Source organism: Bidens hawaiensis, unplaced genomic scaffold (genome assembly GCF_021521415.1).
Source record: "Bidens hawaiensis isolate Kalapana, Puna unplaced genomic scaffold, B.hawaiensis_p1.1 tig00018419_1, whole genome shotgun sequence".
Lineage (NCBI taxonomy): Eukaryota > Viridiplantae > Streptophyta > Magnoliopsida > Asterales > Asteraceae > Bidens > Bidens hawaiensis.
In genome coordinates this window covers 189,298-250,245 of record NW_027492780.1, presented here as the reverse complement: position 1 = coordinate 250,245, position 60,948 = coordinate 189,298, and the positions used below count along the sequence as shown (strand labels likewise).

Genomic DNA, 60,948 nt, shown 5'->3' with positions numbered 1-60,948 from the left:
TTGAAGAAGTTTTGTGTTGCTTGAATTTGTTGTTTAAATTTTTTATGTTTGTTGACATGTTTTTCCACCCGTGTGTAACACGGGCCTACACCCTAGTTATAGCAAATAAACTAACCAAATAGAAGTTTTAATTAAATGCATGGTTTCATCCAAATGCTAAAAAAACAAACATATAATAGTAGTTACCAAAACATATCATTGAGTAGTCAAAAGAGAGAGTTTTGACAAATAAACCCGTAAACAGTGTTGAGGGATAGCGATGACAGGTACCAATAGAACTGATGGCAAATAAGCATATTAGAAACCTGCACAATACACCCACAAAACAGATATCATTTCGGATTCAAATATCCTTTCGTATCAACACCGGCATTAATTCAAGCGAAACTAACCATGCTACACATCAGTTACTTACAATTTGGCACACAACTAACTTATGAAAGCTTATTCGAAATAGACTAATGTAATTACCATATATTCAACATATAGCTAGGTTGTGCATACTTTTAAGAAAAATTGCCTCGTCTTGATTGACTTCAACAAATAATGTTACATAGTTTGAAACACTATAAAAGGTTGAAGTGTTAACTTATCCATTGAACATTTGAACGAATCAACTGAATATTTTTAAGGGCTCAATCATATTGTCACACCCTGACCAAAGGCGGCGGAACATGCTGAGGTGTAACGATTGCCCATAAGCACATGACGCTAATTAAAGCGACAATATTTAACAAACTCATTTCATATCACAACATCGAAAATGTCACATAACAATATTCATAAGACAAATGCAACAAAATATAGCAAATCAAATATTGTTCATTTTTGCTAATATCCTAGAGGTATTTGTGATGTTTTCTTCTCCAACTACATAATCAACCTTTATAAAATATTGTTCATTTTATAAAATAAAGTTTATCAACACAAAGGTTGGTGAGCAATTCATAGATTTTGAACAATATGTATATAATAAAAAAAATCCACAATCTTGTATACAAAACAACAAATATATAGCAATAATTTGGATAATACGAGGTCGCTAATAAGAATACATTAGCGGCACCGTCTATAAGAGAATACCAAATAGATTCGGATTTCATGATGTCGTTAATAAGAATACATTAACCGCACCGTGCTATAAGAGAATACCATATAGTTCACGGATTTATGATTCAACCCTCCAAAAGCGGTAAACACATAAGCATATAACCATGTAAGCATAGAACACCAAATCGAGCATTTATTTAAGTAAAGTATACAATAACGTATGTGGTTTAATACTCGAATATAAAGCATTTAATTTGAAAAAGTATGAAAAGTCACCCCCAAAAACAAAAGATGGAAAACAGGTTATGAAAGTACTCACATTCAAGTAATAAACTTGAAAAGTTGTTAATTTGGAGATTTTCCGGAACGACGGGTTTAACGTATGAAATCTAAATAAAAGAAAGTCTTGGATTTAGAAAGGTTGTCTTGAAGATCTTTAAATAAAATAATTGTTGCAAAAAATAAACAATTAAAGTTCAAGGTTTTTAATGTAACTATTTAAGAATTTATATTAATAACCCTTTAAAATGTAAGTTTGCTCGAAACCGGGTTAAAGTATCTAACCTTAATATATACTTAACCTATGTTAAGTAATAAGGTGGGAAAAATGCTAAAGTGCAAGTTCCTTTGGGATAAAGATACTAACACGGGTCTTTAATGAGTGTTCGGGTTGTTGGTTCGGGTCTTGACAAATGGTCAAACCCAAAGTCAACTTTCCAAAATAATGACTGTTATGAGACAACTCAATAAAACTTAATAAGACTTAACCAAGCATGTAGATCTATTGTTTTAGAACTAACAACGTACGTTAAGTGAGTGTTCGGTTTTGTCGGTCCAAACTTTGTTATGAGATCAAGTTGGATCCGACATTTCCAAGTACTTAAGAAAATAATTAAAATCAGTTTGTAAACTATTTTTAAAGAAATATACAAGTCTTGATAACTAAAAACACACTTGTGTGTCTTAAGCGAGTAAAAATCGGATAAGTTCGGTTTCCATCTCACAACAAGTTCATAGATGGTTTCCACATACCCAAATATCATAGATCTTGTATAATAATGTATAAATGAAAATATTTAAGTTCTATAACTAAAAAGTCAACAACAAGTCTTTTAATCAAAAGTTCGGTTTGGTTCGGTTTTCATCTCCCAACAAGTTCATAGATGGTTTCCACATACCCAAGACTTGTAAATGTGACTAACAAACTAAAATGAGCAGAAGTTAAGCAAGATTAATATGTGCAAACAAGTTATATAAGTGTATATATATCAAGAACACGAAGCCCTCCATGAAGCCTTGCCTTACGAGGTCCGAAACTTAACCAACCGGAGTCTACCAAAGGTAACAAGGTGTGTGTATTATATATATGTTGTACCACCATATTCAAGTATTAATAAGATTATATAAGCTAATTAGAATGAAAGATTAAACTCGGTTTGACATTTGGAAGTCAAACCTTCAAGAACACTAAGAAAATAACAACCTTGAATCTATGGAGTTTGAGAGAGAATTTAGAGATGTAGCAAGAGTAAAATGAAGAAGATGGGTGTGTATATATAGAGTAAGGGTCAAAGCTTCTTTGCAAGGTTCTCTTTTATGTTTACATGCAAATAGGTTGGTTAAACAAACAAGCAAAGCACAAAACAACAAACAAAAAACGAAATGTGTGCAGACACCCGGAGGCGCCGCGCGAGCTCACTTTAGCCCCCGTCCGGGCGGGGCGGCGTGTTCAGGGGGGGTTGGCCCAGCTCGTCTTTTATTGTTCGTTACGCGTCCTGAAGTTCGTTTTTTATGTATTTTAGTCGTTTTAAAGCCGTTTTCGAATCCGTAAAAGGGGTTTTTCAAATTGAACAAATAGGATGATTTGGTAACATAAAAATCCAATATTTTATATATCATGAGTTTCGGTTTACAAAACGGGTCGGTTTACAACATAAAACAGTACAAATACGAATACAATCGAGACCCGAATTTGACGAATGTCACACATATACTTGCTAAATACGAAGTTTGTCCAAGTCTAATTATATAATCTTATTAGGGGTGTTATTGTGTTAATCGTGTTATGTTGGTGGGTTGGCGGGTTGAAACGTGTATCTTTATGTTAAGTGTTCGTTTAAGTTTTAAACGAATGGCCAACAAATGAACAGTGGAGTTAGTGATGTATACCGAATTTTTGCATAACAGTTCATTCATAAATACAAAGATAACATAAAAGTAACTCTTAAATGTAACGTCTCAGCTTAGGTGTAATTGAAATAAATGCTATGTTGGATAAAAGAAAGATTTATTTAACAATTATATATTACTTACAATTACATTTCATCCGATCATCCCACTCCAATAAATGGTACAATTGCAGCCTAAAGAGAGATATATTTAACTATTATGTTACTAACAAAAATATAATTAAGAAACATTTGAGCTAATTGTGATATCTTGATACGGTTTATCGGAGACAACCGTCAATCTCCCAAAAATACAAGAGAAGAAGAGAAAATAGACCTAAAACAATAATTCTTTCTTATTCATTATGAAAACATCGAACATTAAATATGAACGAAGTAAGACTTCAATTCCAAATTAAACTCAATTAAAAATAAACAGATTATGATATTTAAATATAAAACTTATCCTGCAAGATTTTAGATAACCACTGTTAATCCAAATAGATGTTTACATGGTCAAATCAACTCCCGACCCTTAAAAATGTCCTTTTACTCAAGGGCAGAATGTCGTTGCCATGGCATGATAAATCTCAATGAAAGAACCAAATTGATAAAAACCAGTTCGAGATGGTCAATCTCCCAATAGACCCTTAGAGTGGGTTAGGCTCCAAGAACAAGATTAAAGAGAAACCGAAGTTGGAATAGCTTTATGATATTTTTATCTTATTCTTTTTTTTAAACAAAGATTACAATATATAGGAATACCAAAGACATAATAATAGAAAAAGATAAACGATAAGGAAACACAATTAAAGTATAATAAAAACTAGATAATAGATAAACTTAAATAATATATTAAATATTAATTAATATTAATTTTCGTATCATCTCTCCTAATACATGTCGAGTGTCGAGTAGCCTATGATGATCTAAAGCTACCTCTTCTGCATAAGGTATTGTTGGTTATCAGAAAATCACAATTCATCAATTGAATATGGAATTAAGATGCAAATTGAATATATATTATTGAATATGTAATTTGTCTAATAGAATTGTAAGTGATCGATGGAGAGGTATATAAACCCTACTAAGCGACGACTTTGACCGACACAACTTTAGTCACAACCGTTTTAACCTAATTACATACTGACCCATAACCTATTTACAATAATACCTTTGATCAAGGTTGCAAAAGTCGCTAGGAGGCCGACTGGGGAATTGGCTGTGCTCGGAGTTCTCGGGAAGTACTCGGAGATTACTCGCACATGGCAAATATAAATAAAACTAAGTTTTGGATACTATATATATGTAAAATATCATTAGTTTACTAATATTTAAAAAAAATATGTGAATATCAATATAAATAAGAGAATCATTTTTAAATTGTTAATCGCTAATTAAAAAAATGGCATTTGTTCTTAAATATTAAAGAATACGAATTATGTTTTATTTTTTAAGTCAAGATCGACTCAAGTCCACCGACTAATTTAGTAACTAGCCGGAGTTAAAGAAACTCTCTCGGCGGCATACCTTGTAGCGAGAACTCGGGGAGTACCCGGCCTTATAAACACCCTTTTACAACATTGCCTTTGACCATAAACATACTTTACATAAATAACAAACAGACCCTTAAATTTTATAACTAATAGAGAAAATTACTGTTTAAGTCAATTTGGTCTTTTAGTGGAGACACATTTAGTTCCTGAAAAAAATGACCTGCTTGAATCCTTAAGGTTTAAAAACTGAACTGATTGAGTCCCGCAATCTAACAAACGTTCACCAAGTCATTTAGTTTAAGAATGTTTGTTGGGCCTATATTAGTTTGGTTTGTACTTAAGTTTTGGGCTTGTTTATACTATGTTTTGGGTTTATATGTAAACCGAGATCCTAGTTATCACGGTGGGCTTTAGGATTATGTTGGGCTAGGGTGTAGTACCTATATAGACACATTGTATCTAGGTTTTGGTTGGCCGTTCATAGCATTGTTGAACGAGTTATTTATGTAACAAAGTGCTTAAGCACCAGACGTAATATACTTGTGTTTTAAAGCATTCCTTGTGTATTCTTTACGTGTTTTACTGTTTTCTATTGAATCATCTCTTGTTAATTTCCGCTTAACAATGAGATCGTTGATATCACATTGAAAGATTTGTTTCAAGGACTTAAAATGTTTTGTCAATTCCCTTGTGTTATCAAATATACCATATCTAGAAAACATTACCCTAACATCAAATAACAGCTGTCATTTTCTTCAAACCGTGAAATTGAAACTAAGACAAGGGTTCTTCTTCATCCTCGCTGATCTTCTACGTCATTCTTCATATTATTTATTCTCCATCTTCGATGACCCGTGGAGTGTGGAGGATACGTCTTCATGACGAGGAGCTTTCTATCGACACTTACAGTAAGTTCGAACTAGGGTTTTCTTTCAATAAATTTGTTTTTAAGAAAATTTTTGATATTGTAAGAAGTGGAATTAAGGTGGTTGATATATATGTGAAACATGGGCATTCAAATTTATTAAACAATGTATCGTCTTCTTCCCATTTTGACTTTGCAAATGAAAATAAGCATGAGGTAAATTGAGTTGATGTTGATATAATGTACACATCAAAAAGGTTGAATGAGGAAGAGGGTAATGAAAGCGATTCACATGAATCGGGTTCATATGAAACAGAGGATGATTCAGATTACACTACTGAAGGAATTGGATATGAGTATTTGGAAAATGTAGAAGTAGACATGATCAGTGGCGAAGCCTGAGCTTAGTCGTGTGGGTGATCGAAGCCACAGACTCAAAAATTTTCAGGTCGACGATTCGGTCGGGTCGGATCAAACAATATGACATCTATATATCTAATTGTTCTTCATTTATTCAAACAATTGTTCTCAAAATTAAAAAAAAAAACAAATAATTTTTTAACCAAGAAAAACCTAAAATATTCATGATAATGTGAGAGGAAGGGTAAGTAGGGATAAATAAATTCGGTATTGGTACTAGTACCGAAATCGATACAGATTTGGTACCGTCAGTACCGAATGAGTACCAAAGTTTTGAGTTTCTGTACTGGTTTAACTCAAATTTTACCTTCAATACCGGTGCCAAACCGAATATTTTGGTATCGGTGCCGGTACGGTACCGATCTCATCCCTAATGGTGAATACCTAAAAGAAGAATTGCAAAGACCTAAAATATTTACAAAAACAAATCTTTTACTATTCGACTACTATTTTGTAACTTTTGTTTATAAATACTGTGAGGTTTTAGAAAAAAAAACGATGGGGTATTATATTTAAAAAAAATCAGTGGTGACCGGTAGCATTTTGGAAAAATACATCGGGGGTGACCGCGCTTAATACCTATAAAAATTTTGAAAAAAAAAACACTAAATTTACTCTACTAACAGAGAAAACGGCAGTGACCGGGGCCACCCCCGGTCCTCAAAGAGCTTCGCCCCTGGACATGATAGTCTTCAAAAATAATGTTGATGTCGATGCCATTGATGTTAATGCCACAGATAACGCACTAGATGATTATGAAGGTGGCGGACATGAGAAAAGTCTCGAGTTTGACCTTGTGTATAGTGATGAAGATAGTTCCACTGTGTTGGACACAATGAAACAGATGATAAGAAGAAAAGCAATTAGTGTTGGGCCTTGGAGTGATGCATGCCCATTCTATGTTGGTAAGTTAATTGAAGATAAACATACGATGAACCAAATGTTTAAACATATGTAGTGGCATCAGGAAAAGAGCTTTGCATTAAGAAAAATGACAATATAGGGTATGGAGTAGTGTGTTTGGGTAAGAATCCTACTTTGATGAGAGGTGAGGGTTCAAACTTGCCAACTGAGGAAAACCTTAAGGCTCAAAGTGAAAAAAAAAAAAAAAAACTAAACTCACTTGCTCCTGGCCAATGCAAATCTCAAGACCATCCATTTCAGATTAATGGTGTGTGAAGACAATCTCCCACCAACATTAGTGTCTCCAAACTAGGGTTATTGGGCTAATACACTATGGGCACCATAGCGAAGAAGATAAGAGTCGAAAATTGAAACAAATCCTACAATCCCTGTGAAATCTCTTCAAGACAAAATCCAGAAGAAGCATCATATCCATGTTTCCGAAGTGAAAGTGAGACGAGCAAAGAAGCTTGATAATGATAAAAATAATAAAAAATGGTGATTTTATACAACAATACGGTGTGCTTAGAGCCTACTTTGAACAAATGGTAAAAGCCAACCCAGATAGCTGTCAAAATAGATGTGGAACCATGTCATGACCCTAGCAATCTTATTATGTTTTGACGCCACAAAGAAAGGTATTCAATTGTTGGGAAGAGAATTTTTAGGGCTAGATGGATGTTTTATGAAAGGCTCATTTCCAGGTCAAATATGAACTTTCAGTATGTATTGATGATAGTATTTATCCGGTTGCTTTTGCACTTGTGGAAGACGAAACTCTACATTCATGGACATGGTTCTTGAGTGCCTTAGAGATACTCTTGATTTGCCTATCGATGCTAACTTCACCTTCTGTAACATCCCAAAATTTCGAATAATAATATTTTATATATTATTTCTTATAAATGACAAGTCTACGTAAGTTGTTAAAGAAATAATAAAGATATTAAAGGGAAGATAAGTAGGCTAAGTAAAGGGAATTAATCATTGACTAAAAGGGAAAGATGGGTTTTAAGTCCATGGGCTTAAGGGAATATAAATACCCCTTAAACCCTAAATCTTTCCATTTTCATCCATCTTATCTATCTTATTCTCTCTATACACCATAAACACACACAAACCCTTCCATTTTCGGCCGCAAGGGAGAAAGATGAGATCCAAGATCAAACGAGCATAGGCCTTTGATTTATCTTCATTACTCAAGCTAGATATACGATCCAAGTTCATAATCAAGCCAGCTGTGACCTTGCAAACGTCTAAAGGTATGTTCTTTACGTTTAAAGGTTACGTTTTTGTGAACGGTTTGTCATGAAACTTAACCCTAGAGTAGATCGGGTCTAGATGTTTTATAAAAATGCAAACTTGATGATCAAAATGGACTTAATGGACATACGGTTAGTTACCGTTCACGAAGGAAACCCTAGGTCTAGCCTAAAGAACGCTTTTATGATAAAGGTTCAAGCTTTATGCTAGAAACGGGTAAACCTTGATAATGGGATGACATTGGGCGAGTAAATGGTTATGAAGAGTGGTCTTGGGGGTTAAAATTCATTATATGGACCAACAGTAACCTACTAGGCTAATGGCAAAAACAAAAAGATAGAAAAAATGAGCTGATAGCATCTGACCTAAGGGTTCTCGGTTAAGGCTGAGAGTTCTCGGTCAAAGTTGGGGGTTCTCGGTCAAAGCTGGGAGTTCTCGGCCACCTTGGGTTTTCGGCCAGACCTGAGTTCTCGGTCAAACCACAGGTTCTCGGTCACGAGTTCTCTGCCAAAGGGTTCTCAGCTGATTAGTTCTCTGTTGGGTCTTGGGCCTGAGTCCAGTTGGGCCCAGATAGAGGACAGTTAGGCCTGACTTAACTAAGTCCACAAGAATGCTAAGCCCATAACCCATCTAAACAAACAAGCCCAACTTAGAAACATGTTGGTTAACTAAAATACCAACTTAATCAAGTAAAAGGTTAATTAACAAAAATATATATATTTAACAGTTAGCCGTGCTCAATTAAAGAAGGGGATAACAATTAACGACGAACACAACAGGATCCAGGTAAGTTTCTAGCCCCATTCCTTGATATGTTTTCGGGGCTATGTGCATACTCGATGTGTTGTTAATACACTTATCCTAGGTGATAAGTTTATGCCTTATGTGATGATGTGAAATGTATGAATGATTGCTTACCGGTGTGTGAACGATCTTCGGATATTGCACGTACTGTCAGGTTGTGATGCTATGTATAATGTAAGTATGATATGTATCCTATATGCATGGAAGTTATTAAGTTAATAAAAGAAGGTTAATGTATGGTTGTATGGTAACGAAGAAGGAACCGAACCCTAACAATATTCGAGGAAAGGTATGGTTGTATGGTAACGAAGAGGGAATCGAACCCTACTAATATTCGAGAACTAGGGAACCGAGCCCTACTAATATTCGAGGAAAGAGGGTACCGAGCCCTAATAATACTCGAGGAAAGAGGGTAACGAGCCCTAATAATACTCGAGGAATGAGGGTACAGAGCCCTAATAATATTTGAGGGATGTAGGGCGTAATGCTCTTTATAACGTAAGATATGAATGTAAGTAAGTATGAATGAAAGTATGAAAGTATGAATGAAAGTATGTAAGGATGAATGTATTGTGTAATGTATGTTTAACTAGAACTCACTCAGCGTAGCTGACTTTTAGTATGCACGCAGGTGAGTAGGATGATGCAGCTCGCTTGAGGGGACGCGTGGCATTGAATAAGAGGCTGGCATCGGGAGGCTCGAGACGTTTATGTTTAATATTATGATATTTTGAAAGACAAGATGTTTATTTAAAGACAAGTTATGGTTAATGTAATATTTTATGAAAGTTTTTATATTCCGCGTATGTTTTTATTAACTCTGATATTTAGAACTATGTTGATGAGTAAATCCAACGTCCAAATGTGAGGAACCGATAACGGGGCCTTACACCTTTATTGATGACTGTCAAAAGGTAATGACATGCATGTCAATTCTGTTTTTTAAGTTCCTTTGTTGTTGTTGATAATGTTGTTTTTTTATGCTGTTAATTGTTGTTTTTTTAAGGCTGTTATTGCTGTTTTTTAGGCTGTTAATGCTATTTTTTAAGTTGTTTTGTTGTTAATTGCTTTTTTTAAAGCTGTTAATGCTATTATTGTTGTTTGTTGCTGTTGATGCTGATAATTATTTTTTTTATGTTGTTATTCTTTCTGTTAATGCTGTTAATTGGTGTTTTTTAGCTGTTTTGTTGCTGTTAATTGCTGTTTTTTTATGTTTTTGTTTGCTGTTTTTGTTAATTGCCTTTCTATTTGCTGTAAACTTTGTTTGCTGTTTTAGGGCGTAATTCCAGCATTAGAATATGTGTTTCCTAGGGCTGAGCATCAATTTTATGTTAAGACACATCCACGAGAACATGAAGAAACAATGACAAGGAGATGTGTTCAAACACATGTTCTTGAAAGCAGCTAGTGCCACTTCCATCCTTTTACTAATTGAATTGAAAGCTATGGAGAAAATAAAGAAAGCATATGCTACTTTATATGATTGGCTTAACCAGATTTCAGCTAAAACATGATCAAAAACCCATTATTCGGGTAGGACAAAATCTGGTATTCAACTAAACAATATGTGTGAGAGTTTAACAAGCAATTGGTTGGAGCAAGGGACGAGCATGCGATCACGTGCTTTAAAGTATATCAGAAAGTACATGACAAGGAGGATTATTAATGTGAGAAAGACGATGTCAAAAGGCTGGAGGTTTTTTAACACCAAATGCTACAAAACACCAAATGCTACAAAAGTGTTTGAAGATATAAAGTCTAGGCATTACAATTGACTATTATTATGGTTAATGCTCATATATACAAGGTAAATACTATTACGTGAATTACAGAACACCAAATTTAACATGTATGTTGTGTAAACATCCTATTTATATATTTTATTTTATTATTTATTGGAACATATAAATATTATTATACACTATGAGAATTAAACCATTCCATTGATCACCAAATTTACACCCAAACCCCTTTTACTACCCCATAAAAATATATTTTATTATTTTATGCATTAAATACATGTATATATAATAATATTTATTATATATAAAGTTATGATAAAAATAACTAAATGAAATTATATTATATTAAAAATGATAATTCAAAAATGTAAAAACAAAATTAAAACATATATAAACTAATCAATAATAATAAACAAATCGAGCCAAGTCAAGCTCAAGCTTTAAAAAAACGACTCAAAACCTAAGCACGTGCACGTGCACGTGCACGTGCAAGCTCAAGCTTTTGAAATGAGCCAAGTGCAAGTGCAAGCCCGAGCCCAAGCTCTCATAAGGGATTTAAGTAAGGCGAGACTAACACGAGCCAAGCTCGCTTGGTCTCGCCTTACTTAAATCCCTAGTCTTGTAAAGCTTCAGCTCAGCCTGAGCTTGGTTTTACACACATTATTATCACATTGTAAAATCAGATTATAGAAATACAACTCCATTAATTACATAACTAACAATCCTTCAACATGATAAAGTAAAGTAAATCCACTTAGAAACAGAAATATAACCCGAAAACAAACAGCCTGTTTGACACAAGCGACGTGAAGCATCTGGTCTAGCCACCGCTCTGTCCGTGACACCAAAATTGGCTGTCAAATCTGCATGCCCAATCCAAAAAACCCGATTGACGGTTCGGTGTACAAGATTGAAAACAAAAAACAAATGTGGAAATAACAAACAAAATACCTTGTGGCAACATTGTCATTTTCACAGCTGTTGAATATTGGGACAAATTTTGTCAAGGTTTCCATTAAACCTATAATGTTTTCCATTTTGAGTTGAGATATATCATCATTCAGTTGGTGGTAAATAACCAAGCCCATTAATAAATTGGATTTTGTTTGACCCACTAGAGTGGGGTTAGAAGATCATTTAGCTCAAGGAAGTCTCCTTCAAAAGCCATAAGATTCACCTGCACAAATGAATAATAACTCGAGATAATTATTACGCTACTCCCTTTAAAAAATGAGCTTTGTAAGTGAATACAGTTAAAAGAATTCGGGTCATAAACAGGTTGACACGTTAACGACAGTATGTATGACACAGTAACATACGTGTCTAAATGAATTGAAATCCCCTAACTTGTTTATGGCACGCCTAATCCGTTTAAGTAATGTGTTAAATGAGTTAAAAGGCCAACATCACAAGTTTAAGATCCGGTTATCAAAACGACATAGTTTTCAATATTCACAATTTACAAATAGTTAAATATAATTTCTAAATTTCTAACCCTAGCTGCATCTACTTACTAATAACAAAGTCAGGAATTCAATGTTGGAAGAAAAATAAAATATGAGCTAAATAATTTAAAAAAAATTACCATATACATTCCAGAACTAAAATTAAACATAAAAGAAAAGATTTAAGGAAGAATTATATAACCAAAAGACAAATTTTAATACATAAGGAAACATAAAAGAAAAGATTTAAGGAAGAATTATATAACCAAAAGACAAATTTTAATACATAAGGAAACATAAAAGAAAAGATTTAAGGAAGAATTATATAACCAAAAGACAAATTTTAATACATAAGGTATAATGATCTTAAAAGTTATAACTTACCATAACATCACATTGAGTATCAACGTTACACACTGTTTTAACAGGCTCGTTAAAAGGCTTCGGTTTATCTTTATCGTTTGTGGTGTTGCACTTGTGGTGAGATTTGGCAAACACTCGGCAAAGAACACAAGAAGCCTTGGCCTGATCCACAAAAAAGTAAAAGTTACCAAAAATAAAATATATATTATAGTAAATTTGTTGATAAATATAAAGAGAACTAAAGGATTAGTAAATGTAAAATGTAAGTAAGAAATAAGAAAAAAAACAGCCAACGTGACATCCTGCCCTTCATTTTCTTAGTCTTGAAGCATGCTTTGATTGTTAAATGAAACCAGAATTTTCTTATCTATCATCAAACATTCAATTTGATTTACCCTCACTATATGAATCATTTGTAAGACAATTAACTATTCAATGACCTTTAAGCTTGTTAATCTAGTCAAGATTTTGTGTGAAAGAGAACTTTTGATTGTTGGTTCGATGAAGTATTGAAGTATGCCATGTTTCTTTACCAATCTAATCATATAATCCGCCTACAAGTCTACATCAGTTGAGTAAACTTATGTAAACACCATTTGATTAAGCACTGTTTTAGTTAAATTCAATTCTTAAACACACAAACACCACAAAAAATTAACACTTAGTACCAAAGAGTTAACAGAATTAAGAATTCATAAAACAGATTTAACACACACCAACTAATATGTTTAAAATAGATTATGCCATTGTTCTTCTTCTAAACTGTTGCGTATTGATGAACATCAAACACTTAATCACAAATTTACAGATTATTTCAATTCTTCAACACATAAACAACACATACAATTAGCAATTCATAAAAAAATTCCCAAAATTAAAACTTCATGAAACAGATTGATACATTAAAGCTAATATTTCTAAAATAGAACATAAAATAAGCAATTTATACATTTACTTACAAATTTACAAACTAATTCAACTAATAAGTCATTGTTCTACTACTAAACCTTTGTATATGAACGAACAAGGGCTGTTCACGCATCGAACCCAAGTCGACCCAAGGTGGGTTTGAGCTCAAAATTAAACGAGGCAGCTCGATCTTGAAGTTAAAACGAGCCTTAGATCGAGCAACGTGCCAAGCCATGACCTGAGCCAAACATGATTCGAGCTCGGCTCGATTACAAAAATGAGCCAGCTCGGCTCAAGTAGTTTCAAATCAAGTTTAATTCAAGCTTTTATCAAGCAAACTACGAGCCACGAGCTTTTTGAACAGCCCAATACTCAAACATTAACTACAATTTTACAAATTAATTCTATTCTTCACCAAATGAACATAATAAACATTATTCTGCTACTAAACTTTCGTATATGAAAAATAATCAAACATTTAATCACAAATTTACAGATAAATTCAATTCTTCAACACATTAACGTCACATAAAACAAGCAATTCACACCAAAATCAACAAAAACTAAGACTTCATAAAACAAATTAATACACTCCAATTAAAACTTTCTAAACAAATATCAACAAAATTAAAAACCAAGTTTTTTAGCTAGTTTTATTCGAGGCAAGCTCGAGTCACGAACTTTTTGAACATTCCAAATACTCAAAACATTAACTAAAAGTTTACAAATTAATTCAATTCTTCAACAAATAAACACCATACACAATTAATAATATTTCTAAAATAGAACAGCTTATATAAACAAAATACCATTTTTTGATCAACCAATGCATACTCATACATGATCCACTTAGTCCTGACAGCCGTCTTAGCCGAATCGCCCAAATAAAGACAAGCGTCTTCCTAGTCCCCAAGACAACCCCCTGCACACCCGCACCCACAATATCCTTAACCGAGCCACTCCACCGGCTGGTCTCTTCTCGCCTCGCCCTCGCTTAACCCTCGGCATCGGAGCGAAACAGTACCAGTGCTTGCGTTTACCTTCACGGCCGAAGACGAAGCGGTAGAGATCGAGGTCTTAGATTAAGTCGGACGGTAGATGGTCGCCGTTGTTTTTGGTGGGTGATGAGTTGGTGTTCTGATGGGAAGAATTGGCAGCCATTGTGGTGGTAGAATATGGTGTGTGTGTGTGTGTGTGTGTGTGTGTGTGTGGTTGGAGTAAGAATTTAGGAATATGTTGAATGTGAATGAAAGAAGCTTGGTTGACAAGCTACTTGTTACGGAAAACTACTACTTTTTTTTTAAGTAAAACAAAGGGTTGGTCGAGGGTAACGAGTTAAAATGCTAATGTCTTCGACCAAAGGTTCATGCTTCGAGTTTTATTTAACTGAAGAAAGATAAGGAAATAAAAAGTAGAGATTGACAAATATATTGTGTTCCCGAGTTTCATTTAAGAAAGGAAAATAAAGAAAAAGTTAAAAGAGGTGTTCACGAGTTTTATTAAAAGAAAGAAAAGGAAGGGAGAGAAGAGAAAATGATAAGTAAAATAAAAGAATTTGTATCTTTTCAAATTAGAAAGATTTGGAAGGAAAATAAGTTGAAGAAAAAGAGAAGATACCAAAAGAAAAGATAAGGAGAGAAAACTTTCTTTTCCTTGCCTTTTTTTTCCATAAATGAACTCGGGAACACAGCGTTAGGGGCTTGATTTGCCTATTTAATTGTGGTTAAGTCTTCAAAGCTGGTTTGAATGAAAGACTTACTTTAAGTAGAAGATTCAATATTACACATTTAAACAATTTTATTTAAATATATTTTTATAAACGTATCCTATGTTTATAAAAACTAACAACCAAACTTGACTAAGTTGTTAATTAATCTCCGAGTTAAGTGTCATTTAGCACCTGTGGTTTACTAAACTACGCAACTTTAGTACATTTTTTCTATTTTGTGCAAGTGGATATCTTAGTTTCAAAAAAATTGCATTTTAGTACCTTTTTTTAACCCCGTCAATTTTCATCCGTTGAGTCCCGGGTATTTACGTACTTTCATTATTTAAATGAGTATTTGGGTGATTTCACTATTATAGTTTTGTTTTCCTTTTCCTTTTCTCCTTTTCTCTCTCCCTGTCTATAAACCCATTTCCCCTAATTCATTATCTTATAAACCCTACTTCCTCAAAATCCCAGAAACCTTAATTTCTCAAATCGATCATGGTTATGTGCTATTGTGGTTCGCCAACCATCATTCGAACATCCTGGACATCATATAACCCTGGTTGACGATTCTATTGCTGCACCAGACTGATATATTTTTTTATTTTTTACTTAATTCATCTTTGTTGCTCCAGTTTCTAATTGAATTCATAATGTTTTATTGGAAGGGATGAAACCGCTGGTTTGTTCTTTGCCTTGAACCCCCCCCCCCCCCCCCCATGTGTCTGAGAGCAGCTGCTATTTTATTGGGGCTTTTGAAGTCAATTAACAAGCATAAAGAAAATGTAAGAAAGTTGTGTAAGTTGAACTCAAAACTTGAATAAATTGGAAGAGAAATAAGAAATGAGAACAAAAGGCTGAAAGAAATGCTATACATTTCATGGGTGTTTTTCATTTGCTATTATCTATTTCAATGACTTTGACTTTAGTACTCTTATGTTTGACTTTAGTACTTTTATGTAATAGTATTGTTTGTGGCCTAATGCAAGTACTCTAATGTATCAATGTAATGCATGTAATTGTGTTTGTGTTAATGATGGATATTTAGCTCTTTATGTTTTGTTGTTTATTGAGTTTGTGTGTGTGTTGAACTCTTTCTTAGTTAATTTTGCATTCATGAAATGCATATGCATTATGCACTTTTGTCATGCAACATAAAAGTGGCACTTTTTGTTCAATATAATCATCAATGAAATGGCCTTTTTTGGTTTTTTTTGGTATCAATGAAATGACACGTTTTGGCATCTAATGAAATCCGTAAATGAACTTCACGTCTCATTACATGTTATGTCATGCAACAATCTATATGTTTCATAAACAAACTGCAAGGACAACCACTTAAAAATAAACTTAACAGTTATACATAATAGCATTACACATACATTTGTCAAGAGTTTACAAACACAAGTTTCATAACAAGTTTCAAAACACAAAATTCAAAGACATAATAACATAAGTTTCATTACATAAACCTAACACTGGTTTCATAACTAAATTGCAGCCCCACCTTTTGTTCCGGCCCTTTCCCTTTTTACCAGCAACATTAGCACCCACAACTTGTTTTCCAGCCCTTGTTCTTTTAGCAGCAACCTTACCAGACTCAGATGGTTTTGCAGCAACTTTTCCAACAGCTTTACCAGCCTTAGCAGACCCACCTTGTGCCCTCTTGCCACATGACCTCTTGTTATGTCCCACCTGATTGAAAATGTCACATGTTACAGACCCACCTTCCCTTGTCAATTTACCACCTTTTGAAAGTTTTTGGCTTAACTCAATAATCTCCTCAGTAGACTTCTTTATCTTCTTCTTTGGTCTACATATTTGCTTGTGATACTTTGGGGCTGTTAAGGTAGTTGGGCATGGAGAGATTGGCCATAACTCCATACTATTAATTGGTTCTAATGTTTTTGCATAAACCTTTTTCCAAGTCACTAACCAATAGGCCTCATCCACCCATCTCTCTGCTATCCCATCACATTTTCCATTCATGACCATATTATAAATACAAGGCATGCCCATAAGTTCCTATCTTCTGCATGAGCAAGTCCTTGGTTCCATATCTACAGCTCTTTTCTCATTGGTAGGACCAGTAACTTGATATTTGGTATTTTCATTCCAAATAACAGTGTATAGATTTACTTCAGTCTTGATTTTCTCAAATAAGGTTGTGGCAACAGGTGTTAATGGCCCTTGACGCTTAGCAATGGTCTTATGCACCACAACCATCATTTTCATCATATATTCCCTAATGTACTCAATGCAAGTTATAAATGGTTTGTCCTTTGCAAGAAGTAGTTGCCTATTGAAGACCTCACAAAGATTGTTCAACAAAACATCACATTTTGGCCTAAGTGCAATAAATTCAAGGAAATATAACATCAAACAAGTTATATCTACATGTTAATGAAACAACTTATATCAAACAACTTATGCTAGTGAAATGTACATACCACTGAAATAAGCTCTTGACCAGTGTCTCGGTTGGATCTTTTTCAACCAATCATGGAGTGCCTTATCTTTATCTAGTATTGCTTGCATACTTCTTTCAAATTCATGTTGTGTGGTTGCAAAGGCACATGTCTGAATAATGTTTTTGTACATAACACCTCACCACCTTGGCTTCATGTTCTCACGTATATGCCTTAAGCAATACCTGTGTTCAACACTTAGAAACACCTTTTGTATAGCTGGTATTATGTCATAAACAAAATAATTAAATGTATGTAAAATAAGAAAACAATCATATGTATGTAAAATAAGAAAACAATTAAATTCGTGTAAACAAACCTTCTGCCCGTCACTTATGAAGGTGAAGTTACTATTGTAATATAGATTCAGATCTTTGCTCAAACACTCCAAAAACCAGGTACAACTAGCAGTTGTCTCAACCTCCACCAATTAGAATGCTACTGGATAAATTCCATTATTTGCATCAATTCCAACAGCTGTCAAAGTCTGTCATGGAAAGGGCCCTTTCATAAAACACCCACCAAGACCAAGTATATCTCTACCACATAGCTTAAACCTTTCCTTTAGTGCACCAAGGCATATATATATTCTCCTGAATGCCTTGTGGGACTACTAGAGTTGCAACAAGGTTTAACATCTAGTTTCACTTATGTACCTATATTAGATCTAATAAGCTCTTTAGTTTAATCCATTAGATAACCATATTGAGCTTGAAAATCTCCAAGTACCTTCCTCTCAGCCATGGTCTTAGCCCTGCTCATATGATATGGGGTAATCTGCACATGATATTTCTTTGTTAAGTCTTCTGCCAGATCTCTTGGCTTAGTGCTTGAATTGTTGCTTTTAATGGTTGGTTCAATTCCCTATCCAACCAATTTATGGTGCACAAGCTCAAATCTCTTGTTTGCAAATATGTGTGCTCCTTAAAGTATGTTTTAACAGTCCAACTTATATCAGACATGTGTACCTATCAACTGTTGTAAAGACAAATAAAGTCTGGATATCGATGTAAGGCCCCGTTACTGGTGCGTCATTTTTGACGTTGGATTTACTCATAAACACAGTTCTAAATATCAGAGTTAATTAAAACTTTCGCGGAATAATATAAAACATCAACCATTCGTTACAAATATCCATAATTTGTTTTTGAAAACATAACATAAATATAACATTCAAAACATCACGACAATCTTCAGATGTTAGCCTCTTCAATCCTGCCATGTGTCCATCTCAAACCAGCTGTTTCAATCTGTTAACCTGCGTGCATACTAAAAGTCAGCTACGCTGAGTGAGTTCTAGTTAATCACAAACTTGCTTTACATACACATATGCGTGCCCGAAGGTACGCATCACATACATATCATATTCATCATTCGTCCATACACATTCATAGTGAACCATACATTATAAAGGGCATTTCACCTACATACCTCGGATATTAGTAGGGTTCGGTACCCTCCATCCTCGGATATTATTAGGGTCCGGTCTCCCTTCATCCATGGATATTATTAGGGTCTGGTACCCTCCATCCTTGGATACTATTAGGGTCCGGTCACCCTTTCATCCATATATCCATACCATACTTTTCTATATACATAATTGTAAGTTTCATACGTACATACATCAAACCATTACCTGGTAGTACATGCAATATCCGAAGATCGTTCACGTACCAACAAGAATCATTCATACATTTCACATAATACACATACGGCATACACTTATCACTTAGGATAAGTGTATTAACTAATCACATCGAGTATGCACATAGCCCCGAAAACACAATAAGGAATGGGGCTAGAAACTCGCCTGAACTCGATTACGTTCACCGTTAATTGTTATTCCTTTCCTTAGCTGTGCTTGACTAACTGTATAACAATTACACATATCAATTAACTATCACTACTCACATCGCGTTTCTAATCTAGCTATAACCTTCAACGAACGGGCGTCCGGGGGCAGCGCCCCTGGCAGCTGGGTTCTAGGGGCGGCAGCCCCTAGCGGGGTCCAAGGGGCAGAGCCCCTGGCTGGGGTTAAGCTGCCAGGTCAGCTTGGAAAAATTTTATTTTCATTAACTGTCTTAACACATTTTCCATTAGGATTTTGAATCATTAATTAATTTGCTAACTTAAAAGTCTAAGGGCTTCTTTGTAATTAAATCATTCTTTTTCTAAGTCCAGGGACCATTCTGTCATTTTGTTAAACTTCTAGTTCGTTACACTACTCTTAACAAATTGGGTTATCATAACGAACTGGTCCTTGTAACGAATTGAACCTTATAACAAATTGGTCCCTTGACGAATCAGTCCACATAACGAACCAGTCCATATAACGAATCAGTCCAGGTAACGAATTGGACTTTCTAATTCGTTATCTCTTTAACGAAAGGTCATAGCGAATCAGGGGTAATTCGTTATCCTTTTCCATAGCGAAATGGGACATGAACTAAAGCTAGTTCGTTAAGATTCCATTAACGAATCACTTGACGAATCACCCCTAGTTCGTTAACTTTCCGTTAACGAATTAGGGTTAGGTCAGAGAATGTCATAAATATTCCCTGACATTCCCTTACCTCATACATACTTTCCGGCACCGCCTTTCCGGCGCCGTCGCCGGAAAAACGCGGTTTCGCCGGAAAAATGAGTTTTGACTCGTTTTTCACCGTTTTTTCGCCTCATTCGATCCAGATCTGAGCTAGGGTGACCCTTAAGCTCATCTTAGGTTCGGTTTATACCCGATTCCACCCGGATCTCATGACTTAAACGGTTAAACGGTGTTGCTCGTCGTTTCGTGACCATAACTAATGGGTTTAAGCTCATACAACATCATACTTTCATTACCTTAGGTCAGGATCGGTTCTTCTTCTATGTTTCGGCTAAAGAGAATTAGAGAGAGAGAGAGAGAGCTAGCTTAAGTGTGTGTTTTGGTGGTGTATGGAATATGTGTAAAATGAATTAAATTGGTGATTTAAGGTTTATATAATTATGGATCATGGGCTTAAGCCCATGGTATTTCCCTCTTTCCTTCATAACCCAAGTCCATAACCCATATCCAATTAACCAAACACTAGCCTGACTCATAATAACTCGTATTTTCATATTTTAACCGATACTAGAAAACGGGATGTTACAATTGAACCCAAAGGACACTAGAGACACCTAAACTAGACTATAGCTAATAACTTATATACATAGATTTAATTGATTTTTTGTGTTTTTTAGTTATTAATTATAAACTAAATAATACTTAAAGTAAAACTGACATAGACACTAAACACGAATGTCACACCCTCAATTTCCACCTGCGGGGTTTTACCGCGAGGCGCGTGACAAACCAGGATCTCAATCATTAGTTACAACAAACAACGTCTAAATATTTTAAATAAACTTTATTATCCCACATTTGGGAAAACCATTCAGAGTTAATGTCTTAATGTTTTAATATGCGAAAGCGTAACATAACGGGAAAACATCCCTAAGCAAAACCAAATAGTCTAAGGCGCCCAAAACATGCGCAAGCCATAACATTATTAAGTAAAAAGGTTCCAACTTATGATGCAATGTCTATTAGTGATCATGAATGCAACTCCTATCCTTGCACTATCAACGACCTGAGAAAGACATGCTAAAACGGGTCAACACGACGGTTGGTGAGTTCACAGTTTGAGTTTAAAAACAAGTTTGATAAACAAACCATGTAGTAAGTAAACGTTGTAATTAGTAAAGCATGAATAATGTATGCATTAGTAATACCGCTAGTTAATTAGGCTAGCAATCATGTTACATTAGTGTGTTCCATTGTGACCGAGGCTGACTTGTTAGTTTGTTTGCCACCCACGAAGTCTAATATAAGACTAGTGTGTTTCTAGTAAATGAGACGCCCGGCGACTCCCTCAACCGAGAGCCCCGAGGGGGTTCGTCAAACCCAGTAGTACTACCTTTCATTACCGAGCCAATGTACAATTGTTAACGGTCCAATGTGCATGGGGGACTTCAGTATAAGTTCACAATGTACACATGAGGTATTAAAAAGTTTACAATTATCCAAAAAGTTTGTATGTTGCATGCTTTCTCCCCAAAAGGAGTAAGTAAAAAGTGGGGTAGTGAAACTCACCTCGAATGCGGTTCAAATTGAAAGTCAACTTCCTAAGTCAAGTTGTTCTAGTGCCTAAATCATACAAGCACTATAAGTATTGGCTAAGCGATCCATAGAATCCTTAGTATCAAAACAATTCCCTTGTTTATTTGAAGTTTGACCAAAGTTCGACTTTTTGTTAACTTTTGACCAAAAGGTCCAAGTTGTTGACCGTTGACTAAAAAGTCCAAGTCTCGATGACCGAAGACTAAAAATTGAGTTTTGTTGACCGTTGACCAAAATGTTGACCGACGGCCCGTTGATGACTTTTGACCAATTCGTTAGACTTAGAATGTTTACATTATGTTCCTAGTCACAACTTTAACAACAATCAAGTAAAGTGCACTTAGCCACTTTTCATGCAATTCTATGACTAAGTCCAACTCCTATTACTTTCAACGTTTCACAAGTAAGACTAGCCACTTAGTCAAATAGTTCCAAGTTGACTCACAAAGTCAAAATTCAAATTAGCATAGTTAATATATTACAATTTACAACTATTTTAACTAATCAATATATTGATCATCCTTAACCAAATTTCAATCATCCAAACCGATTTTTCTCAACAACCTAAACTTGAAATTAAATTACCAAATAATTCACACATATTCCCACAAGTGTTAGGTACAACATTTATTTTTCACATAATTTTATAATTCACCAAAACATGCAGATTATTCACACACTACATCAACCTAATTTTCATCTCTATTTTGACATGGCAGTAGACAAATATTTGTCAAAAATTCTATATTTGTCCAATTAATGCAAGACCAATTGGATTAGATTCCTATTTCAATTTAAAACATTCCAGAAGTGAAATTATATCCATTTCTATTATCAACATCAAGTTATGCAATTTATAACACAACTCGGAAACTTTACCTCTAAATCAGATTTGCCACCCGATTTTATAAATTAATAAAAAGTCTTCAAACAAAGTCCAAAAATTAATATTCTCAACTTTATGAAAACTAGATTCAAAATACTTGTTCATAGAATCAAAAATCGACCAGAAACACAAACGTATCATCAATTTATTCACCATACAATCCAAGACACAAATTATGTCAGCAAGCAGATTCAAACCACAATTCACAAAAGTCATGATTTCTACATCTTTATGACTCTATATTATCAAAGATCATTATTACACAATCAAATTTCATGTCTTTCTATTATCCATTTGATTTCATAAGAAAAGTAAAAACAATTATATTTATAAAAGATTCAAACTTCTAGACTAAAACTCATACAAATTCTTTTGACTCATCAAAATTTGATCATCCCTTTTTATGATCCAAATCATTTGGATACAAGGTTCATATGTATACAACAAAACATAAATACCTACCCTCTTGATTGATCCAAATGTTTACTCCCCTTGCTTCCCAATAATCACCCAACCTTATGTGTATGAGAATGAGATTGAAAGAGAGTGTTTGCAAAACAAAGTGAGAGTATGGGTGTGTGTGTGTGGTTCACAGCCAAGGAAGAGAGAAAAGGGAAAGAGAAAGGCTTTGGAAAATCAATAGTTCATAACCTCTTTTGTATTAATAAACCTTTATTATTGATTTAATGAAAATAATACCTTAGGTTAGTTTTATTAATCCATATGTGACATGTTACTTATTTTATAAAACATATCCTACGTAGTATAATCTAAGGTTCCATATAATAACCAACATGTAACATGAAATATAATATAACTTGTTTAATCACCTAGCTTACTTACAAATCACATAATTATGTAACAACTATAATATAACATATTGATCACATAACACATTATACTTATCATATACAGTACATGCTACATAACACGTTTATTATAACATGCATGACGAGTTTATTATTCTAGTTATAATTATCCACTTATTCTTGTTTAAGTCATCAACGACACATTAACTTAAGTGTACGCATACATGACACTACATGTATAAGAGTTCATTAACATAGTTCACAGAACTAACTGAGTTTACAGACAACACAGTCAACCAGATTTAACTGTGCTTAGTTAACGGAGTTAACCTGAAATTTGGCAGTTGTCACATCATCCCCTTGTTAAAAGAATTTTCGTCCCGAAAATTGTAAAATGTCACTCAAAGGCTAGAAAGGAAAGTGAGGAAATAATTTTTTTTTTTCAGATTGTCACATCATCCCCTTGTTAAAATAAATTTAGTCTCGAAATTTAGATCGTACCTAAGGTTTATCAATGGGTTTGCATAAGTGAGGATACTTTTCTTTCATCTGATCCTCGCGCTCCCACGTGAACTCCGGTCCACGTTTCGAGTTCCATCGAACACGAACAATAGGGGTTTTGTTGTGTCTTCGGGTTTTTACCTCTCTATCCATAATCTCAACAGGTTCCTCCACGAAGTGTAACTTTTTATCAATCTCTAATTCCTCTAAAGGAACTATGAGAGTTTCGTCTGCCAAACACTTCTTAAGGTTCGACACATGGAAAACGTTGTGTACTCCACTGAGTTGTTCTGGAAATTCCAATTTGTATGCCACAGGGCCAATTTGTTTAATAATTTCGAATGGTCCTACATAGCGTGGGTTTAGTTTTCCACGTTTCTGTCACACCCCGTTAAGCGAATTGCGGAAGCGTAAAACGGATATGCAACAGATACAACTGGTATCAAATACATTGTTCATAAAGAAACATTACTAACTAATTTACAATATATTACATCGTTCTAACATCTTTTACAAACTAGGTGATACAATTAAACCTGTTCTTCAATCACTTTACTTCTAACTCAAATGCCCACGACATAAATCACCAATCAGACACGTAACGCACAGGAAATTACTTCTCGTATCTGATTACCTGAAAAGCATGTTAAAACAGGTCAACTACGAATAGTTGGTGAGTTTCATAAGTTTTAACGAAATCAGTTCTGCGCACCATACAGTCATAGTTTGTATGTACGCGCATATGTAAAAATATGTATTTACGGTTGTATAAATATGTACAGCCATATCCTTATGTGTGCATATGCACACATGTAGGTTTATAATATAAATTCGAAATTTCGGTAAAATCGTGATTGTTTGTTCGTACTACATGTTTCCAATTTCCGTGTTTAACCAACCACTGTGGACCACCTTTCTCCCACAACGGTTCCACATAAACTCAACCACTGTGGCCCCCCTTCCGCCCACAACGGTTCCGCGTTAACATCAACCACTGTGGTCCCCCTTCCACCCACAATGATTCCATGTAAACTCAAACATTATATAGTGTACACGCAAATAATTAGTATATTCTACATATATTATTTCCTACGGCTAATCACATAGCACGTATATAGACACATATACACATATAGTATTTATCACGTATCACCAAATACTGTGGCTCCCCATCCGCCCACAATACGCATAATCACATTATTTTCTTAACATTCATGTCATAATCAAGTTAGTTCGTTTAATAAGTTGCAGCAGAACTTGGCTCATAGGCCATACTCAACTTTAGTTTAGTAAGTTGCAGCAGAACTTGGCTCATAGGCCGTACTCAACTTTAGTTTATAAGTTGCAGCAGAACTTGGCTCATAGGCCATACTCAACTTTAGTTTGTTACTATTGTAGCCCTCCCTTCTGCCCACAACAGCCCCATAATCATCACAGACCACGTTATCCCCATGGCCATTACAGACCACGTTGTCTCCCAAATTAGTTATGTTTAACATTACATAACGTGTTTGTATAAACATGCTGTCACGTGTAATTTTATTATGTTTTGCAATTCTTATTATCTCCACTCAATATATCAATCAATGATAATAATCATCTTTCATCAGCACGTAGTCAGTCATTATGTTTGTAGGGACTTTTCATATATAAATGTTCAGATATTTTATATCCTCATCCGTGTTTAGATAAATAACGTGTATAAACATGCTTTCCACCCCAAAAGTTCATAAAATAGTTTAAAGAGTGGGGTCATGAAACTCACGGTTTTGTAGGCACTCAGTGCGAGATCAGCACGGGGTTCGTTTCCCTTGCTATCACTTAGTCCCTATAGTCCATATTATAATAATATTAATATTTTAATATTATTATAATCTCAGTATTAAACTGGGCTGTATAACTAATCTGGGTATAGCTGATACGCCCAGAAAGTGGTAATAGACTTAGGCTGTGATGTTGTTTAATGTCTAATACTTTAAACTGAACTTGGCTCAGATTCCCATTTTCCCAGCTGGGCCAAGTTGTTCGTTTACGCGTTCAGAAAACAGTTATGGGAAAATAAGCTTGGGTAATGTATTGGTTAATAAAATGATTAAGTTATAAAGAAGGATCACATACTAGGGTACCGGATTAGCCTCGGGGTCCATTTATTCAGTTTGATTTAAGAAGAAACGCGCACAATCTATCCGGATTGTCCAGGTTTTTCATAGAAAAGTTCGTTTTTACTTAATTAGTCCAAAAATATGATTTTTTTATCACTCTTGGTGTTTTGATATTCCCGCAGGTTCGTTAGTCGCGAACTTGCCGGTTTTTAAAAAAACTGAATTTGTTTAATCTTTAAATTAGCATAATGAATTAACCGTTAATCATTAAATTATGAAAATTTAGCCACTTATCAATTAAAATATGTAGATTTTTATAAAAATATTTCAGGAATTATTTACTGATTTAATAATTTATAAAAATTCATTTTATCAGCTATATTTCGCCTGAAAATCGTCTGTTTATCCCAAACAATTTCCAAAAATTCCACAAAATTTTCTAAATACTCAAATCATGTCCCAAAACAACCTTTATCAATTCCAGAATGTAAAAAGCCTGTTCAATATTCTTTTCGGCCCAAATTCGGCTATAAAAATTCGCATGAACGCATATGTACAAAACACCCTTAGACTTCTCCAAATAATCTCAAAATTCATATGTGATCAAAATACATTAAATCTGAGTTACCAGAAAATTTTCATAATTTTTGAAGTATTTTAGCTATTTTTCCCAAATAAACGTCCCAATTCGGTAATAAATTCGCCAAATATTCTCGGATGGTCAAAAAATTACCAAATTTGAACAGGGACTCAATGACATGGTCCCTGATTTCCTTGAAAAATTTCAAGGTCTAATAATATGTATATCACAACCTTAACCTAAACAGGCCGTAAGCGAGTGTTTCAGTATTACCTTAGCGGGTTTGGCTCGTTTCCGACTTTTTAATCAAGTTTTTAGGTTCTTGTGCTTCTAAGAAAGCTAGGTACAAGTCTTATATTACAAACCAAGCAATTTTTCATCAACATAACAGTCCTTAACTTAGGGTTTCGGCTAGTGCACAAAAACGAACTTTTGAACCGTAAAAACGCCATTTCAACCCTTTCATCCGTGTTTATGGCCAAAAAAACTATAAAAACAGGTTCCTTACCGTGTTTATGATCAAAACATGTTTATGGACCATTTTTAGGATTTTTACATGGTTAGGAATGATTTTTAGTAACCAAGACATGTTTTTATGGTATTAAACGACTTTAAACAAGTACGAAAGCTACTTATTTAAGCTCCTTACCTTAGGGTTTGAAGGTTTTCTGGCTGGAGCAGAACTTGTGTCCAGAATTCTCATGAAAAAGATATCACAAAATATCTTAGAACTTGTTTAAATATGAAAAGGGTTTAAGGGGGAAAGTCTTCTTTGGCGGGCTGGGATCGTTGGGTCCCCTTTTGGCCCATTTGGCCCACTTTTCTCGATTTACATGCTCGAACATGAAATGCCGAGTCCAAATTCATTTCTGGTTCGGTTTCTGGCGACAAAAATATATCGGGTGCGACAAACAGAGCGAAAACGAGTGTTTTTCGGCTAGTTTTGTGTAAAATTATAAAAACATACTATACGTTTGTAAAAATCAAAAATATTTTCACGGAATGCTTAAAACATTTCAAATAAGTGTTTGGTAAGTCTTTTTCGGCTTAACGGATGATACAATGCTTGGTTTGTAACTATCTTTCGCGTTAAAATCTATAGCGGGTAGTTAAACGAGCATGTTTTCATTTAACTTGTTTGCTATCGAACTAAGGCCATATTACTAATATTTTAGCTTGCATAGATCGTATATCGCTTATAGATAGCACCCTGGGATATCCGGACCATAACCAGACCCGTTTGGTTATTCGTTTGTTCGTTACGCAATAAGCGGTTAAACGCTTATTCGAGTTTGTAAGTACTAAGGTGTACTCGGTTTTGCCACGGATGTCACAGTTTCCCAAAACGTATAACACCTTTCCAAGGTGACACTTTCAAAAGCACTTTGTCTCCAACTTCAAATTCTAAAGGTTTCCTACGTTTATCAGCGTAGCTCTTTTGGCGATCTCGGGCTGCTGCCATACGATTTCTGATTTACACAATTCGTTCATTCGTTTCGTGGACTATCTCGGGTCCAGTTAGCTGGCTTTCACCAACTCCTGCCCAACAGAGTGGTGATCGACACTTTTGCCCATACAGAGCTTCGAAAGGTGCCGCTTTTATAGTCGTGTGATAACTATTATTATAGAAGAACTCAACTAAAGGTAAGTGAGTTTCCCAATTCTTACCGAAATCGATGACGCAAGCTCTAAGCATATCCTCCAAGGTTTGTATCGTTCATTCACTCTGACCATCAGTCTGCGGATGGTAAGCTGTACTCATATCTAGGCGTGTTCTCAGCGCCTTTGTAATGACTGCCAAAAATTTGAAGTAAATCTAGCATCTCGGTCGGATATAATCGAAATTGGTACTCCATGACGAGCGACAATTTCCTTAATATAAATCCAAGCTAATCTATCCATTTTATTGTTCTCGCAAATAGTTAGAAAATGTGCTGATTTTGTCAGACGATCCACTATTACCCAAATAGTATCGTATCCTTTAGGAGTCTTAGGTAATTTGGTTATAAAATCCATGGATATTTGTTCCCATTTACCATTGGGATCACTGTTTCTGAAGCAAACCAGATGGTTTCCTATACTCAACCTTTACCTTAGCACATGTCAAGCACTTTGCTACATAGTTAGCAATTTCTTCTTTCATGCCAGGCCACCAGTAGAGTTCTCGTAAGTCCTGGTACATCTTATCTGAACCTGGGTGCACAGAATACCGAGATTTGTGTGCCTCGTCCATGACCAATTCACGCAAATTCCCATAACGAGGTACCCAAATCCGGCCGTTGTAATACCGAATTCCATCGGATTCAACTTCGGATTTCCCATTGATTCCACGCAAGGCTTCGAAATCAAAATTCTCTGCTTTTAAGGCTTCAATCTGAGCCTCTCGAATTCTGTCTGGTAATCTTGTATATATAGTTAACTGCAATGCTCGAACTCTTCGAGGCTTTAGGTTTTCCTTACGACTTAAAGCGTCAGCTACTACATTAGCTTTTCCCGGATGATACTTAATAGCACACTCATAGTCGTTGAGAAGTTCGACCCATCTCCTTTGCCTCATATTGAGCTCTTTCTGCTCGAATATATGCTGAAGACTCTTATGGTCAGTGTATATGGCACACTTTGTTCCATAGAGATAATGTCTCCAAATCTTTAATGCAAAGACAACAGCTCCTAATTCTAAATCGTGACTCATATAATTTCGCTCGTGGACTTTCAATTGTCTAGAAGCATATGCTATAACTTTCTCGCGTTGCATGAGTACACATCCAAGACCTTGAATAGAAGCGTCACAATACACAACAAATTCATCGACTCCATCTGGCAAAGATAGAATCGGTGCGCTACAAAGTTTCTGCTTAAGCGTTTGAAATGCTGCTTCCTGCTCCGCTCCCCACTTGTGAAAAATGCCTTTTTGGGTTAGAGCAGTGAGTGGTTGTGCGATCTTTGAGAATCCTTCAATGAACCTCCGATAATAACCAGCCAAACCAAGAAATTGGCGAATCTCGGTCAGCGTCTTTTGGTTCGGCCAATCCTTAATGGACTCAATCTTAGTTGGGTCAACATGAATACCCTTTGCGTTAACCACATGACCTAAGAATTGAACCTCTCGAATCCAAAATTCGCATTTCAAAAACTTTGCGAAAAGTTGCTCTTCCCTCAGAAGTTCCAAAATCAACCGTAAGTGTCGTTCATGATCCTCCTTAGTTTTTGAGTATATCAAGATATCGTCAATAAACACAATGAAAAACTTATCTAGATACGGTTTACAAACGTGATTCATGAGATCCATGAATATTGCGGGTGCGTTCGTTAATCCAAATGGCATAACCGCAAACTCATAGTGACCATAAAGAGTGCGAAATGCCGTCTTTGCTATGTCCTCCTCCCGAACTCTGAGTTGATGATAACCCGATCTAAGATCGATTTTCGAATAATAACCAGATCCTTGCAACTGGTCAAAGAGATCATCAATATGGGGTAAAGGGTATCGGTTCTTGATCGTAACTTTGTTAAGCTCTCTGTAGTCGATACACATCTGGAAAGTTCCATCCTTCTTCTTTACGAATAACTCAGGAGCTCCCCATGGTGATGAACTCAGACGAATAAAACCCTTGTCTAACAAGTCTTTCAATTGTTTCGACAATTCCTCCAACTCATTAGGAGCGAGTCGGTAAGGTGCGCGAGCAATAGGAGTTGCTCCCGGGGTTATTTCGATCTGAAATTCGACCTGTCTGTGGGGCGGAAGACCAGGTAGATCTTCAGGAAATACCTCAGGAAATCCCTGACGATAGGAATATCCTCGATTCGTTTCTCTTCCGTCCTCGTGTCGGACACCATCGCCAAAACTGCTAAGTGTCCCTTACGTAACAACGTTTGAGCTCTCATCGAGATAACACCCATGGCAGTACCGCCCTCTTCTCCTTGAACAGTTAGGACTTCTCCATTAGCGACTGGAATACGAACTACCTTCTCGTGACAACCTACTGCGATTTGATGCGCGGACAACCAATCCATACCAATGACCACATCAAAACTACCGAGTTCAATTGGTATGAGGTCAATGTCGAATGTATGAGTAGACAATACTAATTTGCATTTCTTAAGAATCTGGGATACCTCAACGCTTTTCCTATTGGCGAGTTCAATTAAATATTTCGACTCTAAATTTGATGAATTGTGTTCTATTAGTTTGCAAAACTTAGTAGAAATAAAACTTCTATCTGCCCCGGTGTCAAATAGGGTTAGGGCAGAACGCCCATTCAACATAAATTTACCATTAACAGTAGAAAAATCGGATAGAGCCTGACCTGATCCGATCACGAATGCCCTTCCTCTTCATTCTCCACCAGAGTTACCATTTCCACCATTGTTGTCTTTACCATTGTTGTTGTTCCCTCCATTGTTCTTATTCTTGAGTTTCGGACAGTCTGGCCTGAAATGCCCTTCTTGTCCGCACTCGTAACATTTGTTTGATTTCTCGTGAGTTTGTGGTTGCTTATTCTTAAGTTCTCCCCGACAAACTCTCGCCTCATGACCCGGCTTTCCACAACGCTGACAAGCTGCTTTTTCACACTGGCCGACGTGGTGCAGATTGCACTTGTTACACCTAGGATGTCGGCCCTGATAACCCCCGTGATTCTGGTTAGGGTTAAAGTGATTGTTGTTCCGGGTAGGTTCGAATCGTTTGTTCTGACGATGTTGAGTGTTGTTGGAATATGGTGTTTTGTTCCCATAACTATGGTTGTTGTTACTCTCCCATTTACGTTTGTTTTCACTTGATCCTGCAGTCAATTTATTTGGTGGTAATACCCCTTTCTTGATAGCTTGTTTGGTTAGTTTATGAGCTAAACGAATAGCTTCTTGAATCGTATTCGGTGAGTCACCCCAGACCCAGCACTATCAGCTGGCCCTTTTTCGGGGTCCTCCTCCGGTTCCTCTTCAGGATCCTCCTCCGGATCCTCTTCAGGTCCATGCTGCTCCTCCAACTCTCTAATTCGATCAACTGCTAGACCCAGATGGCCTATCAAATGCTGCACTCTACCAACCAGTTCAGCAACCTCAGTTTTCACTTTGTGAAAAGCTCGTACCATCCCACGATGGTATTCCCCAAGTTGCCTGTTCCTATCTGTCAGTTCTGTAATCCTGATCTTAGCCCTATCTAAATCTCTTCTCAAATAGTATATACCCAATCTTTTATCTTCCATTTGACTACGTTGGCACTCCGACGAAGCCACCACAGCAGCCATCACTTGCAATTCATGACACGGAAGTACATGAAGTGTAGGCTCGGTTGTTGGATCATTAGGTAATGATGGGTTAGTTACACTAGACATAGGTGGAACATGTTCCTTCATCACAAGACTGGAAACATAAGTCGGGTACCAATCCCAAGTCTTCTGTCTCCTGAATAAGTGAGCGTGAGACGATTCACCTAGAGGTGTTGCTCCTTCCGGCAATTCGGTATGGTTCCTCTTCATTCCTATTGACAAAGGCGATGTAGGATAAATTGGGGACAGTGGTTCGTCACTTTCGGTGACGGGTTCCTTTCCGTGAGCACGATCGAGGTTGGATGATTACATACTGCAATATAGGCGGGTGCACGAATAAATACCTAATATGTGTGTGTTGTAACTATCTTAACAAGTACAGTCATAGTTAGGAATGCAACCTAGTTCACTTATCACTAACTAGAATGCAACCTGGTTCACTATAACTAATGGCTCTGAAACCAATCTGTCACACCCTCAATTTCCACCTGGGGGGTTTTACCGCGAGGCGCGTGACAAACCAGGATCTCAATCATTAGTTACAACAAACAACGTCTAAATATTTTAAATAAACTTTATTATCCCACATTTGGGAAAACCATTCAGAGTTAATGTCTTAATGTTTTAATATGCGGAAGCGTAACAAAACGGGAAAACATCCCTAAGCAAAACCAAATAGTCTAAGGCGCCCAAAACATGCGCAAGCCATAACATTATTAAGTAAAAAGGTTCCAACTTATGATGCAATGTCTATTAGTGATCATGAATGCAACTCCTATCCTTGCACTATCAACGACCTGAGAAAGACATGCTAAAACGGGTCAACAAGACGGTTGGTGAGTTCACAGTTTGAGTTTAAAAACAAGTTTGATAAACAAACCATTTAGTAAGTAAACGTTGTAATTAGTAAAGCATGAATAATGTATGCATTAGTAATACCGCTAGTTAATTAAGCTAGCAATCATGTTACATTAGTGTGTTCCATTGTGACCGAGGCTGACTTGTTAGTTTGTTTGCCACCCACGAAGTCTAATATAAGACTAGTGTGTTTCTAGTAAATGAGACGCCCGACGACTCCCTCAACCGAGAGCCCCGAGGGGGTTCGTCAAACCCAGTAGTACTACCTTTCATTACCGAGTCAATGTACAATTGTTAACGGTCCAATGTGCATGGGGGACTTCAGTATAAGTTCACAATGTACACATGAGGTATTAAAAAGTTTACAATTATCCAAAAAGTTTGTCTGTTGCATGCTTTCCCCCCAAAAGGAGTAAGTAAAAAGTGGGGTAGTGAAACTCACCTTGAACGCGGTTCAAATTGAAAGTCAACTTCCTAAGTCAAGTTGTTCTAGTGCCTAAATCATACAAGCACTATAAGTATTGGCTAAGCGATTCCTAGAATCCTTAGTATCCAAACAATTCCCTTGTTTATTTGAAGTTTGACCAAAGTTTGACTTTTTGTTGACTTTTGACCATAAGGTCCAAGTTGTTGACCGTTGACTAAAAAGTCCAAGTCTCGATGACCGAAGACTAAAAAGGTCCAAGTTGTTGACCGTTGAAAGGGTATTCTATTGATTTCAGTCATAATTTGGATCTATAAGAATCTGTTGGAAAATTAAAAATGGTGAATGACAATTAATTTATTGTAATAACTATATAAAACTCTTGGTTTGGTGAAACTCTTGAGTAGAGTAGCTTGATTACACTTAGTAAGTTTTTATTACTACATTAAGTTACTAATTAAGTGAGACACTTAATTTCCTTTCAACTCTTGAATATATTAGTTGGCTTTGTGCCTCATTTGAAAATAACTTGAATTGTGTTCACTTAAAAACTCCATATGGTTAGAAATGAGTACTATCTACTTGATTATTTCACCACCTTGTTCTAACTATTCCTTTTCAAGAACACCGATATACCTGATGGAACCTTGGGCGTGTGGACATCTCCTACAGTACAAACTGCTTCGGCTGTTGTACCCTGGGAGACAGACGCGTTGTCGTATGTAGAGGCGCGGAATTTGTTTTAAGGGAAGCATGTTGAACACGTCCCTTAACCACAACCGTCAACATTTTGTTTGCTTTTCTTTTATAGTCAAGGCGCTTAGTCGAAGACCAAATGTGATGAAGACACAAGACAAGGATACTACATGAACACTTATTAAACTACCTGCTAAAAACTTTGGATCATATCAATTTTGAATATAAAAATTTGTATTTATTTAGTGTTGTAAACGATATCATACTAGAATATTTCTCATTACTAACGAGAGTATCATTAGCGTTTATTTTATTTTTTAAATAAAATGTGACCCATGTCCTACAATCTTAAAACAGATTTCGTGAGATTGTTGTTACACTTTTAAAACCTTATTTATAAGGATTTTGGGTTCACGAAATGGTTTAAAATAAAAATATTTTAGATATTATAATCTTATAAATATTTTCTTTTGGGAAATTACGTGCATAGTACAACTTGTTGTGTTTGGATTTTTAGAGATCATGGTGCAATCTTAAATCCTATACCGTGTTACAAAACGCAGTATTTTATTGAACCATTTGGTTTTAAAAAACGATTTTTGTAATTGTTTGTATTCTAAGTATATTGTTAGAACCGGTCTTGGAAAATCGTTGGGATTTTTTTTTTGGTTTTGTTTAACGATTTTTGCAATCGTTTATATCTAACAATTTTGTTTGAAATGGTTTAATGTAAACTATTCATTTCTTGTAAACGTTAATAATCTAACGTGCGCGTTAGATTGGGTTTATCGGTTTTTGTAAACGTCTTGTTTCCTAACATGTGTGTTAGAAATGGTTATATTTATAAAATAATATGTTTAAAAAATGTGTCTAAATATCTAACATGCGTGTAAGATACGATTTATTTATAACGTTTTGTGAAAATGTTTGTTTTCTAATGGGCGTGTTAGAAAATATTGTAGTGAGACTTACATGTGTGTTTTGGTGAAATATTGCACAAAAGATTCCACGCGTGTCTGTTCATATTCCTCCCATTAAGGTACTAATAATCTAAGCATTAACTCGATGTTAATGGAGCGACTTTAGGGCTATACGCTAGAAAAACCAACAATTTAAAAGGTTTTATCAGAATGTTTAATGTTTATGTATGTATTGTCTTTCCTCTAACGTACGCGTTAGAATCGTTTAAGTTCTAACACGTTTGTTGAAAATTGTTTATTTTATAAACCATACCGATTGAAAATGTTTTATTTGAACATTTAATTTTCTATTGTGTGCACTAGAAACATTTAGAAATGGTTTATTTTATAAACTTTATCCTTTGAAAACGTTTTATGAAAACGTTAAGTTTTTTAATTTGTGCATTCTAACATGTTTTTTTAAATATGTGTGCTAGAAACTGTTTGAGTACATGGATATTATATCTAAACCATATAGAACTTTTTGATGTTTTAGGTTTTGATATTTGATTTTATAAAACCTTTTTGATATTAGTAATATAATATATCGTAAAACTAAGGAAATGATTTAGAATGATTCTAAACAAAGTTTTGCATATTTTAAATGTTAAAAAATGGTTCGCTACTCTTACTAAAAGTAGTATATGTTAAACTAAGATAACTTTCTCAAGGATACTTTATGGTGAAAACAACTTCGTGTTGTGTGAACAAGATTATTGTTCAAGCCTTGCTACTTAAGTGTAGTAATTGTAACAACTTGATTTTATTTTGAACATATTAGTTCATGAGTACGGTTTCAAAATTGAAACGTGGATATGAGGATAAGTGTGCATGGATTTCTATTTGAGGGAGTACCTGAATACATAATATAAAATGATATCATTGAGATGTTTCTTGTCGAATGATAAAAGTGTTGAAGATAATAACACTTTGAAATTTGATGTGTAAATGTCGTATGATTATCCATATGAATTATTATTAAAAAGCACTTTCACTTTATGCTGTAGTTTCGGTTGTATTATTATTTTGTGTTCAATATGTCCGGATTACACATACAGTTTTACAACCAAATACAGCAATATTATTGTGATATACAAAATTATTTTATAGATTTTTTTCATGGAAAATTAATGTTAAAAAAATAAGAATACTTTTAAACGGATAATGTAAAAATAATTTTGTATAAGAAACAACTTGCAAGTTGTTGCGAAGACTAAAGTCTAAGACGACACATCAAATGTATAACCATATCATGAGAAGGTCATGAAATAACGTGGTGAGTATATTAAGATGAAATACAGAAGAATGTCATATTTACCTCCTTAGAAATCAATAAATGTGAATTAATATATGCTGATGATGTATTTAACTCCTTGGAGATTCACTAAATGTAAATTTTTACATAATATACGTTAATGAGATATTTATATCATTGGATATTCAACTTTGAAAATTCACCTACTGTGAATCATAAGATATCTATTATGTAATTATTGTAATTGAAGTGAATCTTAAAAGATTTATTGTAATATGCTTACAATAGCGATGAATATATGGATGTTTCTACTCACATCCATTTTGTTTGAACTATGTGAAAGTTTGTCTTTCATTTTTTAAGAGAGTATCTCAATAAATAGTTTCAAGAGACGAAAATGAAATGTATAAATCACGTTATGCTAGTGTGAATTCCAAGAGTTTGAGTGTCAATCTAGTTGACTTAATCTCAACATAATAGTGATTGTAGATAAGTAACATTAATCATGATGAATGTATTCATCAAAATATTTAGGATTAAGATTTATGTTCAAAGTCCATATAAGTCGTCAATAATGAAGCCTTGGAGATTAAAGAAAAATAAGTTATATTCCTTAAATGAATGCTGAAGTTATGTATGCGCTACATACAATAACTTGTGAGATTCTCTTAAATACTAAGTTTCGGAGATTGTTAATAAGTCTCATAATTTTGTCTAAAACTTTGGGTAGAACGTTTCAAAGTGAGATTATAATGGCTGTGAAGAATCAGAATGATGCATCTTCTATTCACATGCTAAAGTATTGTAGTCTAAAGCATGCTAGACTAGTACTTGTTAATTATGGTCTTTTGCGAAGACTAATTAACACGGAACATTCATAACACAAGAATGAATTTGTGTATAGACAAATTTAAAGATGGTTTTCTTTCAATCTAAGGAAATGATATAACTTATGAGGATCTTAAGAAGACCTCAACTTTCTAGGTATGCCCTAGATGGTGATTTATAAACCTTCTAGATTTGAGATGGTTTGATAACAATCTTATGACAAGTTTAGCTTAAAAGCTAGCAAGTGGTGAAAGATTACACCAAGGCATGTGTTGCTTTATGAGTAAGCATCGATGAACTCACTGATACAAAGACAAGGTTTTGTTCAAATCATGAGTGTCAATTTGTGGGCATAACTAATTTTAAGCAAACTATGTCAAAATGCAAGAAATGTGGGAGAACCATTTAAGAAGGGTATATAGAAATGGTCATTGAGATGATTTCTCAGATTCCATAGAAAGGAAAAACCTTTCTTTACCCTTTTCGGAAGTTGGATGTTGTTATCCATTAACACTTAAATTTGGGGGTGTCTGGCATTTGAACTTGGAAGGTTTACCAATAAGGATTATTATCTAACATTGCAAACATGTGACCTCGTTGACTACACAATGGTCATAACAATCTAATCTAGTGATTACATTCAAATACCAAATGGTTAAAATCAATATCTTGCTAGATGTATGATGTGGCATACTAGAGGCATAATAGAGACGTGTTTGCCTCAGAATTAGAATTGTGTTTTTCAAAAAGACAATTATTATAACTATATTCGGGCGAGTCTCGAGGTTATAGTCTTAGAAGATAAAAATAGGCAAAGTTCAGAACATGTCATAACAACTCATCTTAATTGCAATTATCTAGTATTGACTTGACAAAGTCATATATAATGGTTTTGGATCCAAAAACACAAGGGTTGATGAAAGATGAAATTGTGGAATGAGACTAAAGCCCATGAAAAGGGATATATGAAGGAAAACCTAACTTAGTTGACTGGAGATCCCAACATCTAAGTTCAACAGGACAACCTAATTATATATCTAAGGGTGGTCATTGTGGAGGTATAGTCGATGTATAAGTTGAGATATAAGCTAATATATATTTTTATATATATCCTCCTAAATTATAAAGGGAGTTTAATTACTTCCTAGTCCATTTCTATAATAACAGTGACATGTTGTGAGGATAAGCATAACGTATGGTTAATGATTTGTGTAACTCATCATAACCTTAATGCTTTTAATGATTTATGGATAATCACCTATGTGAAAGAGAAGTGAGGTCGCTTCGAATGAAATTGTGGGGTGCGCAATTTCTAGAGATTTCACAGAACCAAGCTAGTGTTCCAGGACCATAATGGACACGAAAATGAGGGGATACGCTCGTCTAAGGAGAGTATTGTGTGAAGTGTAGATATCGCGTCTACTAACCGCTAGGAGACTAAGTATAGTTCACAAAGGAAGGTTCAAATCTAACACCTACTTATCCTGCAATACTCAACTGTCGAGGTTCCATTGAGTATCTTGTGTGTGTTTTGATCAATCCCCATTCATGTGGGGGATTGTTGGAAAAATTAGAAATGGTGAATGAAAAATAATTTATTGTAATAACTATATAAAACTCTTGGTTTGGTGAAACTCTTGAGTAGAGTAGCTTGATGACACTTAATAAGTTCTTATTATTTCATTAAGTAACTAATTAAATGAGACACTTGATTTTCTTTCAACTCTTGAATATAATAGTAGGCTTTGTGCCTCATTTGAAAATAACTTGAATTGTGTTCACTCAAAAAATCCATATGGTTATAAAGGAGTACTCTTTACTTGATTCCTTCACCACCTTGTTCTAACGATTCCTTTTCAAGAACACCGATATACCTGATGTAACCTGTGGCATGTAGACATCTCCTCCAGTACAAACTGCTTCGGTTGTTGTACCCTGGGAGATAGATGCGTAATCTTATGCAAAGAAGCGGAATCTGTTTTAAGGGAAGCATGTTGAACACGTGCCTCAGCCACAACCATCAACATTTTGTTTGCTTTTCTTTTGTAGTCAAGGCGCTTAGTCGAAGACCAAATGTGACGAAGACACAAGACAAGGATACTACATGAAGACTTGTTAAACTACCCACTAAAGACTTTAGATCATATCAATTTTGAACATAAAAGTTTGTATTTATTCAGTTTTGTAAACGGTATTATAGAGTTAGGGTATCAAAGAGACCCAAATACCCTTAAGTACCACCCGCGGGTCAGAGGGAAGCCCCTCATAATATGGATCACCAACATAACTTACTAAAGGAGGAACAGCTTTACGTCCTAAGGACCATGCGCGGAAGCATCCAGGCACCCTCAAAAGTCATCCGCGGGGTAACATATCCACCTGCTATGATGACCGGAAGGCAGTGCCACATGATAGCTGTAATTAACCAATTACCTTCTAGAAGATTTACTAAGATCCTTTCTTGGAGAATACGTGACCCATCAACCAATGAATGGAGGACAGCTGGCTAGGTTGTTATAACCGTGCACATGGCTAGATATATTTCGTCCTATCATAGAGAGACACGTGTCCAAGTTGTTATAACCATGCACATGCAACGTATTGTCACACCCCGACCAAAGGCGGAACATGCCGGGGCGTAACGTATTGATTGGATAGTAGCTCAAAAGACACTAATTAAAGCGACAATAATTATTTAATTTCATTAACATTAACAAGTACACAAATTCAATAATAAACAACAATTACATCATGTTTTGTATTTTGAATAATATCCTAAGGTAAAACTAATTTCTTCGATCTTGAACATTTTAAATTACTTGTACCTGTAGCATGTATAAAAATAAAGTTTGTCAACACAAATGTTGGTGAGAGTACATAAGTTTTAGTTGAGATATATATAAAGATAAATCACAATTCATATGTAGATCATGAGTATTACAATTCTTATGAAAATTTAAACAACTAAATAGATGTGGACCCGTTCTTATTGATACGAAATCAATGTACTTGGGTAAATGTATGATCATACTAGATGAGGATAGATGAGGATGAGATACCAACCACCAAACATAAAATAAACAATTAGGCACATAGAGCATTATCATAGAGCATGCAATAATCACACATAAACATATATTGAATTGTGTTTTGAATAGATGAATAAATAAAATTGAGTAACTTAAATAGGGTATACATGTCATCCCAAAAATTTTAAACATGAAAAATTGGGATATGTAAACTCACATTTGAGATTAAAGCCAAACTTGAAATGACAACCGAAAGCACTTTAAAGAAAATGAACGATCGAACCTCTCGAACTATAAATAAAAAAATATAATAATTAAAGACTAAGTAATGGGATCGGAAAGTTTAAAGAATACTAAATCTAATGTATAAATATTAAGATAAAAACAAGGAAAAGATCATAAAGGAAGATGAAATACAAAATCAGTTTTTGGACAGCAAACTGTTCTGTTTTGATTAAGGTATTTAAAATATCAAAAACTTTTATTATAAATCAAAACTTTCCAATATACTAAATTAGAATGTTTTGAACAACTTTCATTTAGAAATTTTTTGCAAATTCGTAACCTAAATAGGCCAAAACAGCCATGTAAATCAGAGGTATGAATCTGCGCACTGTTTATAAAATATTGATTGAAAATTCATACGAATGAATTAAAATGCGTAAAAATATCATTTAGAATCGTATTTCAATGAAGTAGATCATAGAATTTGGTATTGCACATTTTCAGTTTATTATGAACAAGATATGCCTCTTTATTTAACAGCTATATCTAATGTCAAAACTGAAATATTGCTAAAAGCAATATTCTAACGATTTTGAAAAGGATTTTGATGAAATAAAATTATGGACTTTTTTGGATATGATTATATAACATTTATTAGAAATCATCAAAATTCATTAGGTCCTTTGAACAAAAAAATAATGATTCAAAACAGAAAATAAAGATGTAAGAACGTTTCAAGTGTGACCTTTGTGTAATCGATCATCTCCTTGTGTTCTTTGTCTCATCCACCCTATACACCATGGTGTATGGATTATGTGGATTCCTAGACATGATTGTGTTATGGTCATATGGCCATTTTATTAACTAGTATGAACAAGAATTCAAAATAAATAGAAATAAGATGAAGAAGGCTTGAATAATGAAAACCCTACCTTTGAAGTAGAAAAAAAATAATCTCTTGAACTTGTCAAAGAGTGATGCAAGAATGAAAGGGGTGGGAGTGGGTTCTTATTTATACTAAATAAGGAGTTTATTCTTTAAAATGTTTTATTGATAAAATTGATTAGGAGAGTGATTTGGGGGAGGAGGTTTGACCAAAATTTGAATGGTGTAGGAAGATATTTTTCATCTTTTAAAAATAAATAACTTTAGGTAAAAATAAATGTAACAAAAATAAATGTGACATAACTAGATTAAAATGATGTATTTTGGTTATGCATCAATAATGTTATTTATGTGATATTTGAATAAAGAAAAAAATCACGAGTGTTATAATTTTTATTTATTTACATATTAGTAATGATTAATATTATTAAATAACTTTAGGAAAGAAAAACTATTACGTATAAAATATGTAACATATGAGTATATGTATAATTAACTGAATCACATCGAAAATTTTAAATTAGTCGGGTTTTCGGGTTAGAAGATTGACGAATGTTACAGTATTTACAACTTTTTAAAAATTTCGTCCCGAAATTATAGAAAAACATAACATAAAGAAAGAAGGTAATTGTCAAGGGAATTTTATATATATATATGGTAAGGATCCTAAGAGAACCCTTTGCAAATTGAAAACTTTGAGAAACATTTTGGACCACTAAAAACACCTTTAAAAAATATTTAAGAAATCATAAAACAAAAAATAATAAAAATTTTAAAAAAGTAAAAAAAACCAAAATTCTTATATTTCATTCCGGTTTCATTAAAAAAACAAAAAAATACAAAAAAAACGTCATATTATACACATATGTATAATTTTATATAATCTTTAGTTACGTAATATACACATATATACAGTATCATTTATCTTAAATTATACACATGTGTACAAAAAAACATGTAAATATAAATATATGTATATATTATACATATGTGTATATAATTTAGCTAAACCAAGTTTTTTTTATGAAACCGGGATGGTAAAATAAGAATTTTGGTTTTTATACTTTTTTTATTTTTGTGTTTTTTTTTATTTTATGATTTTTTTTTTATTTTTGGGTTTTTTGTGGTCCAAAATGGTTCTCATAGTTCTCAATTTCAAAAAGGTTCTCTCATGATATTCTATATATATATATATATAAAACAACACAGATCTTCAGGTGATCCAAATAACACTACAAACTGAAGGCATGATAAGGACACTTATATATAGGATGTACTAGCGGCGTATCCACCATGCCCTTATCACATCGATATTTGTACTGTTACATAAAATCACCATCGGTTCCGAGTTATGACACACAACTGTATTCACCATGAGTTCCATGCGAGGATTTCGATAATTATGCGTGCACTCATAATTATTTAAATCGTCGCATGATGCACACGGTTCGTCCCGTTGTGCAGGTTTGAAAACATGGGTAAAAGAAAACTTTTTGTTATTTTTTTTGTTTTTTATTTTTTTTAATCGATATCAAGATCAAAAAAGCAATGAACTAAAAATTGAATGAAAATTAATGAACATAATTAAATAGTAAAATAATTAAAAAAAATGACGAAATTGTTAAAGTTAACCATCGAGAGTAATAATAACAAAATGAAATAAATAGATAGAGGAAAATTTTGAAAATTATATAAGTAACTTACACATATGATGTAGAGAAAATACTTGAGATGACGACAAAATTCACATAATAATAAATAGGTTCACACAACAGGCAAATCACATGACTTATGAGTATAATAATAGATAAGGTTTGAAACCAAGATTATAAAATCGATGACATGAGGTAAGGGTACCATGAGGATGAGGTGAGTTTGGAGAGTTTGGGTAATCATGTATTAAAATATAGAAATAAACTTTGTACATGTGACTCCTATTAGATAACTATGTACAACACATGTTCATAGTCCCAATTTCCAAAAGGTTTATAGGAAATCGGTCATAGGTAGTTTATGATACAAATATGGTACTATTAGATAACTATGCACATCGCCATGCACATAGTCCCGGTAAATAACCGGTCATAGACCACTTAAATCATTGTGTAGCAATAAACGACAAGATAGGAATAATTTAGAGATTGAATGCCATTATAAATAACCAAAATTCCCATTCATAATAAACTACAGATTTAATGAAGTCAATACATTAGTTTTAAATGAAAAAGAACTAATTAAAATAAATGTCTTTCGCGTAGCATGTCTTCATAAAGGGTTAGTGTTGGATCCCATATGTGTATCAATCCAGTAACAATAACAATAACAGATCTCAAATCTGTGTATAATCGATTAATAATTTAACTATAGATCTAACTCATAATTACGTATGATTAAGTGTTGTATATGTTTATATATTATCAGTATCAGTAATTGTATAATATTAAAGATGAAGATCGAGAGAAGATTTGGACAGAGTTTCGTTAATTAATCTCTCAAAACTTAAATTATATGTGAACAGTGTTCACTATTTATAGAAGATAGGTCTGGTTCGCTAACATCCCCTAGCGAACCAGACACTACTTCCTTACATACATAAATCAGACGAAACACCCCCTGATTCGTTAGCATCCCCTAACGAATCAGGGGAGACTTAACTTAATGTCTAGTTCGCTAAACATCCTTAGCGAACTAGCCTAATACCTTAATGAACTATAATACATAATGATTGTTTATTACATTAAATCAAACGACAAATACGTTAACGAAAATTACAAAGACTCAAGACGCAAAACCGTGCACTAACAAACACCCCCTCGTCTTGAGCTCTTTGTCTTTAAGTTACTTGAAGCGCTTGGACCGCCAGTCTCTGCAACTATGAATTCCATTTTCATGACAAACGCGCACAACACGTTGGAATTGCATAGCCAGGTCGTAGTCTTCATTGCGCTCGATCAGAATCTGTTTCCAGTGTCGCACGTCATTGTCTGTTTCAGATAAATTAACCAACCACATCGGGTCGATTATCTTGATAAGCTCAGTCTTTAGTCCTTTACCAAGTACAATGACGGCCTCGCCCGTACGATTGTCATAGTACCAGCGGTTGAATGAGAGATGCATTTGTTGGGGCATCGTCTTCACCGGAACTCGTTTCATCATCTTCGGCGGCTCTACTTTAAGAACAAGTTTCTTCCAGCCAGTCTTTGGATCAATCTCGTCAATGCGTTTACGTCTCGGGACCTGGGGCTTGAAGAACTTGAACCCATGATTAACTTCGAACAGCAAGTGTTGATGAAAAACCACTCAGCTGTCCGGATGCCACCACGATTGATAAATGGACGCCTCGCGAGGGTACGAACATCCCAACGCGGTAGTGTAAGAACATCCATTATCTTCTCGTAGTACTGAACTCTCTTCTCCCATTTAACTATACATACCTTAAGTTCGGAATCATATAGCCACGAGACGATATCACCATGAACCTTGGATACTGTCTTGAAGGTAGTTACTTGATTTTCTTTGACCCATGCAGCTGCTATGTCTTTCCGTTCTTGATCAAAAATCGATACGCCTTGATAATCTTACCCGCAGCTTTAAATCTGAACCATTTAGCAATATCCTCATCAGTTGGGTTCACAATTGAGTCAAAATGAGTATCCACAACTTTCTTTCCCTTAGTCATCTTCTCCAAATCATCCTCAGTTGCTTCAAAAGTCTACTCATTAAATACCGCAGCACCTTGATCAACGTTCGTGTGTTGATACAAGTCAGAATACTCCTCAGCAGTGACGTCTTCCATCTCAACATCCTCATCTTCGTTAATATAATCCGTATTCATTTGACTAATCGGATCATCTGTTAAACCTTCCTCATTCACCACTTCAACATCAGGCTCAGTTTCTAACACAGTCAACTGGTCGTCATTCAATCCAAGCAGTATGGAAATCTGCTCTCGTGTCAGAGACCTGTCAACAAATTCACCCACTTCTATTTCATCTTTGTTCACCATACTTCTAATCACACCCTTTCCATCCATAAATATAACTGTGTCAGCTTCAATCATCTCAATTGGTTTAGCAGCCGAATAGTCACGATAAATAACAATCTATTTTTCAGAATCGTCAACAGAACTCGTACCCGCACCTGACGCAGGGTCTTGAGTTTGTTTAGGCTCACCACCAACACCAGACTCATCAGCAGCAGGATCTTCCTCATTATTCTTGATCTTCTTCAAAGCATCATCTTTGCATGTCAATTGCAAAATCAGATCCTCTTGTTCTTTCAGTATCACCCCCTGAGACTCAACAATCTCACGTAGGGCCTCGGTTTCTTTTTGACAGAAAGAAACATAACTAATTAGTTTCTTCTGATTCACCATTAGGCGTTCTTGATTAAACCGATCAGCAGACATCTGGTTCTCATACAAATGCAGAAGATTTAAAAGCATTTCTGTCTGACGATTTGGTGGCAAAGCATACAAGGATGGATGAACTGGTTGGATTGGACCTTGAGGCCTTGTAATTCTCATAAATGAGAGATCACTAGGAGGAGGAGGCCTCATAGATGTTGTTGGGGGAGCTGTAGGCACTACAGCAGTCGGCAAAGGTATTTCAGTTAACGCTGATTGAGGAATCATACCCAACTGCTCATGTGAAACCATCGTCGTCGTCAAAGTCATCGCCGGAGTGCTAGTTCTAATTGGCACTACCGGGCGTTGAGGTGTGGTTTGAAGAGGTTGAGGCACACCAATGATAACACCATCCCCAGCAGATACACGTCTCTTCTTTGATGGCTCACCAGTTTCCACTGCCTTGCCTTTTCTCTTTCTTTCTTGTTGAGCTGCAATAGTGGCAGCTAATGCAGCCTCAACAGCGGCTTGTTGCTCTCGAAGAGCTGCATCACCATTACCATCATTTCCACCTTCATTACCCCAATCATTACCATCATTCCCATCATCACCATCGTTCCCATCATCTCCTTCCTCACGCTCGGAATCTGAATCATCATGAATCCAGCGATCCTCGGAAGGATATACATAATTAGGATTAACGATATGACCAATCATTCGTTTATCCGCTGGCCTTCCCTTTCGATAAATTGACATTCTACGTACTGTGTCTGCTGTCATGTGTTCCATAGGAAGCTTATCATTCACCAAGTTCTGATCAATAGCTAAATTAGGTATCAAATCTTGAATAATCAACTGCAAGAACCGAGGATACATTAAAATTTTCTTCGACTGAAGCGTTTGCTGAACTTGTTCTGTCAAATGATCGAAGACAAGCTCGGAGTAATTGAATGGCTTGTTGAGGATTAAAGCCACAAAGGCTGATTGCAAACTGAGTCGACATTCGTCAAAGCCACCACGACGACCACTCATACAATGAATAAGAACACGGAGAAGATACTTGTATGGTGGGCATAATCCATTCTTGTTCAACATAGATTTATCAATGTCTCCACCATAACGCACACGTGTAAACAAACCCTTGACCAGTTGCCTATCAAATTCACTAGGGTTGTCATCAGTATCATCAAATCGAAGCACACGCCGAATTACTGCAACATCAATTGTAATAGGAGTCTGATTAATCGTGGCTCAAATATGCTTCTCCACCTCCACATACTCAGCTGTATCCCAAAACTGCCTGATAATACTCAGATACACCGTAGGTCGAGCAGTGATAGCGTAATGTATCACTGATCGTCTTAGAAAAGTCAACATATCTCCAAATGTAGAAACATCAACAACATCTTGATCAACATAGGCACAGATGTTATGTTTCTTATCAAACGGTAATAAAATAACATCGTCATGATGTTCTTGAGGAGGTTGCTCTTGTGGTGGTTGTTCCTGTTTCCCTTGATCAGCAACCGGTGGATCTTGATTCACTTGATCAGCCATTTTACTGAATGGATATAAACCAAGATAAGTAATATGAAAAGTAATAAACATATATCTATTTATTTATAAATGGTGTATTTAATTTTATATGATATGTGTAATTAATTTATTTTACGCGGTTAAACGATTGGAAGAAATCATTAATGACAAAGTTTAATTAATTTCAATATGTAAAAGGAAAATGTCATTCGTTAGATTATCCCTCTAATTCGTTACAAACTTGTAACGAATCAAGTGATTCACTATCAGGTAAATAAGATAACGAATTAAAATTAGCGAATTACTATAAAAGAGAACGAACTAGAAACTAGTTCGTTAAGTATTGACGAATCCACATCTGATTCAGTAGATAACTTATTCGCTATTCTAATTTGTTTGAATCTTTAACGAATTGGACACAAAACAGTTCCAATTCGCTAAAGTTAACAAATGGACGTAAAAGCTTAATCTTTGACTATCCTAGTCAAAGTCAAAATCACTAAGAACATCGACGGTCAACTAAGCCAAACTAGATTCAATTTGTTCATGCTTATCGTTGAGTAATCAAAACAACAAATCTGTCCAACTCGGAATCGCAATTCGAAGCTCAAGGTGTTAAGATTGAGGCTTAACACCATGACATAAACAACACGAATAAGTAAGCTAAACAGAGGCTAAAACCCCAAACCAATTAATGTTCAATCAACCTAGCAAACGATAATCAATCGTTGATTAACGTCTACCCAAGGTCTCGGAATCACATTCCGGTGACAGTGAATCATAAATAAGCTATATGATCACAGTATATCATTAATAAATTAGGGTGTTTGAACTCGAAAAACCCTTAGAACACAAAAGGTCATAATTAGTCTATTAAAACACCGTCATTTTTGATGAAAATCACATTGCTGTGATAATTAATACCTTAGAAAAACAATGATATCCTTGAAATGTCACAGTTTGAAGGTCAAATTTCAGAGAAAAATTTGAAAAATGTGACTTTAGGATGAAGGAAGATGATAAACAGTGATGGACTGTTCTTTTGCGTTGTCTTATATAACCTTACACGTTTCCCGAAGTACCTTTTGTACGAATCAAGCGATTCGTTTGAATTCTGAGATAACGAATCAGGCAATTCTTTAACCCAATTCGTTATACCAGAATAACGAAATAAACATAAATCGTGTATTGATTCGTTACATATGTATAGCAAATTAAAAATGGTTCGTTACAGAGTGCGGAAGCGAAATAAAGGGCGAACTAGAGACTAATTCGCATAGAAACCATCTAATTCGTTATCCATGTATAGCGAATTATCATTTATTTAATTTTAAATTGAATAATTAGATGAGATAAATAAAGAATTAATTAAATAGAAATAAAATTTAACTTAAAACCATTACCAGGGACCATTTTATCCCGATAATTGAATACTTTAAAAACCGTTTCACTATTTCGAAACATAACTTAAATTAATAAATAATATGTAAAGAAAGAAAATAGAATATTTTTGGTGTTTTGTAAAAATTTTAAAGAATGTATGTACAAAGAAATATCCGAACCCCCTCCTTTTTAAAAAAAATTGAACAATCTTTTTGTGTTTTTCTATGACTTTAACAAAATCAGTACATATTTTTGTGTTTTTGTTGAGTTTGAGCAGAGAATCATATTAACCATAGTGCCCTTCTATCACAGTTTTATATTTCAGCGATATTATGACTAGCGTTAAGTCGGTCATTGGTATTGTTGTCCACTTAAATCTAATAACAAACTTTCAAGTGTTTTTGTGATATGATTAATTGATCCAATTATAGCACAGAATATCAGAAACTATCAGTCTCAAATCTTGGTTCAAGCTTAATTTGATTTTTGTCATATCACCCCAACTTGACATAAACCATTATATTGTTGATCAAAATTAGTTTTAAAGAAATTTAAGAGCAATGAATTGATAATCTGTTACTATGAGTGAATATGCACGAGTCCATCTGTCGGCTTACATACATTGTATCCCCTGGGGTCCGTTTCTTAATGGTATTAAGACACACACAAGGGAGGAACCATGTATGACTAACAACGGATTTTGATCAAGTCAGTAATTGGATTTGTACGAGGTACATCAGTGATCAAGTTTAATGGCTTTGGGTTTGCTCTAAAAGCGAGTGAAATATTCATGCATATGAATACCCAGATGATTAAGCCGCATAGAGACTCACAGTGTCCAGAACCTCAAAGCTTGTTATTTGCTTTATTTTGTTTTTGGATGATCAAACAAGTATAAGGTTTGAGTATGACAGGTTATTACATTTCTGCCATCCTTACCAAGACTTTTCCTAGAGACTAACACCCCTTTCAATTTGGCGTTTCTTTATGTTTATATCACATACTTTACTCTACTTGGTTGTTTTAAGACCTACCAATGCACCAATGCAATTAAGCACACAGTCTTTTAAGCTTACTTCTTGCTGGACTTGGGGTCAAGATAATCAATGTACTATCATTTTCTCTTTTTGCTTCATAAACTCAAAATTTTTAGAAGCGTAAAAACAAATAAAGATAACCTTAATCGCCCAGTTAACTTAAGTCTATAAATAAATGACTGTTCTATCAATTCAACGAGTGAATAATAGGACCAAGACATGCAAGCATGCTTCACAAACTTAAATAACCGACATAATTTTCAGCGAGAAAATAATCTAAAAACGCATAACGAACGCCCAACTATTTTCCATTATCAGGTAAATGGCTATCCTGATCATTTACAAGTAAATATCAGGACCAAACATATACATGTACATGCCCTTCAAGTGTAGATAGTTGACATAATTTTCAGCAAAAATCTTTTTGGTTTTTCTCTATACATACTTTAAAAAACACAATATTTTTGTCTTTTTCAATTTTCTTATAAACAAAATAAACTTCACATTCTTTTTGAATTTTCGGATTTTTCTGTACAAACTAAAAATATACATTCTTTTTGGATTTTCAAATTTTAAAATGTTTTTGTTTTTCAAAATATTTTAAAGGAAAACATTAAGGAAAAGAAATCACAATATTTTTTATTTTTCTGAAATTTCTAATGTTTTTGGATTAAGAATTTTTTAATGTTTTTGGGTTTATCTATACAAACGAAAAACACAATCTTTTTGTATTTTCTAGATTTTCAGGCCCTAAAACCAAAATAAATTTTAAAAGAAAAATTAACAGAAAATAAAGATAGTCATCCTTGTTTAAGGACATCAGTGAGGGTCTTCAATCCGTTTAAACCAAGAAAAAATTTAAAACGTGTTTTGTCAAAAGCTTTGGTAAATAGATCGGCTTTCTGAAAGTCAGTATGTACTTTCTCAAGGTCAATCAACTTCTTCTCAAAGCAATCCCGTATAAAGTGATATCGAATTTCGATATGTTTTGTTTTCGAATATTGTACGGGATTCTTTGTGATAGAAATTGTAGCAGAATTATCAATCAGAATAGGAGTAGTAAGAAACTTCAAACCGTAGTCGCGAAGATGTTGTATCCACAAAACCTGGGAACAGCAACTCGAGGCTGCAACATACTCAACTTCGGCGGTTGAAATGGAGACCGTTGTCTGCTTCTTACACTGCCAGGAAACAAGCCGGTTTCCTAAAAATTGACATCCTGCAGTCGTTGATTTGAAGTTGATCTTGCAACCTCCATAGTCCGAGTCGGAATAAGCAGTAAGATCAAAAGTATCATCCTTGGGGTACCACAACCCGATGTCTGGATTTCCCCTCAAATACCGAAGAATTCTCTTGATTGCAGCTAGATGAGTCACTCGTGGACTTGCTTGATACCTAGCATAAAGACAAACAGCAAACATAATATCAGGGCGAGAAGCCGTTAGATACATTAAAGAACCGATCATGGCACGATAGAGGGTAGGATCAACGGTATCCTCCAATTCATCCGGTGATAAATTGTGACCCACTGGAAAAGGAGTAGAAGGGATTTTTCCGGCAGATATCTTGAATCGGCTCAAGACGTCGTTCACATACTTAGTCTGGTGAATGAAGATTCCGTTAGCTGACTGGTGAACCTGCAACCCTAAAAAGAAATTCATCTCTCCCATCAAACTCATCTCGAACTCCTTACACAATGTGTCGTTTGTTGACCTGAAGATAATGTTATCGACATAAATCTGAACTAGGAGAAGATCGTCACCAACAGTTTTATGAAATAAAGTGCAGTCGAAAGTCCCTCGTTTGAAGCCGTTATCAGTCAGATGGTCGGCAAGCGTGCCATACCAAGCTCTCGGGGCTTGATGTAGACCATACATGGCCTTGTATAATCGGTAAACTCGGTCCGGATAATCAGGATCTTCAAAACCAGGAGGCTGTAAAACAAACACTTCCTCGTGTAGTTCACCATTGAGAAAAGCACTTTTAACATCCATTTGATAGACCTTGATATTCTTATAAGCTGCATATGCCAGGAAGATTCGAATCGACTCTAATCTTGCAACTGGAGCATATACCTCTGTATAACCAATACCCTCTTGCTGATGAAAACCTTAAACCACTAGACGTGCTTTGTTTCTGACAATCACCCCTCGATCGTCTTTCTTACACTTAAATACCCACTTAGTCAGAATCGCTTTCTTGACTCTAGCAGTCTTGTCTATTAAATACCAAACACCCAAACGTGCAAATTGATGTAATTCTTCTTGCATAGCTTCTACCCAAGAAGGATCTTCAAGTGCCTTACGAGCCATCGTTGGCTCAACTTGATATAGAAAGCAAGTGAATTTTGAAAGATTTACAATACCTGATGAATGTAAATCAGCATATGCACACAATATGTTATTATCACTTGACGAAGCAACTTGATGACGTGTACGAACGCCCACATCAAGTTCTCCAATGATGTTTTCCTGTGGATGATATCCATGAATCCGAAGAGTTGGATTCTCAGGAACAATAACATTATCAAATAAGTTAGTGTAATGTTCACCAAGTTTAGGAGATGAAACATTATCACTGTCAAGGTTAATAACTTAATCTGCAGCTTGATCATCATCAGAAGCAGTGGAAACATAATCGATAGCAACTGGAGAAGCAACTTGAGGTTCCTCAGTTGGAGCATCAGATTGAGCTTCAAAATCATTAGAACTTGAAAATCTTGGAATTGCCAAATGATCTTCAAAGTATGCTCGAACCAGGTCTTCGTCTATGTGTTCAGTTGATGGAGTAAATGAATTAAATAAACTATCGTAGTCAAACATCCAATCGGGGCCTTTCCCTTGAGGAGGAGTTGTGTACTTTTGACAGTCCACATGGTACCATTCTTCAATACAACCAGATGTAAAGTTGAAAACCCTTTTCTTTGGAGATGCATATCCCAAGAAATATCCTTCTATAGTTTTTTCTTCAAAATAACTGCATCCTTCTTCAGCATCGTGCACGGACACCCAAAAGGTTCCAGATACTTTAAATTAGGTTTTCGATTATTCAACAACTCATAGCTTGTCTTTTTGAGTCTTTTAACGGTTAGAACCTGATTAAGAGTATAGCAAGCTGTATTCACCGCCTCATTCCAGAATTGGACGGGAAGCTTAGAATCAGCGAGCATTGTACATGCAGCTTCAATCAAGGTTCGATTCTTTCGTTCGGCAACACCATTTTGTTGAGGTACATAAGGTACACTGTATTCTCGATGAATTCCTTTGTGAGCACAAAAGAAATCCACAACAGTGTTTTTGAATTCAGTGCCATTATCACTTCGAATTCTCCTCACCTTTTGTTTGTAAAGTGATTCGATCTTGGTGATAAGATTTTGTACCAAAACCGGTGTTTGATCTTTCGAACTCATAAATAACACCCATGAGTATCTTGAATAATCATCAGTCACCACAAGACAATACCAATCCCCGGAAATACTCGCATGATTCACAGGACCAAATAAATCCATATGAAGTCATTCAAGAGGAGTATTAATGGAATACAATAATTTAGAAGGATGTGTCTTCTTCTTTTGCTTGCCCTTTTTGCATGCAACGCAGTGATCGGATAATTTAAAATTCTTCAACGAGACACCTTCCACTAAATCATTAGCCATCAAATAATTCATCTTTCTAACATGTATGTGACCCATTCTACGATGCCATAGAATCGAGTCTTTCTCGGTTGCTTTCGAGACAAAACATGTTTCGATCGATGTGGATATCTTAGAGCTCATGTTTAAGACATAAATATCATTCGATCGTGGTGATCGCATGACAACAATGTCCTTGGGAATAACATAACCCGGTTTTAAGATAAGACATTCTTTGTCAGTAAATATCGTTGTGTACTTTTTATCACAAATCTGTGATACACTTAATAAGTTATGATCCACTTTATCATAATAATTTACTTTCTCAAAAGTGATGTGACCATTTGAAACTTCACCCTCTTGTGTGATCATGCCCCCAGAATTCCCAGCAAAAGCTACATAACCCCCTTGAATATTTCTCACGTTGGTTAATAGGTCGAGATTCCCAGTGATATGACGAGAACATCCATTATCTATTATCCAGTTTTCACCAGACACAGTCTTGGATGTACCCTACACACAAAATAAAGATGATTAGTTCAAAAAGGCAGCCCAGGCCTCAGTCTTGGGCACCTTTTGGTTTTCTCTTTGATCATTAACTTTAACAGAGTTCAAATGTTGTTCAGCCACCTGTGAATAAGTTATTGGCTTCCTAGAATTTCGTCTTAAGTAAGCTGCTTGAATAATGTTTGAATTCGTGTTCCTACAAATTGGCTCATGCGGGACAAACTTTGGTTTAACCTGACCATGTGTCTCATTAACATGAATAACCTTCCGAGGATTCACATTAGAGAACATAATATGAGTGCCATCAGCATACGACGCAGGTCGTTTCAGAATCTCCTTTACCAATGGAATTGGTTTAGAGTTGTCCTTGATAAAAGGATGAAGATTCTGATAGCTCTTCTGACTACAATTCCTCACTACATGACCATGTAGACCGCAAAGAAAACAACTTCGCATGTCTACACGATGATGTTGAGAGGTAGTTGGAATGAATGACGCAGAAGTTTGATGATGACTCACATTTTTGGTCATGCTCTTAGCAAACTCATCAGTTAATTCAGATTTCTTTTTCAAGTAGAAATCCAAATTAGAACAGTTCGAGAAACACTTCAACGTATCTATCCAAGTTGACTTCACAAATTGAATTTTATCAGCATGTTTTAAGACTTGCTTTGCTTCAGTCAATGGGTCAGATGGAACTGATGTTTTCACTTGAGCATATTGACGTTCAAGATCTTGAATCTGTGATGTTTCATTGATAAAAACACTCTCAATAAGTTCAGGTTTAATGATACTTATTGGAATATCTTTTTCCGTGAACATCGTGTCCATCCCTTTTAACTTAAAAACTCTAACAGATGAAGGCTTAGAACTAGGAGGATTAACAAATCGCATTAAGTCCTCATCAGAAATCTTTGGTTTATCTGACTTCTTTGCTTTCACTGGTTTAGTTTTCACTGGTTCTTCCTTTTTCATGTGAGACTTGAATGAACCATACACAGCTTCCTCAAATTCTTGAGGTTCGCAAAGAATATGATTAGAACTTGGGATGTTCTTATTCTTGTGTATTATCTTATGTTCAAATACGTCCTCGATAATCACTTTGTCAACATTCTCAACAAAGACCTTTTTACTTTGAACATGAGGTTTTCGAGGAGCAAATTGGGTCTTAACAGTTTCTGTTTTAACTGGTTTAGGTTTTTCAGAAATAACAGTTTCTTTCTCAATCAAATCCTCTTCTTTTCTAGCAAGAGGATTAATTTTGTAATCATTGTGAAATGGTGGTGGAATATCAACAAAACCAATTCATTTCTTTGAATCCTTTTATTTACCAGATACTTCAATAATTTCATTCAACAGAAAAGAAGAATTTCTAAATTTTCCCAGTTTGTTCTTCAACTCAAGAACCTCATTCTCAAGCTCGGTTAACTTTGAACGATGTTTCAGAATTTCTTGAAACTTTTGGTCATTTAGCGTCATTTTTTCAGATAACTCAGCTTTGAGATCGTGGTTACTTGTCGACAATGCTTCAATCTTTTCTCGAGATCTCATCTGAGATTCAAGAGATTGTCGATAAGTATCCTTCAGAGAAGCGATTTCTCTTACAAGATTATCATTTTGACTTTTCAAAGCTTCTAACTTAGGTTTGTTAGATTCACAATCAACACATGATACTTTAACAGATGAAGTAGCAGAGATAGAATGACTAACCTCATTGATCTTGGCCATGCAAGCAAATACTGTTGGAGATTTGTCGCAAGAGTCGTCAGAATCAGATCCAGAATCATTATCAGAAGACATTTCACTCCCACTTGTATCTTGACAATCTTTATGTAAACCAAACATAGCCAAATTTGCTTGAGCATCATTACATAGTAACCGTTGTGACCAGTCATTTCCATCAGCTAACATTGCTTGTGTTGTTGTAGAAGAAGATGGTTTCTTTTCAGCATCACTACCTCGTGGTGTAGAAGAATTTTGATGTTGACCACGAGGACCAGTGCATTTTACTTTCAATTTGTCAAAACCCAATTTCTTGTTTAAAGCCGGAAGATCTTTTCCAGTTCTTTGCATGAATCATTTAACTTTACGGACGATCATAGCCATGTACCACTTTAAATCCATGATTTCCAAATCATCAGGATCTATCTGATTATAGTCCTCATCAGTTAAATCACTTGTGGCAATTTTACTACTTACCAAGTTTTCATATGAAGACATGAAAGCTGTCAGAAAAGAAAATTTTTGCTCAGCTTCCTTCATATTAACAGTAGGTGGTGAAGCAAATGGATTCGTAGTAGTTGAACTTCCAGAACCACCAGACAATCCAGAATTACCAGCAGAATAGAAACATACTTTTGGATCATTAAACATAGTTGATTCTTTTTCACTTGCAGCTTGAGTAAGAAAAGCATTGATTTGAGAGATAGTTGAACTAAAAGGTAAACTTCCACCATAGAAAGCTGGATCTTGACTTTCCTTGGAAGATTTTTGACACTTAAGATCATATTCTCTATCTTCAATCTTTTGTAAAAATTCAAGCGCAGTCAAATCTTCATTCAAGAAATAGTCATTCTCTTTCAACACCATTAGAAATGTCGAGTAAGAACTTGGAAGCACATTCTTAATAGTGTCAATTTTATCCGTTTCTGAAATTTCCAATTTCATCTTGTCCATTTCAGCAATTAAATGAATAAACCGTGTAATCATCTCTTCAACTGTTTCTCCCTTCAATAGATTAAAGTTTCGAAACTGAAACTTGAGCATTACTTTCTTACTCTCAGCTGTGTTCCCCATACTTCTCATACGAAGATGTTGGAATAGAGAAGCACATCTCTTTATGTTACCCACTTGATGAAAGATATTTTCTGGTAAAGCCATAGTAAGAGTGGAATAAGCTTTTGTCTCAATTTCTAAAGCTTTCTTCTCTTCTTGTGAATATTGAGAAACAGCTTTAGGAAAAAACCCAATAGTATCATCACCAATCAATGGTTCCTTATAAACTTCATCGAGACAATATGAGCAGTCAGGGTGAACAGATCCCAAATGAGCACGAAACCGAGGTTCCCACTTGGCAAAGTCACTAAACTTCATCAATCTTGGACATTTCGAATGTGAACCTATCTCGGTATCAAGTTGTAACATTTGGTACATCAACATGTTTTGAGAAGCCAATGCATACATACCAGCCATTTTTTACAAGTATTAAAACTTCAAGGATATAACGAATAAGATTAACGAACTGTAAACAGTTGTAGCGAACTGTGAATAGTAGATGGACGAATCAAATCTTAACGAAGTTAAGATTGATCAGATAACGAATCAAAAGTAAATTTAACGAATCAATCCAACGAATTAGAAAGTCAATGAATCAGATGTAACAATAAGTCAAACCAACTAATTGACTAACGAATTGAAATAGCGAATTGATAAAATAAATCTTGACGAATTGAAAGGTTTTTAGTAACGAATCACTAAGGAAAGCTTAGCGAAATAGATAGCAAACCAGCTACAGTTGATTTAGCGAATCAACTATAACGAATCAGGATGTTACAACCGTTTGTAACAAACTTTGATACCTTATGCCACATGGCAAAGGTTGTTATGACACAAATCCCAAAGTGGACACGTGTCTCACGAATCAGTTAACCCAATCAACGAATTAGATAACACGAATCAGCTATTATAGCGAACTGGCTAGCGAATCAGGTGAAATAAGTAACGAATTGGCAAACTTAATGAACGAATCAAAGTGAACAAGATAGCGAATCAACATGGCGAATCATGTTCATCTTTGAATCTTCAAAACTTCAACGAAAATTTCCAGAAATCTGGATATGATGAACACCAAACCCAGAAAACCAAAAGTTTCAGATCCATAATACACACTCAATTTTTAACGAAAATCCACAAATTACCTATCAAAACACTCGTAACACAATCGCGAATTCAATACACCAAATCTCGTAACCAATTATCTCCGATAACTAACACAATTATTCCAAAACATCAACTCTGTTTTGGCCCATAATCCAAATCAATACTGAATCCACTCAAAACCAAATCAAAACTCAATTCCAACTCACAATACCTTACCAATACCTTTAACACCTCAAATCCAATCCAAACTAACCATAATTCAATCAGTTTACCTCAAATTGATCCAAATTCACTAAAACAGAAAACTCACAAACTAATATTTCAAATTAACACCAAATCAAGTGTAATTGAGCCCCGAAAGCTCTGATACCACTTGTTGGATCCCGTATGTGTATCAATCCAGTAACAATAACAATAACAGATCTCAGATATGTGTATAACCGATTAATAATTTAACTATAGATCTAACTCATAATTACGTATGATTAAGTGTTGTATATGTTTATATATTATCAGTATCAGTAATTGTATAATATTAACAATGAAGATCGAGAGAAGATTTGGACAGAGTTTTGTTAACTAATCTCTCAAAACTTAAATTATGTGTGAACAGTGTACACTATTTATAGAAGATAGGTCTGGTTTGCTAACATCCCCTAGCGAACCAGACGCTACTTCATTACATACATAAATCAGACGAAACACCCCCTGATTTGTTAGCATCCCCTAACGAATCAGGGGAGACTTAACTTAATGTCTAGTTCGCTAAACATCCTTAGCGAACTAGCCTAATACCTTAACGAAGTATAATACATAATAATTGTTTATTACATTAAATCAAACGACAATTACAAAGACTCAAGACGCAAAACCGTGCACTAACAGTTAGGCTTAGACTTGGGAACCGTTGATGTAACACACTTGTCCTTGAGCAGCTTGGTCACTTGAGGTTGGTTGGTTGATTGGGATTTGGTTGACTTGAATTGATTGAATGGGTTGGGCTTGAATTGCTTAGATGGGTTGAGCTTGGATTGGTTGAAATTTATTTACTTGGCCTTGGTAATCTTGATATTGAGCGATTTGGGTCAGGTAGGATTGAATTTGGTTCATGTGTGCGAGTCTTGGGCATGCATTGCGATAATGGTTAGGGTCTCCACAATTGTAACAAGCTCTAATTGTCGAGGGTGCTTGAGTAAATGGTTGAGCATAAGGTAAGGGTTGGGTAAGAGGTGAGGTAAATGGTTACATCAAAAGTTGGTTGTGTTCACGACATGTGGTAAAGAGGTGACCAAATCGATTGCAATGGGTGCATTGTAGACACTTGAGGTTAGGAGAATGGTGAAAGTTACACATATCACATAATGGGTGAGGTCCTATGTAAGGTTTCTTGGTGGGTTGGGCTTGTGATTGGGCCAATACATAGTTTTGGGAATTGGACTTTCTTTTATTGTTGCGGTAATGAGGAGAGTTGTTGTGCTTGAAGGGTTTGGGCTTAGAAGACTCGGGTTTGGGAGATTCGGACTTGGGTTCTTTGATGGGCTCGGATGCAGACTTATCATTGGGCTTCTTGGAATTTTTCCGCGACAAGGTCCCGGTCTTAACGTGGTTTTCGGTGAGGGTACCGGATAAGGTGATGGCATCATGGAGGGTTTCAGGGTCACGACTTAGGACGGAATCTTGGATTTGCATAGGCAAACCCGAGATGTACTTTTCGATTGAACGTTCAAGGGGAGTGACCACATGAGGGATGAGAAGGCTCAGTTCATGAAAATGATCGTTGTAGATGGCGTCATTTCCACTTTCTTGTTTCAAATTCCAAAACTCCTCTTCCAACTTCCGAAGCTCATGTTTCAGGCAAAACTTCTTGAGCATGAGTTTCTTGAGGTCATCCCATGGCAAAGCCATGTCAACCTCAGCGCCAAGCGTGCGCTTCTCGCCGTTCCACCAATTGAGGGCATTCTTCTTGAGCATGCTCGAGGCGTAAGTGTTTTTCTTGTCCTTGGGATATTCACAATGGAGGATTATGCTCTCCATTTCTTCGAACCATTGGAGGAGAATGGTAGCACCATCGATACCGAGGTATTCGGGCGAGTTGGCATTCTTGAATTGTTTGAGGGGGTAAGCAATTGGGTTCGGAGTTGTGGATGATGAAGAAGCATTCACAGTTTGCAATTAAGAGATGATTGTTGGGAGGGCTTCCACGATGCCTTTAGCAATGCGGGACGACATGCTGCGGCCAGAGTTGTCGGTGCGACGGTTACGGTTGATAAGGCGGGAAGAAGACATGCTACAATGACGACACGTGAAAATTTTATTATGTTTTTGGAAAAAGAAAAATTGTATAACTATGTGAAATTTCGAGTTTTGTGAAAATTCATGAGAATACAAAATAAAATTCTAATAACCTTAACTTAGAGTATTGATGAAATTGATAATTTGAAAAACAATTTTGTTCTTAACAAAATAAAAAGAAAATTTAAACAAAAATCTCATCGTTGATTTAAGAGTGTGATCGTCACATGACCATGTTGATACAATGAGGGTAGCAGATTCGGGTACGTTTGGTGTGATATGCTTTGGCCTAACAAGTTCCACACCCTTACCGAACACTCCAGGAAGGCAACCAGGTCTCGCGATTGATTGAGATTTATACGCATTGCACTTCCTTAGGCTCACAAGCCTTGGTGTCAAGAGTTCGGTAAACAAGTGCGTTCCTCTTACAGTTACTACATATCCATCCCACGAATCATCCTCAAGGAGAGGGGATTAAAAAGGCGGGATTTCTTAAGGAATTTCCCAAAAAAAAATTTAAGCGTCCTAAAGTTTTGAAAACAATTTTGAGAGTGACGCATAGCCTCGGATTAAGTGTGTGCTTTTGTGTACAAGAATAATATTAAATCATTAAATAGTATTTAAGCTACTTCAATCAATAATACAATTCAGGGTGCAAACATGTAAAGGCATATCACGTATAGGGACCCTAAGCATGCTACTAGGCCGTTATATCTAACCACCTATCTTATAGCCTTCGACTCTGATACCAATCTGTCATACCCCGACCAAAGGCGGAACATGCCGGGGCGTAACGTATTGATTGGACAGTAACTCAAAAGACACTAATTAAAGCGACAATAATTATTTAATTTCATTAACATTAACAAGTACACAAATTCAATAATAAACAACAATAACATCATGTTTTGTGTTTTGAATAATATCCTAAGGTAAAACTAATTTCTTCGATCTTGAACATTGTAAATTACTTGTACCTGTAGCATGTATAAAAATAAAGTTTGTCAACACAAATGTTGGTGAGAGTACATAAGTTTTAGTTGATATATATATATATATATATATATATATATATATATCACAATTCATATGTAGATGATGAGTATTACAATTCTTATGAAAATGTAAACAACTAAATAGATGTGGACCCGTTCTTATTGATACGAAATCAATGTACTTGGGTAAATGTATGATCATACTAGATGAGGATATATGAGGATGAGATACCCCACCAAACATAAAATAAACAATTAAGCACATAGAGCATTATCATAGAGCATGCAATA

The 60,948-nt window shown here is 35.2% G+C and overlaps 1 protein-coding gene and 1 long non-coding RNA gene across 2 annotated transcripts; both read right to left on the bottom strand.

The window, feature by feature from the left end:
- Positions 1–11,390: 11,390 nt before the first annotated feature.
- On the bottom strand, positions 11,391–14,388 carry LOC143555953 (uncharacterized). The gene is made up of 4 exons (XR_013139290.1): positions 14,238–14,388; positions 12,541–12,681; positions 11,663–11,888; positions 11,391–11,574 (listed from the first exon to the last, which is right to left on the bottom strand). It is a non-coding gene; the product is annotated as an uncharacterized LOC143555953 (long non-coding RNA).
- Positions 14,389–30,331: 15,943 nt separating this feature from the next.
- On the bottom strand, positions 30,332–30,892 carry LOC143555947 (uncharacterized). Its single transcript, XM_077045405.1, has one exon. The coding sequence runs from the start codon at positions 30,890–30,892 to the stop codon at positions 30,332–30,334; it is 561 nt and encodes a 186-aa protein (XP_076901520.1).
- Positions 30,893–60,948: the final 30,056 nt, after the last annotated feature.

Excerpts from the sequence above, each read along its gene's own strand:
- LOC143555947 (XM_077045405.1), bottom strand. The coding sequence starts at position 30,892 with ATGTTGAATGGGCGTTCTGCCCTAACCCTATTTGACACCGGGGCAGAT.